Source organism: Phoenix dactylifera, chromosome 9 (assembly GCF_051530095.1).
Source record: "Phoenix dactylifera cultivar Ajwa chromosome 9, Ajwa_hap1_PhDact_Kaust_v1.1, whole genome shotgun sequence".
Taxonomy (NCBI): Eukaryota; Viridiplantae; Streptophyta; class Magnoliopsida; order Arecales; family Arecaceae; genus Phoenix; species Phoenix dactylifera.
This window is the reverse complement of record NC_143198.1, coordinates 32,037,254-32,095,831: the sequence shown is the minus strand read 5'-3', so window position 1 is coordinate 32,095,831 and position 58,578 is coordinate 32,037,254. Positions and strand designations below refer to the sequence as shown.

The window sequence follows — 58,578 nt, the reverse complement described above, 5'->3', positions numbered from 1 at the left end:
TCTTCCGAGGCTAATCAGTACGGAGCAGGGAGCTTTTATAGGAGGGTGGAGTATTTCTGATAATGTGCTTATAGCCCAGAAGTTTATATTTGACTTGGGCAAGGCCCCGATGAGGAGGAGCTTGATGGGGATCAAGCTCGATATGGACAAGGCCTACGACAGGATGCGATGGGATTTTGTGCAGCAGTCTTTGCAGGAGTTTGGCTTTCATGAGACATGGATTCGGTGGGTGATATGCTGTGTCAGGGTCCCTTCTTTTGCCATCTTGGTGAATGGCACGCCATCTGGTTTCTTTGAGTCCTATAGAGGGTTGCGACATGAATGCCCCATATCCCCTTTGCTGTTTATTATATGTGCATATGCTTTGTCCAGAGCTCTGCGACAGGCGGTACTTACTCAAGAGTTGGAGGCTTACAGGCCAGAGGCGAGGGCTACTTTGATCTTACATTTGCTTTTCGCTAATGACTGTTTACTGCTAGCCCGGTCGACTCGACAAGATGCTGGGGTCATTGACAGGATTCTTCGTGACTATTGTGCAGTGTCGAAGCAGAGGGTCAACTTATCAAAGTCAGTAATTTGTTTCAGTTCGAAGATCAGACGGACGGTGAGGCACTCTATTTTGGAGATTTTGGGGATAGGCGAGCAGGAAGGCACTTTGAGATATCTTGGGGTTTCGATCTCTGGTCGGCGACTATATAGTACGGATTGCTCTTTCCTGAAGCTTAGCATCAGGCACAGGTTGGAGGGATGGCAGATGCATTCACTGTCAATGATGGGTAGGATCACCCTAGTTCGGGCAGTCCTCTCCTCGATTCCTATTTATTTGCTATCCAACTCCCTCATTCCAGTGGGGGTCCTAAGGACTCTTGAGCAGCTCTTTAGAAACTTCATCTAAGGGAAGAGTGGAGGCAGAGGTGGTATCCACATATTGGCATGGGAGGTGGTGTGTCAGCCGACCAGGTTCGGGGGCTTGGGGGTACAGTCCCTGTTGGCTAGGCAGGAGGCCCTAGCGGCTTGCCATGTTGCTAGATTTGTGATGGAGCCCGACAGTACGTGGTCTTCATTGATGAGGGCCAAGTATGGTGTTTTGCTGCCTGAAGCGAGAGTGGCCGGTCACCATTCACCGGTGTGGAGGGAGATGTGCGCAAGAGCCATGTTGGTCCTCCCGGAGGTCAGATGGGTTATTGGTGATGGCCGGTCCATTGATGTGCTGGAGGATTGCTAGGTGATCTCACAACCGATCAGCCGCCTGCCGACCATGGTGGACTCGGTGCAATTAGCTAGTTGCATGGTTAGCGATTTGATGGACTCTGTTGAGGGACGTTGGAGGGAGGAGTTGATTCGGGAGGTGTTTGGGGAGCAGCTGGCTAAGATGGTCCTGGCTCTCCCAGTTCCTGTCCAGGGAGAGTTCGACATGTTAGTATGGGTGCTGTCGGGCCGGTCTCAGGTGCGTGCGAGGGATCTCCAAGCTCTGTTCAGTGGGAAGCCGACCCGGCAGATCGAGGAATGATGGATTTGGAGAATGCAGATTCACTTGCGGGTGGCGCTTTTCATTTAGAAGGTGGCCTGGGGTTGCTTACCTACCAGGAGTGTGCTAGCTCGGTGAGGTGTGCAGATTTCTCAGTGCTGTGAGGTGTGTACGGACAGCGAGGAGACTATTGAGCATATTCTTTTGTAATGCCTCAGGGCTAGAAAGATATGGAGGACATCACCAGCCCCTCTTCCCCATTGGGTGGAGTCATCACATGACCTATTACATCTACTGAGAGTTTCATTGCAGAGTCCTAGTTTTGCTGAGGCGAGGATACTTAGAGCATATCTAGCTTACCATATTTGGTTGGACAGGAATGCGGGCCTATTTGAGGGCAGGAAGTTGTCTTCGAGGATGGTGGTGGATAGAGCCGTGCTTCAGGCCAGGAAGGTTATTTCATGTGTTGCTATGTTCTCTCCTAGGATGGTCAGAGACATCTGGGGTACTCTCTCCGCTGCTACAGCGCCCAGATTTGCTCTTGTTTCTTGGATGCCCCCACCCCTTGGCCATCTCAAAATAAATTTTGATGGTAGCATGTTGATGGATGAGTTGTCCGAAGGTGTAGAATTTATAATGAGAGACCACTTTGGTAGGCTAGTTATTGCTGGGGAACGTAGTACGACAGAACTTACTGCAGTTGGAGCAGAACTGCGGGCAGCTTGATAGATAAATCCTACGTGAGGCAGGCTCTTGGTGCCAAGCTAGCATACCTCGAGAAGGACTCATCAATAGTGATCGATTGGATCCTGAATACGAACAAATATGGAGATAGTCATCCTCTTATTCGTAAGACTCATAGATTAGGTATGAAGTTGGATGAGTTCCAAATGCACATGTATTCCGAAAGGCGAATAGAGCAACAGACTAGATCGCCCCTTATATTGCGCAACATTCTGAAAAAATTCTTTGGACATCCGTAGTTGATTTACCACCCTCATTGTACTTTTTACTTTCTTATGACTTGATAGAATGTACTTAAGGTATATGAATTGCCGTTTTCAAAAGAAAACTCAAATACTTCACCAAAACATCTGCTTTCGGATGACAGCAGCTGAACCTTGACCTTTGCGCTGGAAAGAAACTCCCCCAATCCCTTACCTGACTGACACAATTTTGCAACAAGGAGCTCGAACAAACCAAACCAAGGTTCGCTAAGAACGAAATATGTTGCTCAATAAGAACGAAATATGTTGCTCAATAAGGCCTACATTATAGCACGAGAATCAAGTACCACAAACAAATACATGAAGCTCCAGGCATGCAATAACACATACTCAAGCAGGCAGACACACAGGTAATTTAACACACCTGGAGTCCTCACATTGTTGATTAAATACAATAAATCAAATGATTTCGTACGCAAACAGGTGGCATGTGGATTCAGCGGAAAAATAAAATCCAAGAAATATAATCAAATAACATGGATTACATCAAGGAGGAAGCCATAGCAATAACTCAGGACACAATGTACAAATAGCCTTACCATGGCAACGGCACGGTTAGGTGTCCCAACTCCTTAGAACTGCCTTTCTCTTATTTTGCACCATCTTTAGGGCACTTTCTCAAATCACCAGTCAACCCAACAGCTTCCCACATTTGACTGATGGGAAACATGCCCGAGCATATTGTTTCTCCAGTTTAGGATGTTTTTATACAGAGTGAACGAAGCATAAGTTGCAGCAGCTTGACTAGAATCAACACTAATACTGAACCCTCTCGTCGCTGTTGAAATTAAGGCACTCGAAGCCTTTAAGGGTGGATTCATAGTTCTTGATGTTCGATGGCCTACCAGATGGAGATCGCTTGTGCTCTGCAGAACTAACAGGGGAACTTCTCTGAGCACCAGAAAATCTGCGGAATGTCCCAGGGCTTGCCTCAGCAGTACGAGTCTGAGATGGGTCAGACTCACCGGCCACAGCATCCCGGCTGCTAGAAACAGCAGCTCGCCTTGAAGATCCGCTTGACCGCCCCAAAAAAGCTGAACTGGATAACTATATGGTATATGCATCCACGGTCAGGAATTACATGATAAACACTAAATACGTCTAGTAAAGCAACACGCCTACCGAATCACATGATTGGTTACAAATATACTTAATCCTGACGTAGTTGATCAAGAAATGGTTGATAGGTCAGGAAATAGAAACAGCAAGAATTTTCCTAATTTCAACACTACATTTCTAGCTATATCCACCGCTAGATCACTATATTCAGAACACACACAGATAATGCATCAAAAGTAGATGAAACTTTACAAGCTCAAACCTGCAGGAATATTAAGTGCATTGACTCCCTCTCGCAATAAAATATCCTAATAGACCTCCCTCACCCTGGTGATACCCTAACAGATAATGACGCTAAAAAGCACTTAACCTTAAAGCTGGTAGACTACATGCTACATTCCAGAAACTTTCACAATCATACAGCAGTCAATTTGTGATAATTATAAGCTGGATACAGGTTCGGGATTTGCCTTACAGCTCTGATGCTGGTAGGGCGGGCATCGAACTTTGTCGTCATCCCCACTAGGTACAGCCAGTTCCCGAACAAAGTAAGATTAGTAAGGATAATTCAAATTTGCATTGGCAACAAGTGCTTTTTAACCCCATTAACCATCATACCTATGCTGGTTATTATTTGGGTAAAAAGACATATATGCTCTTTGTGATTACGTTTTGCTAGGAAAGATTTTTTTTCTATTTTGCCATTTTCACAAATCAAGTGGTGATAAACATGGGGAGAGTGCGGCGACTGTGAAATTCTAGAAACCCTATAGAATCAGCAACTCCCAATTATCCCTAGTTTGGTCAAATTGTCGGGGATCAGTTGTTCCACCCCACAATCTCGTCTGTTTAGCATTTACCCCAAGGATTTTCCATTTCCGCATTACCCAATTATGTTCAGGCAATCTGGGGCTCTGGGAGGGGCAAACTGGGTCTGACCTTACCTTTGCTCTTTTTGTTCTTTTTTTTTTTTTTGACACAGTGGCTGCTTAGACCCGAACCCATGTCATTGGGTTTGTGAGCGCAAGGCTTTTACCACTGCACCATGAAATGACCCTAGAGATAAAGAACGATAAATGCCTTATCCCACCCCTTATCCCATTTCCAGACCAGACCTTGGAGATCAATTCAAACTATTTTTGTTAGAGAATGCCGATGAGCCTTCAGCGGGAGGGGGGGAAAGCTGTCAAAATAAAAGAATGTGCCCAAAAAAATACAAAAAAAGGAAGAAAACTGCGTATTCAACTATTCGGACTCATACAAATGCGAGATGCCTACTAGAAATCCATATCTAGGATAACCATAAAACATGAAGCAGAAAAAATGCCAGATCTAGGAAAAAAATCCAAGATCTTTCAAAAATATATCTTTCTCTGATCATCTAGAGAGATATCATTCTCATGGGCATGTGCTTTCTTCCTAGTATTAATGCTCAATTGGATGGATATTATCAGGAATCTCTAACCACAAACTTGAGAGGTAAAAACTGCAAGTTAAGCTCGCCTCCCAAAGGGTGAAACCTATATAAATATATAGTTTGTTGAGAGCAGAATGTGACGAATCTTGAACAGGAAACAGTAAAAGTCAATGTTGAAGTTTTATTTAATATATCATTTCGACAAGCTGGAATTGGTGGGACTGTAAAATAGTGAAGCAGGCCAAAGGAAGCAAATTTGTAGGTGAAATATGCATAAACAAGTACCCTACATAATCCTCTCATGATGCTTCATCTTATACTCAAATACAACCACACATGTGAAAACACTTGAAATCAGACCACGACTCTGATGTCATCTCACACCATCTACCGCTTTGGATGCAATTCCACAATATTTATGAGCCTTAGCCCTATTGCAATCTCCAAAATCTTGAGCTACAAAACATGAAGGAGAACATTGATTCGACAGGTGGATCTAGAAATCCTACAGCAAGCATTTCTAAGGGGGAAAAAATGTGAAGGCTTCAGATGTCTTCCCATGTATTTTAGAAAATCTACAACCATAGTATTATTTGTTCCAAATTCCAATGGATACCTCAGCACTAGCATGACTCCTGATTATAGAAGAATTAAAATGTCTCGATACAAGAACTTATATATTAAAGATAAGTTCGAAGATAACTCAATGTTTGACGACCTGATATATTATATTCTGCTGTTTGCACGTTGCTAAGCTATACTGTAGCATATTTTCAGAATTAGACCTTATATCTGATATTTTAAACCTTGATCTAAAGGCTTCATGAACAATTCAACAGTCACGGTTTGAACATTTTGGCAAGATATATCTCCGTAGTACATATAATAACTAAGTAACCATTTGTAGAATACGATCGAATATATCTGATATTTTAAACCTTGATCTAAAGACTTTGTGAATAATTCATCGGTCATGATTTGAATATTTTAGCAAGATATATCTTCGTAAACCCTTTGCAGACTATATTCAGTGATCTCAATGTGGAATAGGAAGATGGATAACAATGTGGAATAGGAAGATCTCACCATAACATCTTTAGTAGCAGCTGGATCATTTCCAATTGGCGTTTTCTGCTTCGACAAGCTGCCTGCATTTATAGCCGGAGCTGGAGCTGGAGCTCGTCGACGAGAGGGATCCATTGCTGACCAACCACTTGTTCTTCCTTCCTCACCACCTAGAACAAAATTTTCAGCAGCAAAACTCACACCTCTAAAGATGTAGGGGAAAAAGCAAGTCATGCAAGAATAGGTAAACAACATGTAAGTAATATCATGTACACAAACTAAAGAACTTCTAATCTAGTACATGAAAGGCCAATGCGAATATGAATCATAAACTGCACAATACATCAGTATAAGACCATGTAGAAAATATGCAGATTTATTTGCATAATTGAAAATAAGAATGTATGATAAATGACAAAATAGGCTACCTGACTGCCTCTCGTTGGCAACTGCAGGGGCCAAGCCAGAGCTAGGTCCAGCACCAGGACCCTAAAATGAGAACAAATTAATGAAAAAGAAACAAAGATTAAGCAATTGTTCAAGTACAAAGAGAAACAAGGTGAAATCGGAAACAACAAATTCTGCACAGAACTAACAGGAGCACGCGGAGGAGCACTGGCAATCTGTGACTGCTGATATTTCAATATGGTCCAGTCAAACACATAGTCAAACTGAAATCCTGCAGAAGAACAAACATAAAAACAATATTAACCTTGGACAAGAAGCGGCATTCACAGATTCTCAGTTCAGAAATAAAATAATTGGGTAAATAAACAAATCTTCCAGTCTTTCCGTCAAAGATATACGAAAAGTGAAACGCACCCTCACGGATAAAAAGATCCCGAAATAATCTCTTAAGATATGCATAATCTGGCTTATCATCAAAACGTAGTGAACGGCAGTAATGGAAGTATGATGCAAACTCTGAAGGATATCCCCGACATAAAGCCTGAACAATTGGATCAATTTATCCATTAAAAGGAAGAAAAAAGTTACGAACTGCAGTTTATGATACAAGCTAAAAATATACCTCAATTGATGTGGCAACTTTTCTTTCACTGATTTTCTCATACTTCTGTTTCTTGGTTCCTGCTTTTAAACCCTGCCATGGAAGACTGAAACCAGAGGACCAGGGTTTTTATTAGGGATAGCAAAGAGGAGAAAAAAAAATTAAAAAAAAAAAGAAGAAAAAGTCCAAACAAGAAAGCATACCTTCCTCTTAAGAAGTACATGAGGACATATCCAAGAGACTCCAGATCATCCCTCCTGCTTTGTTCTTAGCAGCCAAAAAAAGCACACAATAGTCACAACCAAACATGGAATTTGATCAATGTAGCATAATATAGGAAAAATCAAGTATAAACAGCAATAGATAAACATTGGATAGAGATTAAAAATTTGATATTAGCAGAAAGTAATTACAAACTTATGCGAATACACACACACACACATATGAATAGATAATTAGATAGAGAGATACATAGATATATATGAGTTTGACTACACACATTATGTTAATTCTCTGAAAAGGGATTTAACAATTTTACAATTAATGATAGACTGTCCAAATTCAAGATCCAAACTGTTGAACAAATACACGGAGCAAGAAATGACTAAAAAACAAAGATTATATCTTTTGGTGGTCTCTAACCTATGCATAACCTAGTACCAAGGTTCGCTGCCTCGGTACCGGACTCCGTACCAGTACCACACTAGTACTATATCGGTACGGTACAATATGGGGACCTTTTGGCGTACCAAATGTCGATACGCCACACATATCGGGTACAGGTACCGAACTGGTACAGTAAGCCTCGTACCATCCAGTTCGGGCCGGTACGGCGAACCATACTCTGTACAAAAATGAACTACATCAATCACACTATGGTAAAATACACGATAGGGCACATAAATTGAAAATCCATCAGATCATGATCTGCACATCTTAAAACATGGTAGATTCAAATTCACTAGGCTTTGATGATTAGATCATAGTATAACATAGCATCATGAGATTCAACCGTTCATTATACAACTACTCGATGATTAAGTTTTAGGCCATCAAAATATGTGAATTTTTGTTTCTTGGCATTTTTTACAGCGTGGATCATGTTCGATGATTTGGATTTTGAATTTATATAGCCCATCATTAATTTTAAATTGTTAACTCCTTTTTCAAGCAGTTAACATATAGTGTGTAAGCCAACTACACTCACATACATAAATATATATGCACATGTGCGCACCCACACACACCCACACATTACACATACCTATGCCAAGATGGGTGTTAACACTTGCGTATCTTGCTGTCCCAGTCAAGTTTTTGTTCTCTCTGCAATATTTTAGACATAAACATAACATGAGAATGCTACTAATGGGGTTTCAACAATTTTCTAGCAATTAAAGGCGTGCAATGCAATTCAAAGATTCAACTGACAGACGTGAAAAACCACTGACAAGATTTACAAGTATGGTATCCACAGAACAAGCTAGTTTTAAGTTCATTTTGACCAGATAAGTAAATGCTCTAGAACATGCACCCAATGTTGGGCAAAGAAAAGGAATAACTAAAAAAGGGAAGCAGTCAAACTATGAATCATCATGCTTCTTCAGATTGTCCATAAATCTATCAAAAAACTATAAATATAAGAGTAAACCAATACGAGGCAATAAAATATATTAAAGAATGTAACACTGAATATACACCACTAAGCTTCCAGCAATATGGGAAAAAGGGGAGGAAAACTTAATCAATAATTAGTGCAACCGTAATTACAACAGCAATGCTTTGTTACTGCTGAAAAAACACTGTAAAATGTACTGGTGAACATATGACATAAAGCTCCCCAACTAAAAGATCTCAATTATTAGTCTACCATATAAGATAAGGCATTGTGGAGGAAAGTCAACTTTGATGTGAATGTATGCAATGAGGCACTAAGTGTTGCAAGATATGGTGCATGAAGGATTGCAAGTGCTCATAGAAAAGTAGAATCAAAGAATTTCAGCTGTCCTATATAGCCTAAAATTTATCACTCCAATCATCAACTAGGCAGAAATAAAATGTCATCATATATAAAAGATAAACCAACATTTCAACTGCTCTTGGACTGGTATGCTCAAAACTTGCATAAATAGCAAGGGTATACCAAGATCATACAGCAGCTGAATTGGAAGCAAACTAAAATTAAAGTGAATAGCCACTAACTATGACTATAAAAGGTTCTAATTTAGGCTTTTCCCCACCCAGAGCCCCCGAAACAAAGAACAACAACAACAAGAACTGAGATAATTTTTAATAAATCAATCAGATATGTCACATGACAGTGAGAAGGAAAGCAAGGAATCCTACAATGCCAGTGCCTACTATGAAAAACCACAAACCAATGTTACTAAGATTCTATAACCATCGCCATAAGCAGGCCTAACCAAGGAATCCGACAATGAAAGTGCCTGCAACAGGTAAAACCAGACAATAAGTGATTCTTAGACACTTCAACTACCATCTAATGCAACATTAAAGAACATTAAACTTGAACAATCATGATAACTTGCTCTGAGATTCCAAACCTCCCTTACAAAAGAGAATGGAATGGAGACAAAACTTCAACTTGAAGTATTGGAAGTAATCTATTTTAACAACCATTATATTACCAGAAAATGCATATAGCCCTGTTATACAACAAGAAATGGAGAATAGACCATGAATGGCAAAAAGTAAGAATGTTTTAGCAGACTTTTCCTCTTTAGATGTGTAGACAATCGAGACCAAATTTTTCATAGAATAATTAATTTCGAACCAACTCAATCATGCCACTATGAAATTCCATGAGAACATGTCAATTGAGCTTTGCTACCAGAAGACAAAGGAACATCAATAAGAATTTTAACATGTAATGCAATCACAGCATCTTAGTCACGAAATACAATTTCGGCAAGAAAAGGGGCTATGAAAGCCGATAGTAGTGCTTATTTTTGTAGAGGAACATAAACAAAATTAAACCATATCTTCAGGCATCATTATCACTGACATATCTCATTGCATTTTTGCGACTGCTGGATGAGCCATAACCAAATCATCACCATTCCTTAAAGGGCAAGTAGACGAAGCAATGTAATCCTAATCCTATGAGGATTTCACCATGATGAAAGCTATGCCCTAGATATTTTTCATAAGAATATAACAAGAGCTTCGAATGCCACTTAACAGCAGAAAGAAAAAACAAAAATCAGGGGAAGTATCAACCTTTTCTTCTCAAACCATAATAAATAGCAATATTCATCATATTTCCAGAAATATAACACTGGATGGTATCCTATGGCTATTGACCAAATCCAGCAAAGATGGTAGCAGCTAAAAATATTTCTATGCACAATGAAAGATAGTTTAAAATGCATTTACCCCATATGAAACTTAACTACTACACAAAAATTTAGAAGGCTTTATACCCAATGCACTTTTCCTCTTGAAGCAAGCAAGCAAAGAGAATTTTAATATTATCCACTTTCATCCTCAATAAAACTTTTTTCCATCAAAATCATGACAATATAGCAAAGCACAATATCAAATTGCTCTACAGCACTATAGTTTAAAAATGGGAAACAAGCTGTAATAAAGCACAAAGACAATAAAGATCAAAAAATTCATAAATATATACTTAAAACTTACCTAGGCTCGAATCTTGATTTCAGAGAATTAAAACCTCCTTCAAGTGTCATGAGAGATGGTAGAAGAAGTGGGACAATTTTTAATATATTTAATTCAAAAATTGTGTGCATACCCAATGTTATACTTTTCAACGGACTATGATAAGAGGATCTTCACATTCAATCATTGGCAAGCATAACAGAAAGGAATTCCACTTTCAGACAAACAATGCAAAAATTTTAAAGATAATATTTTCACAAATTTTAAATATTCCAGCATCTTACCTATATGGAATGTGCTGGTGAGTTGTAGTATCTCTATACTTCTTGGCAAGGCCAAAATCAATGATGTACACCTATAGAAAAGTACAACAGCAGCAAGATCAAACAGATTACAAATTTTATCATGAACAGAACTATAATCAACTAGGATAAGGATAAACTTCATGGCACACCTGATTAGCTCGCCGTCCTAGACCCATAAGAAAATTATCTGGTTTGATGTCTCGATGCAGAAAGGACTTAGAGTGAACAAACTCTACTCGGTTGATCTGAAGCGGGATAAGAAAAAATATATCACAAGCAAACAAAAAAAAAAAGACAAACACAACCTTATTTCATAAAAAAATTATGCTGTAACCACACAAGAAAAGAGTGTTAAAGACTAGCAGTTAAGGTTAACGCATTGTGAACAAGGGTGAAGTCAGGAATGATTACATTAGAGGATGCAAAGAACTTGAGCTACTGAAGGCAAGATGGAAAGGATTAAGTGAATATGGTATTACCATATCCAGTGAGATATGAGGAAACCCAATAAAAGAGTAGTCAAAAATCTTAAGATGGAAGATAAGAGAGAAACTAAACACCTAAAATAACTGGGAGATGTCAGGATTTTGAAAACTTATAGCAGAAATAGCTGATGTAAATCCTAGTATAATTATTGGGGCAATAAAGTATCCATGAAGCATACTCCAAAACAATAAGATTCTGATAAGATTTCACAGTTATGATTCTATGAAAACTCACTACAAGCACATTGAAGTTAATACTATACCATCTGATCCGCAAGCATCAGAACAGTCTTTAGAGATAGCTTTCTGCTACAGAAATTAAAAAGGTCTTCAAGACTTGGCCCAAGTAAATCCATCACAAGGACATTATAATCACCTTCAACACCAAACCATCTCACATTCGGAATCCCAGCTGCCACAATCAAATATAAGAAAATAACAATAAAACTAATAAGAATTTTTAAATATCAAGTGGCAATAAAAAGGAAAAGAAATGCCTCCTTACTCCCTCCTTGCAGTATCCTGTAAAGTTTTGATTCGTATAACAACTGGGGATGCTTTGTCTTGACATTTTCCTGATAAAAAAGATACCATGTATGGTCATTTTAATGCAAACAAAGGGTAGCAGCAAGGACAGGATTTGAAGCATTAAAAATGAAAAATGCAAACTAACAATTCCCGCCAAACCCTCGAAAGACCCCATAACTCCATTATATAAACATGATGACAAATCTTTAAGGGGGACAATTTTATAAAGAAAATGCCAATAGAAGTGAGTATTGGCTTTTTCTGAAAAAATAGGAATGACAAAAAATAAAGGAAAACCTGAAAATAAAGATTTTTTTTCTTTTTCCTCGCTTGTTATGCAGTCACAGTGCACTAATACATCAGTATGAAACACATTAATAGGAGGATTAAAAAGGTGGCGACAGAAACAAAAATTTGAAGAAGTCCATCCACAATATGTGGCCCACCAGCTCAATAATTTTATCATACTTTAATTATAGTTGGGAAACTACGAAAGCAATTTCAGCTTACAGAAATATTTAGCACTTAGACTTGGTCCTTAGAGAAATTATTGGTATATAAAGATTCATCAAGCCAACGCAAAGGTCGAGACACGGTGATGGTTTGGTAGTGAAGGTTATGATTATGATGGTGGTTCCTTATGAATTTCTTTACACATCTTATGATGAAAATCAACAAAAAGAATACATCTGCATCATTTGAGCCCCAGCAAAACTTGTGAAAAGGCCCACAAATTTCAACGAAAACCAAGGACCTATGCTAAACAGGTCCAACTAAGAAGGAATAATAAATTAGGCGAGAGGGGAAAAAAGAAGGTGCAAGTGGACAGAAAGCGATTAAAACAACAGGCCAATTATTTCATCAACTCTAACAATTTTCTTTTCCAGCAAATAAATTTAGCGATCAACTGATTTACACCACGAATAACAAAAATAAACCTAATCCAAAAGCCAAAGTCTGTCCAGAGGTAATACTCACGAGTTTAATGGCAACCTCCTCGTTCGTTTGGGCATTAGTACCTGCAAATATCGAACAAATAACAATCAAAAATACCTTTAAGGTACTAAACCTCAAATCCAAATTAAAACCAAGTACATACCTAAATAGATCTCCCCAAAAGACCCGCTCCCGATCTTGCGACCGAGCCGGAACTTGTTCCCCACGCGAGGCTCCATAGCCGCAGCCAGATTCAAGAAACGCCCACCTCAATTTGAAACCCTAACCCTAAAACATCAGACTTTTACAACGAAAAAGAAAGGGAAAAACCCAGCAATCCCAAAAAAAATAACGAAACCCCTTCCGATCTCTCGAATCCCTACCGATTACTCAGGAAAACAAGAAAACAGGCCGACTCACATCGCCCGGTCGATCGATCAAAGAACAAAGACGAAATATGTGACGAAAAGAAGATCGGAACCGCCAAAACAAGGATCAACTACTAGGGTCTCTCTCCACGAAATTGGAATTAGGAAAGAAGGAAAAGGGGGAGACTGAGGGAGGAGGGGAAGGGGAAGGGGAAAGGGGTGATGAATGCAGCCCCCACGCACGCTTCAATCCAATCGAAATCACGGTTTCTCAATAGCGGACAATATAAGACTTCTTTCTCTCTCTATCTCTAGCCTATCTCCGATCCTTTTGTTGGGCTTTCTTATTCTTTTGGGTTTCGTTTCTCTCTCTAAATTAGGTCGGGTCGTGACGTGGGAGAGCCTTCTTGGGAACGGAGGAGGGACGAAAGATGCCGCCCAGCGAAGCTTATCAGCTTATCCTCCAAGCGTCCGCGTACATACATCGCAAACTTCTCTCTCTCTAGTATTTTGGACCCTCGTTGAGGGCTCGAGGGAGCTCTTGGCCTTCCTGATCGGTTATTGTTCTCGCTCGTGCTCCTTGCGGGAAGAAAACAACCTTCTCTCTCCCGAATTGGACGAATTGGACACCTTGCTCCGGATTTAGTATTCCCGAATTGGCCCTGTCAAAGAAAATACGGATGGAGGGAGCTTTTGGTCTTACCGAATTGCCCCTGCCTGTTTAGGTAAAGGATCAGGTGCCATCAATCTCAATCTTTCTCTAGAATTTTGAGGCACGTCGAGTACCAAACTACGGTTCTGACGGCCGTTTGAATAAATAGGAGGATTTAGACTTAAAATACAAATAGAAACAAAAGACTTTCAATCCAGCCATTTGATTGCAAAGAATTTCATTCTCATTCTAATTTGAGAAATAAAAATATTCTAATTTTTCAAAATCAAATCTCTATTTTTTTAAGTAGTCAAATTTTATTTTGATTTTGATTTCAATTTTAATCATGAGCCAAATATATCGAGAAATATAATTGCTCCGATTTTCATTCCAATTCTAATTTCGAACCAAATCTTGTTCGCATAACATGAGTGATTTATGTGTAAGCCTAGGTGTAGTATTTGCTTCTCTAGATTTTAGCTCCTGAGTTTTGACCATGGTAATGATTGGTTGGCCATAGAAATGGAACAATGCTAGAATTATTTTGGTGACAAAATGGTTTTGAGTTGCCCAACTTCTTAGCAATCAAGAATATAGTTGTACGAGCTTATCGTATTTATGAGATCGGGTGCTAGTCCTTTAGGGGCCTGATGATTTTTCCCTTGATTCAAAAAATAAGCTCCGAACCGATGTTTGTGGTTATATCTTCTAGTCTTAATGAAGTTTTCTTATTATCATGCACACAAAAAATAATGTCGTCCTTTCTACTACCATATTGATAAAGAAGGATTTGAGAAGTTTCTTAATCGATATTCATGGTAAGACAAGTTTTTACTAAGAATTCTCTTTTATTTTTAAACCTTTGTGATTTTGATATTTTTGCTACTTAGTAATTATTTAAAGCTTCAACAATAAAAACAAGACTTAATTAGAAATAGTTAATTTTAGGAAAAAAAATTGTATTGGGCTATACAAGAAATAAGTTGCTGAGGGGTTGCATCAAGGGATACCTATCAAACACAGCGACGAGTAATTATCCATTGTTAATGAAAAAAAAAAAAGATACCTACAGAGCACGTGGAACACGACAACACATCAAACGTGAATTTGCCCAAGCCGCGTTCTCTGCCATTCAATGTCCAGTTGATCACTTGCGTTCTAACCATCAATTTTGGAAAAACTTATAAGCATGTAATAGGTCTGATGACAAGTTTGGGGGATTTTTCTCCCCTAATTATAGCATGACTTTACCTTCTCCACTGCAATTACTTTGTTATTTTTTAACTAAACAATTACCCCCTTTTTTTTTTTTTTTGACTACATGCAGCCGGTGGGCAGTCCCTTACAAAATGTAGATCAATATGGCGGATACCTTTTTACGGTTGGGATTCATTTGACCGTAATTTCTTTCTTTTAATGAAAAAATCAAAAAATACTTAGCGAAAAAAGTTGAAAGAAAAAAGAGATAGATCTAGGAGAGTGAATATGAATCCAGAATCTCATCCAAAATGACTAGTCGGAAGATATTATTTAAGTTTCTTAATCTAACATATTTTCTTCGCTCAAGCTCTGACGTTCCTGTTAAGCTAAGAATTCAAATTCCAAAATCTCATCCAAAATGACTAGCCGAAAGGTATTATTTGGATTCTTTGATTCTGTATAAATATCAAGATTTATTCAGTGAATAACCGATGTAGGACTAAACACATGTTTGCACGGATTATGACAATATAGATGAAAAGCAATGGATGGCCAATAAGTTGCCCTTATATAGGTGCATTAAGCATAGACATTGATTTGAATTATCTGCCCTAAAGCTTTGGCTTGCTACTTAATAGTTGCAATATTAATTTATTATAGCTTAAGTCTTTAAGACTGTATTAATTATTTCACCTTAGACAATGTACAAAAAGTATATCAGAATCTTGACTCGTACCCAATTTCTAACGCAGCACACTTTGGAAAAAATGTGTCATGCATGGAAAGAGTGAACCACATATGATAGACAGTGATTGAGAAGCGTACATGGTTGGAAATGAAAAATCTCCAAGCACCTTCAACCAAAGACCATCCTAAAGATTCCCTTTATTTAATGCAATAGAACTGCTCATCTAAACATCCTTACTTCCCCGGTGCAACAAGAACGACCTATAATTCTCTACAGTATGCTATTTAGACCGAAGAATACTATGCAACACTTGATAGCCATTTTTATGATATGGTTGGCCTTCAAACAAAGCTTGTATGACATTTGAGGCTGTCTTGTTTGATGGCCGTCTATCTTGACTTTGTGCTCTATTGCATGGCCCAGTCGGAGAATCGACTGCTCGAACTTGACTCCCTTCAACTTTGGCCCAGTCAGAGTATCATGAGTGAAGCTTCTATCAAGGACCTTAGGTTGGAAATTGGTGGCAAAAATACAGCGAAAGAAATTAGCATGGACTTTCCTATGACTGTTGAATCAAGCATAATATGCTCTGAATACGCCACTATCTTTTTCTACATAGACTATACATTAGTCTTGGATGATATGAAGACTAACCTCTAAGAATCAATTGTATAGGCCCCCCTTGCTTGCCAGTCGGCCAGGATAATAAAGAAATTACAAGAAGTTGAACTGCTAACTCAGAGGAGCCAGTCAATGATACCAAGTTTATGCTCATTGTATGAATCTGTCATCAACACTGTGACAGGTGCAAACAGGAAGGTAGCTCCACCCAACAGAGGGAAAAACTCCTAAAATTTTCTGGCTAAAGAATCAGAGCAAGTTGTTACTAGTAGAATAAGAGGGAAAAGAGCCACATGTCATGCATAAGATGTAACATATATGCGCATGAAACCGATCTTATCTATCTTCCTAAGAACCAATTAGGTATCATTATATATAGTAGAGCTTTTATTTGCGACAGTTTGAATGGTAGAACTTTTGCTAGTAGAGTTTTTATTAAAAAATTTGGTAACTTCATATCTGAAAATGCCTTTTCAGACTTATTTTACCTATCCTACCTTACTAAGAAGATGTTAGAGGAAACAAACAGCATTCTAAGATGATGTTAGAGGAAACAAACAGCAGACAATGAAGAAGACGGAGAAAAAGAAAGTTATGGAAATTTGTCTCTCCATCTGCTTCCTCCATCAACAAGAGGAATTTTCCACGAAAAAACTCTTATTCTCGGTGACTAACACAGTCAGTCCATCTTCTCTGGTGTATTCGCTGATTAATCGAATCTTGCATTGACCAGAATTTTGGACCCATGTTGTGATTGAGTTGAGTCCAACTCCACCCAAATCTTATGCAACCCTAGCTAGCACCTGATCCATGCCATATTCCCTCGAACCAAATTCAAAATCCAACCCACTCAGGTCCAAATTAAAATCAAAAGCTATAGCAAACTTGCCTGGGAATTATATATAAGTTGCACCATGTCAAGTCCTAGACCCAGGGTCAAACAAGGATCAATGTTAATGGCAACTTAATCTGGGGAAGATGAACCGGGAGAAAAAGAAATCAAGGCGACAGCAAATCCATGCGCAGATTGGACTTACAAGTGTTTAATAAAAACTCGTTTTTGGTAGAAAAATCTGGAGTATTAGCACTCACCCAGCCAAGTTCATCTTCCATGACAAACGATGTCTTGTATGGATGAATGCATCAATGTTTTCTTGACAAGTAGAGATGATCAAAGGTTGGGCTTAGGCACAGAAAATATCAATTTTTCAATAAACCCAGCCCAAAACCAAACTAAAAATGAATATAGTTTAGTCCGAGGTCTTGCCCATGATCAACTTTATTGCCATGTAATTGTGCTATTTTAGTTAGGTTTGAGATATGGAGTTACATGTGCTCTGACCAATAGCAAATTAATAGAGAGGAGGGGCACATATTATTTTTTTTCCATCGTGTTCAATTGTCCCATATTAGTTGGTGCATGAATATGGGTGACTGATCTGGGCCCTTCTTGTATTTTTATACATTAAATCTTGGTTTGGAGCATATGCCTTCACATATGAAACCATTTTCATTGCTTTTTGTCGGGGAGTAATGTTTGGATTAACTGCTTATAAAACTCAAACATGTGACCATTTAGAATTGGAATCTCCTAAGATTTATAATAGATGCATGTGAAGGGCATGTTTAGTCGGACGGAGTTGGGATGTGCAATGAGAAACCATTTCCATTGCTTTTGTTGGGGAGTAATGTTTGGATTAACTGCTTATAAAACTCAAACATGTAACCATTTAGAATTGGAATCTCCTAAGATTTATAATAGATGCATGTGAAAGGGCATGTTTGGCCGGAGTTAGTTGAGATGTGGAATGAGAATAGCAATAAGTGACTCTCATTTCAGCTATTTGGTTAGGAAAAGTCTCATCCCCATTTCAATTCTAGAGGAGAACATGATGCTCCAATTCTCCAAAATTTATCTAGACTCTTCCTAATATTTAAATTCTATTTCGATTCGGACTCACGAACCAAATGCATTGATGAATATGGCTATTTTGATTTTCATTCTAATTCATTACGATTTTGATTCCGAACGTGAATCAAACATAACTCCCTTAGATTTCTAGAGCAGTGCTACAGAAACACAAATACACGCCTAGCTTTTCACCTGGTCCTTAGTCATAAATGCAAACGGTCCTCAGACCAATCAAGATGTTACTGGTTACGTAACTTGTTTGTATGAGATCCCAGAGTTATTTTAGCATTTCACACGCTTATAAGATTATGCCATTGGGTTGGATGAATAGGCAAGGGGGGCTGCGATGTAAGCAACGGCCCATGTCACTACTCATTATATTTCAGTATTTCTCTCAATGCTAGTAGCATCCTCATGACGTATGTATAGACCGTGTTTGGCTCCCAAATAGCTAATTGGATGTAGATACTTTTAGCTATTGATAACCAACCCTAATTAGATAATCATGGATTAAAATTATTTGCTATTTGGTTGGCGTTCAAAGGTTAGCAGGATAAGTTGTGAAGAAAAGTGAAAAAGTATACCGAAATGAGAATATTCCAAGGATTAAATCTATTTCAACTCCTCATCCGAGATCAATTTTGTCTGATTAAACTACTTTTTAGGACATTGACACAAAATAAAATTAACACATGATTTTTGGCACTTGTTTGACTGGTTAAGTAGATAACCGGTGTATATAAAATTAACAATATATATATGGAATATGGGTGGCTTGAACTCGCCTGAAGCACCCGCCGTGCGTAATACAGACCTATCCAAGCTGCCCGCAGCTCTGCCCTCGGAACCAAGGTATCAAACATCTAACAGCCCCTGTTGCCACCGCATCGGAACCCGGGCCTCTGATGACAAATCCAGCCTCTCTTCTCATACCATCATCCAAGACAGTGCCATCAAAATTAACCTTGAGAAAACTCGGGGGTGGGAGCTCCCAAGTAAAGAATACCCTATGTGGAGCTGCCGAAGCAATGTGGGGGCCCCAAATGTCCCAAGCTGTCAAAGGTCTATGAGCTGATTCTGCATGGATATATTCTGCTATCTGAGCGCGAGCCTGCTCCATCACGAAACATGGGGACGACCTGCGCTCATCAAAAACTCGGGCATTTCTAGCCAACCATAGCTGATATGCTGTACAAGACGCCCTAATAGCCGAAAGACGTATCTGAAGAACACCAGCCCAACGCCGAACCTCCTCCAGAAAACAATCCCTCCCACTCCAAACATCTCTCGAGATCCCAGTCAAACTTCAAGCACCTCTCGCTCACACGCACTGGAATAGTACATAATCCACCGACTCGTCCACTCCACAATCCGGGTGTAGAGGATAAAGTCTCACGCCTCATCTACTTTACACTAAGCACGTTGGCAAACACTCCCAAGCCACCTTCCAGAGAAAGAGAGCAACCCTCTGGTGTAGCCCAAACCTCCACACCCAGCCACAATCTATGCCCAGCTCTAAACCCGGCTGAAGAACCCAAGAACCTCGCCAATCCCAATGCTGGCTCTACAGGTGGTACTCTAAATCCTAACATCTGGACCTGGGGATCCCAGAATGGGGAGCGCTCGAACCCGCTCTGCCAAATGCTCTCCAAAGAACTGGCCCAGCCTATCACCATCCCACTCCGCCTCCCTCGGCCTGAACATGTCAGAAACCCGAAGTCCTGCCACCCCCCCAGCACTGAGCATCGTCGGCCATAGTCTCAAAGAAAGTGCATCCACCCACGAGTCCTCCATCACATCAATGCTTTGTCTATCGCTGATCAGCCACCTATAATTCGCCAGGGCCATAGACAAGTATCTCCCAACCTCTCGCCATATAAAGGACCTCCTCCGGCAAGCTGTCGCCTGCTCAGCGAATCCTGCTTGGCCATATCTAGTCGTTATGACCTGACTTCAGAGACTGTGCGGCTGCAAGACAAACTGTACCGCTCGTCGCGCCAAGAAAGCCTCACACCTCACCAAGAGTGACTGCACCCCCAAACCACCCTCGCACAGTGGCAGACATACTCTCTCCCAGGCCACCAGGTGTATCCCGTGGCCCCCTATAAGAGCCCCAAAGAAAACTCCGCATAAGCCGCTCAATCCCCTCCAGTACAGTATTCGGCACAACTGTATGAGCTATCAGATAAATGGGCAAAGAGCACAGAACTGACCTGATCAGTGTCAATCTACCTATTATAGAGAGTGATGATGCCCTCCAACCTTCTAGTCTGCTCCGCACCCTCTCCAACAAAGTAGAGCACTCTACCACCTGTAACCTTCTTTCCGTGATGGAAACCCCAAGATCAACTAGGGGCCCCTCTTGCTCCTACATGCCTAGAATCGCCTTGATCTCCCGTCGCACCCTCCGCTCCGTGCTCGGTCTGAAGTAGATGACTGACTTTTGGAGGTTGACTCTTTGCCCAGACCATACACAATACTCTGTCAACATGCCTTGAAGGGCTCTGGCATCCGTCACCCTTGCCCTAGTGAGTAAGAGGCAATCGTCTGCAAATAGCAAATGAGAAATAGGGCGGGCACCCGGACTTGGACTATAGGCTGCCGGCTCTCGGTTCCCACAAGCAACATGCAAAGCACGGAAAAGCAAATCAGAGCAAATGATAAATAAATACGGGGACATAAGGCATCCCTGGCGAAGCCCCATAGTGGCTCGGAAGAAGGGTGATGGTGTGCCATTGACCAAAATGGAAAAGCTAGGCCCCGCACACATCCTAGAATCCAAGCAATCCAATTCTGGTGGAATCCGAAACTCTCTAGTGCCGCCGAAGAAAATCCCACTGGATCTGGTCATAGGCACGCTCCATATCCAGTTTCACTGCCATCAAACTTCGCCTTCTCGAGGCTCACTGCAGATCCCCCATCATCTCCTGAAGCAACAAAATGTTGTCTGAAATTGACCACGGCGATTAGCTGGATCCACAGGGACTCGAGTAGTCATGGAGGAGCTCATCCCCTGCTCCGCGATTTTTGAATGATGGTAAGGGAGGATGTCATATTTTAGGCTATGCATGTATATCGTGAGGCCAATGGAGCGGTCGATTGGGTGGTTACATATGTAGCGAGTCACTCTGGAGGTACCATATGAACTAGGGAGAGAGATGGTCGGAGCACTTCGGAACCTTTTGTATTTCGATTCTATTGGGTATATTCATATCCGTGATATATGAAATGCCTATTTTAGCATATATATATATATATATAGCTGGCCTGAAAGTTTTCAAATTTTTTTTAGAGAGAATGTATTTTGCCCACAAGTTGAGGGCGTTACTGTATTTTTATTTAAAAAAATGAAAAAGCGAAAAAAAAAGCTGAGAGGGTGGAAAAAGAAAAATCATCCGACATTCCCCTGTTCGCACGTCCGCCCTCCTCTCGTCTAGACCGAAGACGCCCTCCAGAGCGAGACGGAGGGGGAGAGGGAAAGGGCTGGTCTTGGCTGCCATGGAGGGTTTCAGATCGAGGGGCCACAACGACGGAAGGATGCAGCTTGGGGCCTACGGCGGCCGGCCGCCCCCTCCCCCTTCCGGCGTATACGATTTGAGGAGCTACAGCGCGTCCTCCGCCTCCTCCGCCCACCCAGGCAGCGGCTACGCTGGATACGGTACCAGGGAGGTCGAGTTGGGCAAGGGGAAGGCGGCATCCGGTTCCTCCAAGAAGGGGTGGGTCTTCAGCGACCCGGAGTTCCAGAGGAAGAAGCGGGTGGCGAGCTACAAGCTCTACGCCGTCGAGGGGAGGGTGAAGGGGTCTCTTAGGAGGAGCTTCCGGTGGCTCAAGGATAGATACACCCTGGTGGTTAATGGCTGGTGGTGATCCCTTCTTCTGGTATGCTCCTCGCCATCTTTCCTGTTTGATTTCCTTTGCAAAAAGGCATCTTTTTCATAATTTGATGGTTCTAGTTGTGATTTCTTGTCAATCATTTAGATTTTTTTTTTTCCTTTTATTTTTGGTTTTTGATCGATTTGGACAAATATTTTATTTCCTATGGCTGTTTTCATGGTATCGGAGGTTTTATTGTCGTCTTTATTCTTCTTCTGATTCTCTCTCTTTGTTTGGGATTTTATCCTTGCAATAGCTTTTGTTTTTTAGCTTCATGGTTCTAGCACTGATTTTTTGTCGAAGGCTTGGATTTTTTTTGTTCTTTGACGGGCTTTGATGAACAAGTATTTGATTGCTGATGGTTAGTATTTGTTTGTGTTCCCTCTCAGTGGTTCGCAGGTTTTCCTTTTCTATTTTCAATTTCGTCTCAAAAATTTTGTTTTTGTTTGTCTTAATTTCAGTGGTTCTAATGAATCTGAAGAGATATTTAATATGCTACTGCTATTTGCATACTATCGGTAGCCTTCTCGTTCTTCTTGTTCTTCATCTTGTTTTTAGCCCTCTCTCTCTATGGTTTGACCTTGCCCTTGCAAAAGGTTTTCTTTTCTAGATTTATCGTCCTACTCTTAATTTCTAATCAAAACTTCATTTTTTTGTTTTCATTAATGGGCTTTAAAATGTTCGATTTTCTAAGCTACATAGTTTCAGGTACCCTTGTTCTTGTTCTTGTTCTCATTGCTTTCTTTTTTTTGGGTTGGATTCTGTCTTCAGCTTTCTTCCTTGTCCCCTTCCTTCTCTGGGTTCATGGATCCAATCGGATCAAAAAATATAAGATTCCTTGTTTTTCCTTGCTTGCACGTAATATTTTCAGACAATTAATTTTCTTTGGTTATTTTCTCCACTTTTGCCTTTCCATTCTACTTTAGTTGCTTATTTCTGGTTTCATGGTTCAAGTTCTACTGTTAAAAGCTTGATTTCCTCTGTCCTTATTTCCCTCGCTAGCTATTTCAACCTCTGGGATTAAGCAGGATGGTCAAACCTAGGAATTTGTGCAGACCTGGCTTCTCCTGGTAGGATATTTTGTTGATTTTCTGTTAGTGTCATCCTTTGCTTGTAGTTTGGGTTTCTTATAGCTTCAGAGGATTCTGCACTTATGAAGGTTTTGGTATGCTTGTAAGTTTTAAATCTTTTGTGTGAAATGTAATTCATCCACATTGTGATCATACCAGCACTAGTATACCGGATCGAAACAAAAATGTAATTTATCCTTGTGAAAATTTTATGCATGTCTGAGATTCATGGACTGTTATTCAGCTAATTCCTAGACTGTAGGATAATTTGATTATTGATCTTGCTGAAATCCATAATCACCTTTCAGTTCTTCATAAAATCTAGACACCTTTTTCTCCCTTCTTTATCAAAAATTTACTAACTGTTTGGTATCATTGTTGATTTTGTGGCTTTGTTTCTCTACATATTAGTGAAATACCACATGCAGCTTGATGGTGAAGATAGCACTTGCAAAAATTATGCTACTCCTTGCTTTTATTTCCGCTCTCTTTTTTTTAAAGCAATAAATCGTAGCTGCCAAAAGCTCTAAAGATTTTACAAAAAACTTAGAAAAAAAAGCATTTCATTGCACTTGTTGTTCAGTCTAGTCCACATTTCTTTTTTTTTTTGAAAAAGAAAATGCCAAGCAAGCCCTGAATTTTTGCTTTTGGTTCTCAAGGTAAGCCTACATCCAGCATTGATCTGTGTTCTCCACCCTGCTCTCCCCTCCCAAACCCCACTTAAACTATTGGGTTTCATAACCACCTTGTTTCTTTTGCAACTTGCCTTTTTTTCCAATTAATTTAGAGTTGTTGGAGATATGAGCAAAAGAATTGATGAGCTGTTTCAGCGACATGGCAGTCTTGCATATAAACCTCATGTTATGCACATGCATATAATGAAACTAGAATAGGTGATTTCTTCAACCTTTCCTAAGATAGATAGGTTCTAAACATGGAAATGAGGATTAATACTTTTGCATTATGGTTGGTTTTGATAAATGATCAGTTGACGATTTTGTACTATCAATTGATTATGTTCTCATTTCAAATTCCAACTCATTACAAACCATTTTGCAACTTGACTTTGGATAGTTGTGATAATTCTTGATTTTTTTTTTGTAGCGGTCTCTCTCTCTCTCTTATATCACAATCCAGTGCACTGCTGTATATACTACTATATGCAGTTCACTTTGGTGAATCATTTATCTTGTGATAAGACATTCTTTCAGTTGCAAAATAAAATTTGTTTTTCATTTAAAGTTCAGTATTCTGTCAATTTTCCTAAACGATGCAAAAAATGTTATATGGCTTCTCACTCTTTCAGTCCGCAATTCTATCCGAAAAAAGTTTTATGAATCCAAAATTCTGATTTATACCTAAGGAAGATGTAATATTAAATACTGGTATCCTCCTTAGGTATCAAACATTTAATTATGACAAAGATGAGGCCTTTCGCTGTGGTTTCTTCCATCTGATATCTGCTGTTAAGTGTTAAGGCATCAATATCATCAGGTGAAGTCTCCTAATGCCATTTATAAATCTGCCATCTTCACGGTTCCTCATCCTATACTACATCTATGTTCAACTGTTCTTTTTTGATCGGCATAAATTGCTTTATCAGTTTGGAAATCTGTTGCTATCATATGCTTGGCTTACCAAAAGCAATCTTATTTCAAAAGCTAATGTGCTGGTTGTCATAATCGGGTCCTTTTTTTTTTTAAAAAAAAAAGAAGAAGATGCGGACATGGTCCCCAACCCTTCCAGTCAGAATCTAAATCATAGTTCTATTATCTTCCATGCAGGACCAAATTGCATGGACCTAAGATGACCTTTTGTCAGAATCCCATCTTGCAGTATCATGTCAACCTGTAGGGTGTGTACTCCTGAAGTTTCACTGTATCAAACTTTTGGTTGGTCATGGATCCTTATTTCTTTTCATAGACTGTTCAATAGTTTAAATTTGAAGCTGTGATGGTATTTGCTGATTAGTTTCAATTGTCATTGGCAATACCAACCTGCTTGAGATGTGCTCTTTTGCACTATGAATGAGATGTTTAGAACTCTTAACATTAAAATAATCCATTACCAATTCAACATGACTTTTGGGGACCAAGATCAAGGAAATCAAGCTCGATTTAAGACATCCTAGAAATGTTACTTTTTAGAATGTTACCTCTCCTTTCTCTCCTTTGCTAGTTTTCTGTTTTTGGTTTGGCATTGAAAAAATAATGAATTCTAATTTTTGGTGTTGTGATACATTGGCAGGGAATAAGTCCAATATTGCTTGGTTGCAGTTTGAGTTTTCACTGAAGGGACATTATCTGCCTCAAGTCTGTTGCTTGTGACTTCCATTTTGAAAGGGGAAAATTTCAAAATAGCTCAAACGGAACACTTTGTATTCCCATGTTGTATATTTATTTTATTTAGTCTGATATTGTATATACCTTTGAGATTTGTCTAGTGATGCGTCTGTACAACTACCAGTCCAAGTTCAGGTACTATACACTTGCTTTGGTTGTTTTATGAAGTGTTTCGTAGCTTCGAATTTAGTAAGGAGAAATAATTCTTGTGGGAGCTTATATTTGGTTTGACTAGTTATTCTTTCTTAGAGTGACTTGTAACACTTGATATACCATGTATTTTAGAATCGGTGAGCTTTAGGTTTGGTTATAGAGAATAACATTGGATGTTGCAAGGGTCAATGAACTGTCCTGTGCTTGTTAGTGAGTGAGATCAAGAGACTAAATTGCAGAGCAGAGCAGATCGGTTCAGACCACTGCAGTGCAACCAAGGCCATAGATGGAAAGAGGGTAAAAATGTCGAACTCTCTCTACTGTCGTCAAAGTCGCTTGTGATTTCGTGTCTGTACGAGGGCTGCTGTGTGCAGCTTTGGATGCATTCTAAATCTGCAAACCTCTGCTGATCTCTGAAAAACAAACACTTTAATTTTTTGGACCATCCACTAGGCCAACGCAGATGCCCCGCCGCTGTTGCCGATGCCGATCTCTCCAGACGCTCTATACCATTCTAGTATTAATGTATTTAAGAGAATTAGAAAATAAAAGAATTAGAAAAGCTCTCGAAGCAAACATTGCGTCGATCTAAAACATTCTACCAAAGTGATCAACCACAAAAAAAAAAAAAAGCCATCCAATCTATATGCTCCATACTATTCTAATATGAACATATCTAAGAGAATTACAAAATAACAGAATTAGAAAAGTTCTCTAAGCAAACATTGTATCGGTCTAAAATATTCTACTGAAGTGATCAACTACAAAAAAAAGGCCATCCAATCTACATGCTTGAATATATCTAAAAGAATTAGAAAATAGCAGATTTAGAAAAATTCTTTAGCTAAACATTGCATCCGTTCAAACATCATATCGATTGATAAAAAGAAGCCATCCAATTTACTGCCCTGTTTGCCTTTGGGTGATACCTCGGCGTCTCCACCCTCGTGCTCAACCATCTACCTGGTCCTCTAGGTCTCCCTCAGCGATTGCGTTGGCCTGCCTCCTTGGTGCATTCAATTGGGCCGGACAAATGTCAATTTGGAGGTTCTCGTTCTGTGTCCCACAAAATCCTCCAAGCGAACGGCTGGGACGTGTCTAAACTTGATCCGGGCCTAGCTTGGACCATGATCCGACCCGATCGGCCGCTTTAATTTAAAACAAATAAACTTTGTAACCCTTCCCCTTGGAGACGAGGCAGCACTCAGGAGCTGGGAAGAGAACCCTCTGTCTTCCAGCCCAAGTCTCCGCCTCTCTCTCTAGGGTTTCTCCTCGTCGTCACGCAATCGCTTCAAAGATGGTGAACGTCTCTGCTTCTTCGACATCTTGATCTCTTAGTCTATCTTTCTGTTTAATGAGGGACTCGCCTTTTGATTTCTTGGATCCCTGAATACGACTACGATTTGTGATCGCCCTCAGTTTGTCCAATCTGTTCTTGAAATCGTTGTTCCATGGTTTATTGTAGAAACCAAGCTTTATGCGTATAAGTCTGTCAATTATAAGATCCCAACATGGCATTTGCATTAGGTTTCGATCAATTGAATCAAGAGGCACAGTCCTGTTGGAAGAGGGGAACAATGAAGGAAGTTTTGCTTCTTGGTGTAAAAATTCCGTGAAAACAGGAGGAATCTAGAGATGTTAAATGTTCTCTATACTTGTAGTATCTTCGGATTTTTTAAATAATTTCTATTCTATATAATATGAACCATTGTACTATTGTATTACTGATATTTGTGAATATATCGTTAGTGGTATTAGATATTTATACCGTAATTTTCAGTACCAGATGATTGCTTGCTTCCTTATGTAGGAATCTGACATCATAGTTGCTTGATGCAGGAAGAGAATCTCGATGCTGCGATAGAGTCCCTCTTGAATGTTGAGAAGCAAATGAGGCTTGCTGGTGATGTTGCCGGAACCAAGAAAGCTGTTACTGACATTGTGGAGCTTTGTTACAAAGCCCGTGCATGGAAGACTCTGAACGACCAGATAGTTCTTCTGTCAAAAAGGAGGGGCCAGCTTAAGCAGGTGAAGTGTTTGGAAAATTTGTTTCTTGCTGAGTTTAAATAGATCTAATTTATCGAATTGCTAGAGCAGGCTACATTTGGAATTCTTTTTTCCTTTGATACTGGCCAACCTAGTGCAGCAAAACCACCTTGATGATATTTTTGTTAGCTCATAAGTATGTACAATCAAAAGTGCAGTTCTAGATGCAGGTGAACTATGTTTTTAGTATGTCTTCTTTGCATGTTCCTGGGTTATCAAAATTTAAGGTCACCGAGGTGCCTCAGCTTTGTTATGAAGTATAACGTATGTTGGCATGTTATGTATTTATGTTGTTCACTGTTAGATTTTTATCAGTGCAAAGCACATTTGCCCAAAATCATCACAAGGTTGAAATGGTAGAAAATATGTATCAAACAAAGGAATGCAGAGAACTAGATCCGAGGATAGGATAGCAATGCATATAGAATGTAGTATTTTCTTGGAAGGGAAGAAAGTCATGTCTTTTGCAAAGTTGTTATAAAAAAGGAATTTGGCAAGATGAGACAATATTTCATTTATAGTGCTGGATAGATGTGATATTGGGTGCAACTAGTGGGATTTATACTATCCTCACTGTAGGTCCTCGTATTTTTATATGATCTAAGTAGTTATTCCCAGGACTTCTTAAAAAGCTTTATCTATTTAAGATCAAGGGTCCTTACTGTCCATATTGAATCACATATAATGGAGGGGATATCCAGTGCACGAAGATATGGGTGCCTTGATGGGTCTAGTATTCACCAGATTTTTTGTTTACCATGTTATAGTGAATGACAATGTGATCCATCGTAACCATATTCTGCGTCACTTGAAGCATTTTAGTCTTGTTAGTCTGTTCAAGTCTGCTGCAAATCCTGCATTTGTTTTGATAAAATGATGGACGAGTGGGATTTTGAAGAACTCGCTCTCATTGACCTATTTATAACTTTAAATTAGAGCATCCCTTCGACCTTGATGATTTAGAGTATGAATAAGAAATTGGTATCTTAAAAATGTCCTACCTTATTGGGGCCTATTTACGCTAGTATGCTACACCATAACAATTTCTGCACTTAATATGCGTGTATTATTATTATTACATTCTAAAGCAGCAAAGAGATTGGAAAGGTTTATTCTCTTTGAGGGGCCTTAAATCACAAATAAATGTCTGAGATGTTTTCTGCATGTTGGGATGGTGAGTTACGGGAATCAAGAGAGTTGGAAATTATAATCAGGGTTTCTTTGGGAGGAGCCTGATGGTACAAGTTAAGTGATGGTTAACAGAGTTGAAAATTGTAATATAAGTTTTCTTTGAGAGGATCCTGATGTTACAAGTATACCTTGGAAGTGGGATTGCGGGAATGTACACTCAGGTAATTATGTGATGATAAGTTAGGGGTTACTAAGTTGAATGGTAGTTTGCCATTTATTGTGGAAAGGAGAGTAGTTTGTAGTGAAAAGCTGCCAAAGACAATTATAGAGAAGAAGCAGGGTTTGGGCATGCAAACAAACTAGTATATATTTTCTTTTCCTAATGCCTAAGAAATATTTTCGTTCACTTTTGTGAAGAGACATTGAGACATTGAAAGGAGAGTGAAGCGTAAGAAAAAGCACTAGATGCAACACTAAGTTTTGGTTGAATATATCCTACTCTGTTATTCCGGGCCCTCCCTTTCTGCAAAATACTATTATATAGACCTCCTTCAAAGGTAAAAGAGAAGTTTGAGAGCAAATTAAAGATACTTTTGTACCAAGATGGTATCCGGGGACGCTTCAATGGAGAACATATTGAGTGGATCCTGCACCCCTAATTTTCTTTGTAGTAGAATGGCAAGGATCCTTGAGGCTTGGGAGGAGTCTGGTTAGGATGCAAGGCCTGTTGGGGAAATGTATTAGCTATATTGGGTTGCAGTCGCTCTGATGTTTTTAGTGGTAAATGCCATTCATCTCCTGGATTTACTTTTCTTTCTTCATCCCAAGAAAAGTAAAAAAGCTAAGTTGGTTTATGTGATTGCATAGAAATATTTGCATCTGAAGGTGAGGTGCTATTTAGTTGGCTAGTATAGCCATGTGGGGCAACTCTTCTCTCTCTCTTTCTCTTTGGGATTTCTTTGCAGGGGATGTACTACAAATGATTATTTTCAACACAGACATCAGCTGTACCCTTCAACTCATGATAACCTGTAGTTAGTACATTTCAGGTGTCAAACGACCTAATTATAACATCAATATCCCACCTTTGCACCACCTCAGACATACAGATTATTTATCTGTGCACCACTTCAGACATACAGATTATATATATAGGGAGTATAGAGATAGAGAGTTGAAACATGGTGGTTTATGAACTTAATTTATATGTCAGTGGATTGTTCCCCATCTTTACTCATTGCTGGATGTGGGGACACTTGGTCCTGGCAGACACGTAGTATGTGTTGCCGGGAGCCAGTTTACTTTTGCAGGCACCTAGGGCTGTGGTGGAGTAAGGATTAAAAAGAAAGGTGGACACTGGATTTCTGATTTAAACTATTTATGTGATTCACTTCTTCTATTTTTCTTCATTGAAAACCATTTTGTGGTTGGCCTATGAAAAGCCCCATTTGAGTGCTCTAATCTGGTTTTCTTGGTTGTACTTATTCAATTTATTTTTGTGTGGTTGTTTGCATGCAGGCTGTCACTGCTATGGTGCAACAAGCCATGCATTATATTGATGAGACACCTGATATTGATACGTGCATAGAATTAATCAAAACACTGAACAGTGTCTCTGCTGGAAAGGTGAACATGTGATACATAGAGGAGACCTACTTTAGCACATTTTATATACTTAAACATGCAATTTAGGTTTCTTGTCTGTTTACAGATATATGTCGAGATAGAGAGGGCACGCTTGATAAAAAAACTCGCGAAGATTAAAGAAGAACAAGGCCTTATTGCTGAGGCTGCTGATTTGATGCAAGAAATTGCTGTAAGTTGATGCTGAAATGTCTCATGACAATTCCATCGGTTTACACTGGGATTCTTGTTGTATTTATGTTGATGTACTGAAATGTTTCCTTACACTTCGGTTGAGACTTAGTTTATTTTGGGATTCTTGTTGTATTTGATTACGGACAATTAGTGGTTAAAATTATACAATTTATTTTGTTTTGTCAACTGAATGTTTAGTCTTCAGGTGGAAACTTTTGGAGCAATGGCAAAAACAGAGAAGATAGCATTCATTCTTGAACAAGTATATCATGTTTAAACCTTCATTCATTGGCTCAATTTGGACAATACTGTTACAAGACTGACATATTCCATTACTTATATATATATTTTCAAATCAAACAATTTCCAGGTTCGTTTGTGCTTAGATCGCCAGGATTATGTACGCGCGCAGATTTTGTCAAGAAAAATTAGTCCTCGGGTTTTTGATGCAGATGCCTCAAAGGAGAAGAAAAAGCCTAAGGAAGGTGATAATGTTGTTGAAGAGCCTCCTGCAGATATACCTTCCCTCTTAGAGTTGAAGCGTATCTACTATGAACTAATGATTCGGTATGGTGGTGCTTATTTGCTCATCAGGTTTTGTGCGTAAGCTGTTTAACCATTCTCTGTTGAGGAGAGTTGATTCTTTTGGGACCAAGGCAACCAGTCACCCACCCTTCTCCCCCAAGGAAAAAATAAAAAAGAGAAAAGGCTTTTGTGTTTGGCTATTCGAGCATCTACCTGTGCCCTTTTCCTTCGCCTTCACTGTTCATCACTGAATATTTTGTTGACTTCAAATTAATGTCCTCTGTTTTCTTTCTGATTGTTTACTGAATATTGTTATTGGTGATTACTGATTCCCTTTCGTACCACTACAATATGATTCATGTAGCCGTCCCCTTTTGATTCTGAATGCGAAATAACCTTTGGTACTCCTTTGCTCATTACATTTGACATGTTAATTTTTACTTTCTTTCTTCCATTTCTTATTATTAAGATCTGCAAGTTAAATGCAGTAATCGCATCAGCAGGAGGCATCATGTGTAAGGATAGTTTCTTTGTTTTTTTTTTTTTTTGAAAAACTCTAAAATAATAAATAGCTATATCAAAGGGCATCCCAATGCATGAGGCTCCTGCCATTGTGGGGTTTGGGGAGGATCGGATGTAGGCAATCTTAACCCTGCACATGGAGAGGCAGTTTCTGTTGTTTCAAACTTGTGACCCCAAGGTCACATTAGAACAACCTTACTGTTGCTCCAAGGCTCACCCTTTATAATCTAATGAATAGCTATGAAGTCCAAAATTCTATATTTCCCAGGTTCGTTGGTTGTGAGTTTGGACGAATGGGTGAGCTGGTGTTTCTATATTGACTCGTGCTTGTGCTTGTGAAATCTGTTATTTGATTCTGAGATGTTCTATTATGGCGATTTGTTTGCTTGGAATTTATGCATTACAATCTGATTATTAGATGCTCTATTAGAGAGTGCAGTCTACTTTGATTTTAAGATATTATTTACATTTGGTGCCATGATGATTGGATAACTATTAATTAGATCATTGTTTTTGTGTAGCTATCACTCTCACAATGATGACTACTTGGAAATTTGCCGTAGTTACAAAGCAATATATGATATTCCATCTGTGAAAGAGGACCCAGCACAGTGGATTCCGGTAAATACCTTCTGTTCTTTTTTTAATCTTGCAATATCTTTCTGAACAAATTTTTCTTTGTAGGTGCTCAGGAAAATTTGCTGGTTTTTGGTGTTGTCGCCTCATGACCCAATGCAATCAAGCCTTCTCAACTCTACCCTAGAAGATAAAAATCTTTCTGAAATTCCGAATTTCCGGTACGTGATTCTTTGGTTTACTTTCATCACACTTTTTCTATCCAATTATTTTGCCTGATGAGAGATCTTCATATATGCTGTTCTCTTTGTGGGGCCACCATCTAAGTCTGCTGTTAAAGCAGCTAGTTACCATGGAGGTGATACAGTGGACTGGTCTTTGGGAGATGTATAAGAACGAGTTTGAGAATGAGAAGAATATGCCTGGAGGATCTTTGGGTGCCAAGGCAGCGGAAGATCTAAAACTGAGAATCATTGAACATGTATTTATTTTGATGCTCAGTTTTTTGTTTCTTCTATTTCATTTTTCATTTTTACTTTATTTTAAACTTTATTAATTTGCAAATCTTTCACCTTCCCAGAATATTTTGGTAGTATCAAAGTATTATTCAAGGATTACCTTAAAGAGGCTTGCTGATTTGTTGTGCCTGAGTCTACAGGTTTGCTCCCCTTTCCTTTATTCAACATGATTATTCATGCTGATCTGTTCTTCCTACATACATATCTGACATTATTTACTACACTTAGAACTCCTAAGGTATGCGGAGTGATTGATTCTAGGCTTCTCCCCTATTCCCTTTAGTAGCCATCCCCTTGTGAGGATGCAAATATAACGATGTCCCAAATTTGGGGTGTCTTTACTGCAAAATATTTGGTGTTATTGAAGGTTAATAATTCATGGTGCTTATAGATGAAAGAGTACGCAACAAAGTCTGCAATCTCAGTACCGGATACCAATACTTTTGAAGGGTCAGAAAATGCTTTCTGGCCCACCAAAAGCTCTGCCAAACGGGGCCTAAGTCATACTTGTAGAATTTATGATGAGGTCTAGAGAAGATTCAAAGGTAATCAATTAAGTTCATTGACATAAATGAGTAATTGAAGCACCTTCCTCAAGGAAAAGTGGATGCCAATTTTGACTGCTCGGTCAGCTCATCTCGTTCGACCTCTTCATTTTGCTCCAACAGAATCTATTGGCTTTTTTTTTTAGCTATGCATCACACACTCATGTGGATCTAGCTTTCAACAGTGATCCACTACTTTCTAATCAAGTAGTCATTCCTTAGGAAAGATCAAATTCTTAGCATTATCTCTACTTGAAGCATTATAAGATCAGCTTCAACTTAAAGAGCTTTTCTTTTGTCAGCTTATATTTGGAGAACCCTTTATTCCTTAATTTGTTTCCCAACAACCTCTAGAGTGGTAGTTTGAACTCATAATCTGATCTTTTTATTTAGCAAAGAAGGTGCAGGTTGTGTATATTGATCATAACTTTGTTTGCCTACAGACTTGGTGATGGGTTCTTTCTACCGGGAACTTGACAGCTGTTTATTTATTTTTTTCCAACCCAGAGTTGCCAGACCCGTTTTGTATCCCCTCTAGAATTGTACTCTCATATTTGCTTCTTTCATACTTCCTTTTTCGAAATTTCTTTGAGAGATCTCTATCCTGCTACTGTACCTGTGCCTGCTGGCAGTTCTGGTAATTAAAACCTAGAATCAGGCACCGGATTGCAGTCCATTTGGCACATGAGAATGTGGACTATGAGTCTGGGATATACAGGAGATATTGGACACTAATAATTATGATGATTGATCCAGTGTCATCCTAGATATGTAAAGTTTTGAAATGTTTACTGCAGTTAGGTTGACTTTCCAAGTCATTTGCCTAATTTCTAAATTATTGGATGCAGTATACTAGTATCATTGCATGAGCAAATGTATTAATTATTTATGGATATCAAGTTTGGCTACAGCTGAAGTGCATGGGTAAGAACACTTTTTTGTTATAAAATATAGCACTTAGTTTATAGAGCCTAGGTGGCGGAGGCTCCTATGCACGTAAGTTACTGGGCCTGCTGCCCTCTCTGGTTAAGACAAAGATGCCACCAATTTTCCCTTTTAAGGGAAGGAATGGCAGAAGAAAGGAAGGCACCTGTTGCTGCTTGCTTTAGCTTAGTTGTGTGGTAGTTCATGAGAGGTTGCTGCTTTGCTTGTTGACTGGCCACCTCACAGAGTTCATCTTTGAGGCTTGTAAGAATGATAATGATGGGATGCATTGAGTCCCTTTGCAAGTAGCATATATGTTATTTGGTTCTGTCATTCCTTAGGAAAGATCAAATTTAATTCTGATGGCAGCGATCCTGGAAACTCAGGATTATTGGGTCAGAAAGATACATTGTCAGCCATGCTTGTTATTTGTGGTCCTAGTGCATCAGCTTCTTGAAAGCGGAAGTTAGTTTGTTGTTTGTACCTGCCGTTCATTGATTCCCACACCAGGGATTCTGAGAGCAGCATCTTTTGGGATCATAGTTTGGTTCTGATCTTCATGAAATTGTGTTGAATCACTAATTCTAAGAGGCCAATTGCATGGCTTATTTCTTTGCTTGGAGAGGGAAGAGTGCAACTTGCCAAGCAGTTTTGCCTTCCTCTTCTTTTTTATTTTTTTGTCTTGTTCAGTAAATTCTTGTCTCATGCATAAAAAATTTCCTGTTTAGAAGGAATAGAAACCTGTTCAGTTCAATTAACTCATTAGTCGGGCTGTCTGTAGAATAGCTTAAGTTTAAAATCTTGCTGCATGGCCCATCTTTGTTCTCAATAAATTGCCAATTACATTTGGATGTATATATTAGTAGCAGCCAATAGTGGAATTGTATGTATGTTGAGACATGGTTGCTGCTTTCGTTTTTATACCTTTTTTGTGGGGCTTCACAAGAACCAATGATGTTGCTAACTATCCACAAAATAAGATGATCAAGAATTATGTTTCCTTGCCCCCCTCCATGTATCAAAGTGTTTTGGGAGTTATAGATATCTCCATTCAAATTTTTGATTCTCATCATTTTTGTATGGTAGATCATTTACATATGATTCTTTGCAATATACATGAAAATGTAGCGGCACGTCTCTCCTTCATGTTTATTTCCTTTTCATCTCAAGTCTGGTTTCTCTGGTGTTCATACCATGTATCCTATGTATCTGCATTCCGGAATATGCTTGTAGCTTTTTTTTTTTTTTTTTTTTTTTTTTTGAAAAAAAAAATTAACTATCAAAGTTTTATGCCTCTCTCTCGTTATTTTTCAGGAAGCTGAAAAGCATTTATCAGACATGGTGGTGTCAAAATCCCTGATTGCGAAGATAGACAGGCCAATGGGAGTTGTTTGCTTTCAGACAGCCAAGGACAGCAATGACATCCTAAACTCTTGGGCGATGAACTTGGAGAAGCTGCTTGACCTTGTTGAAAAAAGCTGCCACCAAATACACAAGGAAACCATGGTTCACAAAGCTGTTCTGAAAGCTTAGTCACGTATTTTACCATGCCACAATGAGATTTTCTCTAGGCCGGTCCGGAAGTCTCAAAGTTACAAAAAAGATGGCATGCCTCCTAGGCTTCAATTTGCTTCTCCCCCGTCGAATTTCTGTTTCATTATCTCTTAAGCGAACGATAGCTTGCTCCAAGCTTCTTACAGAGTGTAGCAGCTGAACATTCTTATTATACTGATTATATTTGTTTTACTAAACCATTTTGCAACAACCATTCCGTGTTTTCAGTGTCCAATGTTGCAAATTATTAAATTGACCATGCATAACTTCTAAGTAATTTTAAAGCAGCAACATTGTAAGATAATTGGATTATTGTTATGATATGTTGATCTAGCATTCCACCGTGAGAATGGTAGCTTCGCTTTCTATGGCAAATCTGCTGTGGCCTCTACAAAGTCATTTCTCTGATACTCGGCTTTTTGTCTTTTTATTTATTGTTGAGTGAGCAAGAGGGCCAAAACACAAATTAAAAGCGTTCAAAAGTATAACCAAAGCCGGATGCGCGTGAGCAAGCGGATAAATTTGGGCCGGAACTTACTAAGCAAGCGCAATCGGCGGACGAAAGCCGTGAACCGGGCAGGGCCGGGATCGAGCCCTCGAGCTCTGAGGAACGGATATACGGGTAGGACGTGGTGTTGATGCCGTTCGACCAGCTAATAACAGTGGTTGAGTCGCCCTTGCTTAAGGTTAGAGATGGCGTAATGAAAGCCCAGCCAGCAACGCCTCTATGATCACAGATAACAAGCAACGTTCATCTTAGACAGCTAAAGAAGTTGAAATATGAAAATCTTTTTTCTTTTTGGAAGGGAGAGAGATCCCTAGAAGCTTTGGTTGTTAGCCATATGGGTACAACCATTAGCCACTTGGACGAATCCTAATCCATGCAAATGTTTGAAATCTCATATTAGAAAGACTATTTGTTCAGGCATTTTTAATATGATTGCTCTGCAAAATAATAAATGCACAACCTTTAGCTGGTAGTCTCCAAAGACCAGGGGGGTCAAGGACACAACAACAACCACCTACTTGGATCGTTTTGCAGAAATCAAGCCTATTGGCCCATCCAAACTGCATTGTCCAAGAGCCCGCCGAAATGCCAACCCAAATGCCTGTGACTCTGTGAGCTTGTTGATCTATGAGAATAAATAAAAAAAAGACCTACAAGATTCGGGCTAGGGACATGTTTGGTTAATATGAGCCATACTCAAAATAGACTTCCTAATTCACGAATCCAATAGAAAATGTAACACAAATCTTGTTGGATTATGTAAACAGGCCCTAAATTATGTTTTTTCACTTCAACGGGGTGGCATGAATTAAGTCATAAAAAACCGCATGAGTCTTTATGCTTGCATATATTTCCAGACATGAAGCTGAAATTTGCAATATACTAACAAAGTTGAACTGATACATGGGTCCAAGAAGTCAGGAAACTTTATACATGTTGAATTAGAGAGGAAAAAAAAAAAGCACTGTTCAGACCTGGAAATGGTAAGTGCACTCACTGCCGAGCTGCTTGTAAGATGAAAGATTGCAAAATTTATGTACCTTCAAATTCCCTGCATTTGAAATCAAGCGTGATGACAGATATTGCTTTACTCTGTCCTCACTTTTCTGTTCATCACATCATGGTAGTAAAGGAGAATGCACATAGGCTGTCCATATATGCTGAAGAAGAACCAGAAGATCATGTTTCCCACCTGCCCGTGCTCAAGGAAAATGAAAAGTGGACCGATAAATATCTCAATTTAGAAGAAGGAAATGATAATTTCTTTTCAATGTTTCCAGATACTAGAAGACTAGATGAAAATTATTTTTCTAAATATCATCAGAAGAGTTGGCATACCATGGCATTTTTAAATTTATTCTGGAGGTACTTCGTCAAGATGACAAGTGGAACCTGGTATAATAATAATAATACAACATAAAGTGAGAATGTATTGGGTGCATTTTCTTTGAATAACCAAGAACATAATTATCTAATACTTACACAATAAATTTTCTACTTCATGCACTAACACGGCACTGTCACAACATTACTTTACAGTCATGAGATAAGACAAGCATTTAACTACAACTTGACCCACTAAAAATATGGTGACTCCATAAACTACTGTTATGTTTTCAAAATTTTTGGAGCTGCTTCCGTCCTATGGAATAAGATCCATAGAGGTTTGAAATCCAGGTCCCAAATGCAGTATTGGTTAGGGACTTGGTACCATACTGACCCTTGGGATAGCTTGGCATCTTGGGGATTAACTAAAACATCTTCTTTATTATTGTATTATTTTCATTCTTTTCTCATTTGTGGTTTTTAATAGTTGTTTAAAGGCTTTTTTGCATTGTTTTAGGTTCATAATTTATTAGGGGAGGTTTTTTAGTCCATTATTCCGTTTATGGTGCCGGTACCACACCGATATGGTATTGGGTTAAATGTATATCCATGACCTAAGCTCTTTCTCTCCCTTTCTTCCAATCACTCTCTCCTTGTCTTTTGATGTTGTCCTGTATCTAGAGGATGAATGAACAGACGACCTCTCCTCAGACCTACCTTTGGCCTATGGGGGCTGCCAATCCAATTTCCGTTGGGACATGTGTTCACATTTGCTTGTTCTAGGCTTTGAGACTCTCTCTTTCCTTTCGCACGTGAAGCAAATAGCAAAAAGAAGAGAGCCTCTCATGTCTTTCTTTCATGAGCCTGCTGGTGCCGGTGGTCCCAATTATCCCAATCATCAACCCGATCCAATACAGACCCATATCAGTCAAGACAACCCAATTTTATAGGCATCAGGGTCCTGAATGTGTCCCAACACATGGTATCTCACCGATCTAATCTAGGATGGCCAGGATAGACGAGGAAATACTGGGTCCTGAATCCTTGATCCACAAGATTCTTTGCCATGCAAATCTCCATTACTTAGCAGTTGTTTCCTCTCCCCTTCATTCTGCTTTGTAACCCTTCATTTGTTGCTAGTTTCGTTCAACAAGCACTTTTGATCTAATCCTTCAATCACGTTCATGTTAATCAACTGGATGATGAGTTTTTTTTCTTCTTCTTTTTTTTCTTTTTGCAGAAAGAGAATCCACTATACCAGAAAAAAAAGTAGATGCAACTAAAAAAGCAACATAACAAATTCCTCATATGATTCTTATTCCTATACTCTGAGTAGGTTAGACTTCGATATAGGGTTTCTGGTCTATAAAGAGCACTTGACAGATCACCTAATGTTAGCCAGGCATGTGTTTCAGGCCCTTCAAACAAGGCTGCCAAGACAATGATTTCAGGGTTTGGACTAACCCCCCCCCTCCTCTATTCCTCCCTTTTCCTCATATGATTCTTATTCCATACTCTTAGTAGGCTAGACTTTGATATAGGGTTTCTGGTCTATAAAGAGCACTACACAGGTCACCTAATATTAGCCAGGCATGTGTTTCAAGCCCTTCAAACAAGGCTGCCAAGACCAAGATTTCAAGGCTTTGGACTCAACCCCCTCCTCTATTCCTCCCTTTCGCTCTCCTTCCTAGCTCTCTTTCTCTCTCTGTAATTGTCTCCATCAACCTCAACAGTGTTATTGCTCCTTGGACTTGAAAACCTGCTTCAAGTTAACTTTCTTTACTATGAACATGCACATGCCCCTATTTAAGCCACTTCTTCATCATCTCCAAATCTCTGTTTGCTCAAAGGTGATGCCTTGGTTTCCAAATTTCTATTTGTTCAAAGCTGATACATTGGTCTCCGAATCTCTATCTGTTCAAAGGTGATGCCTTGGCGCCACCGTGGCGACGATCAACCTTGAGTCCATAGGGCATATTGGTAGGCTCAACATGTATTAGACATGCTGTGCTTTGCCTGCAGATTTTAGGCTTGAGACTAGGTGGGCTATACTCTAGTTTGACATATTGGCTATGGATGCTCTCTGGCCAAATCCAACCTCAGTCAGCCCCCTAGATGCTCTAGTGCAGTGTTAATGAGCATCTAAACTGAAAATCCAAAGTGCTAAACACAATCTACGTCATCTAAAGTTTCTACAATTATCAAAAAACATCAACTTATTTTGTAGATTTTCTATTTATGCATGAAGTTGCCTAAAGATGGACAATCTTAATGTAATGATTAAAGTGATCAGATTGGATACATACAGTTTATAATGCATGATTGTTAATACGTATATAAATATGGACAGCTCAATTCTCATTAATCTTTTGGGAGTGAAGTAATTGAATTCTTGATTCATTAATCTTCTGGTGGTGAAGTAACCAACTTCTTGACCGCTAATGTGCATCAAGATTTAATGCCTAAGATGGCATTCTTGCAAAGTGAGGGAGCATAGGATATGCACCAGTATAAAAGCCAATGTAATTATCTTGATGCACATCAATGGCCAAAAAGTCATTAATTAAAATACAAAAAATTTAATAAATGCATAGTCCTACTTGTGTGTGTTTCTAAGGTTGTACGTTGTTGATATATATGACATGCCATAACTAGAGCAAACTTCAAATGTGAAAACAAGTATACCTGAAACATTATCCCTATGAAAGCCCATAACTTGAATATATGGCAGGGGATACCAATGCAGAGCTGTAGAAAGTAAAATAATGCTTGAAAAATACATAAAAAAATCAACACGAAAAAAAAAGAAACGGTTCATGAAAAGAAAAATAATAGTCTCAATACTCAGAAGGCACAAAATGATGAGGCATATAAATTAATGGCAAACACAAGAATAAGATAGGTCCAAGGTATATTGTTTAAGCTTCAATGTGCTTACCATAAATCACTTTGTATGCATTTAGAAAAGACTAAAGAATGAACATATAACTCAACAATAACTGAACAAGAGAAAAATTTAATGGAGATAGAAGATCAATGTAAGAGCATGTATTCAAACTAATATGACTCAATAAAATTTCTTCAAAATTGCTAAAGAGAGTTAAGGTACTAGCCATGAGCAGTAATACACAATATTAGATATATGGATGGGTGTATAAATTAATGTACTACAGAGTTTGTCTATGGCTAACTTTTAAAACCCCAAAAGGGAAATAGAACAAAACCAGCATTGCCACCTTAAGTTTACTTATATCCAGACCCTGAGATCAATGTCTTGGATACCACCTGCTTCAGAGTTCAGATAACTATCATGCACCGTCTTACCATCTATGACAATCTCTATGTGGATTTGATTCTGGAAAATTTATTTTGTTCTTTTACCTTCATAAAACCTGGCTTCTATGATGCCAAAAATCAGTCAACTGGTTGACAACTGTTAAAAGACTTGTCCTAAATGTACATGATTTTCTTCTTAGTATCAAGGGCTATATCTGAACATCTATGCTAGATTTTGATAGGCCGATCTAGTGCATTACTTAAGGAATGAAGAAGTAGAAAACTTTACTTGGAAAGTAACGATGACGTTTGCATTCCAAAGAACTTAAACTAGTTTCACTTCATAGGGAATGGTGGAATTAAGTTTTAGCAAATAATTTATGAAGAAGTTTTAGCAAGTTGGAGTATATCAAAAAGTTATGACAGAGGTGAAGAGCATAGGATAAGTTTAAAACATGGTTTAGAATTCTGGGTTGTGAATTTGAAGGTGAATGCATGAGATAGGTTTCATGTAAGAAATTCATGATTATTAATAAGCCAAGTTAGGAAGGGGGTTAGATTCTTATCATTTATTTATCCATGACTGGACCATTATTACCAGACCTTGGATACAAGAGTACATGACAGTTCATTTTTAAATGATTCCCCTTCTTATGTCAGACCATTCTGAAAATTGATAACCTACCACAATTATCAAGCACAAATGCTTACTAGAAAAATTGATAGACAGAGAACCAACTTGTTGGGGTTGGTAGTAGAAGTGATGGTTTCTTAGGCCCCGTTTGAGATTGCTGTTGGCAGTAGAGTTTTTAGAAGTAGAACTTTCGAGAAGTAGAGTTTTTATAAAAAGATAATTGTTATTTAGTAACTACATTTCTAAAGTAATATGAAGCTTTAACATATGTTTGGTAACCAAAATAAAAAAGTACTTTTGGTAGGATAAAATGACAATAAAGGATATTGCATAGTAGAGTATAATATAATATAATATTACATGTTAAAATATTATTATTTTGTATAATATTATTATAATATAGTATAATATAATATTGAATACTATAGCATAATAATATAATATGATATGATACGATATAATGATACATTATTAATAGTATAATATTACTGCAATGCAATATAATGTAATATAATATTACATAATAATATTGTAATATAATGTAACAAGATAATATAATATAACGGATTAGAATCTAATCGAATAATAGATTATATTATATTATATGTTTATATTATAATAACATAACATTATTATAATATAATCATATAATAGAATATAATATAATGTAATATAATCTAATATATTGTCTTGTTATCTTATTAATAGTATATCATCATATTATTATTATAATAAGAATATAGTATATTATAACTATATATTAATATAATAATATCATATATTATACTATTATAATGATATAATATAATATATTGTTAATATATTATTATATTATATTATATTTATAATATAATAATATATTATGATATGATATGGTATAAGATATAATCACAAGATTTCTTAGTGGGCATTTTGATCATCAGAAAAATTTTATTAAAACCAAAATAGCTTTCCAACATTAGCCAGAAAGCACTTATGGGGAGAAGCTCAAAAATAGAGCTTTTTCTAAATAGACGATTTCGACTTTCTTACAAAGCTAAAACATCTTTCCGATTTTTTACCAAACATCACTATACCATCCAAAAGTACTTTTGAAGGGTCAGAAAATGCTTTCTAGACCACCAAAAGCTTTGCCAAACGGGGCCTTAGTCATCAAGGGGCTAACAGGCTCTTGCCACAATGGGGTTCTAAGGGACAACAACTACCATATCTATGTGATATCTCTCTATATAGAAATTGACAGAGGAGAAGAGGTGGAAGAAAGAGGCACAAAAATTTTTAGATTATGGGATTGGCTGCCACCCTAACCCCTTCAAGTTCTCCCTTTGCTCCCACCTCCTTTGCAGCCATTTTCCAGCTTTTGGGAAACCTTGCATGGACATGGTAGCTAGGCATTTAGAAAGTCCTTATGGGCCCATTCAGATGTCCAGTAGATTATCCACTTGATGTTGCCCTGTGAAGAGCCAGAGTTGAGGAGATGAAAACCGTGAAAAAGGGTTTGAGGGATTGACAGATGCTTGAGGCGCACCCTATCCCTAAAACTTAGGATAAGCAATTTGATAAAAATGTAATTTACTGTATCCATAAAAGATCTGGACAATGAAGCTGAAATACTTCCTAATTGGTCAAAAACCTTAACCATTGGACCTCTCTTTCTCAGATCTTTCTTACATTGGAAGAAGTTATTCACAGATTAGCCACCTGGCCTTCCAAACAGGCTTTAAATGATAAGAACATCTCAATTTGTAATTATCTAATGTTTGTAGAGAAGGAAACGGTCACACATACTAATGACTATAAGTGCATTTTACTTAAATGAGAATGCCATTAACTATCATAGCACTTTTTTTGTTTAAAAAATAATAATATTTTGACTTTTAGCAGATTGAATCAACTTGGTGTACAAGGAAATGTAGTCGCTAGATCATGGATATGCATTTATGACATAACATCTTATCCCATACTTTTACGATGTTGCTTGTCATACAAACAAGAAAATAGATGTTGTCCTCCTTCCCATCAAGCCCTCCCAGGAAAAAGTATAACAAACAAAAGCTAATGGAATAAAATGAAGGGGCTTAAATCAAAGAAATAATTATTGAATAAAGGTCCAGTGAGACATTGCATGGTTATTAAATGGATGCTATTAAAGTACTTTTGAAAGATAAATGATAGTTGTTGGTTACATTCTATTGTGCTAGGGTCCAACTAACAATGAGATGGTATGAGCATTAGGTTGTTAGTAGTGCTTCATCACTTGACCAATAGCATACTAAAAAGAAGAAATATGAAGTTTTTACCTGATGTGCAACTAAACCAATAAAAAGTTGAAGCCAGCATTGTAAAATTTAGGACCATTTTGACATTGAATAAATAGGATAACCATTCTCTCACAGAGGAGACAGACTTGCAATTAATACAGTAAATTTCGGAAGATTGCTATTCCATATAATAAAATATATCCTGGCTAGATATTTTGATTCTTGCTCAGTTCAGTTGTTTAATGTTAAATTCATGCATAACATATTAAATTTGATCAAAGGCCAAATAAGTTTAAGCAAGATGATTCTCCCGATATGGTGGCCGCCAAATCAAGCTTAGTTGTGGTTTGTGCATGTTTATTTTCAAAATGGACCAATGATGCAGGAAAATATAGTAGCCATTTGACTTTACTCAAAGTTGACTTGTATCTCTTAAATATAATGTGCAGAAAAAACCACAATACATCAGCACAGCAATTAAACATGACCAAATTCTAGTAAACAAGTGAAGGAACAAATTGTGTAATCAATGCTAAATATTGTGCTGCATAGGATTTACAATTTAGATAAGAAATGATTTTCTAAACAAGTATAAAGGATATGGATACACAATGTTTTTTAAAATATTTTTTTGGAAGTTTATAACATGATATTCATGTACCAATCACAATGGAGAATTAAGGTGAAGTAGTCTGATGTACCTCATGGAATATAGCAGAAATGGAAAATGAGATGACCATCGCAGCTCCCTGCAATTAAAATCCAAACAACAGGTTGGAGCATAAATGTTTGTAAACATCATTCAGCTTAGAATATAATGACAACTGACAAGCCTTGTCCTGGTTATTGAGACCCAAAACGAATTTAACCTTGTCCTACTCCATTATTGGATAACAAGCTTGTATCCCCAAAAATGACAATAGAGTTATTAATAATAATAATCATAACCAAAACCATCAAGCCTTTTCTCAATTATTCATGGTCCAAAATAGATTAGAGAAAATATCCGTAGGTAGTTTGTGGTTACCTCATGCTAATGGACAGAAGCAATAGGTCACTTTATGTAGGCAACATATTCCTACATTGCATACTTTGAAATATAAAGAGAAAGAAAGAGAAAACAATCATGTAAAATGAAGCCCCAATTCTAACTGGTCAACTCATATTTATCCCTGAATCTTGACAATTATGTACATTAAATTGCCAGATGTAAACTTAAGCAATGGCATCATAATTTTTCTGGTCATTGTTTCAAACATAACTAATGGCTTTGACTAGGAGCAACTATTTCTCCAGCTTCAAGTAACAAAGATAGAAAGTAAAGGCGCAAGAATACAACTATGTTTGATCCACTAATGCATGCCTTGACAAAAAATAAATGTAAAAGAAAGTATCAAGCACTTCAGAAGACATAGTATCTCAACCACACTTCAAATCTACCTAGGAAATCCATAATGGCGAGGACTATTACCTTTGGTATACCATTCCGTATGCATGGAAGATAAACATGGCGAAGCATCCACTTATGAACAGGCTGTGATCAATTATGATTTTCGTCAGTAACAGTACCAATATTGCTAGTTCGATCTCTTGCATCCATATTACTTAAAAGAGTATCATCTTTACAAGATGGGTAATAACTTAGAACAAGAAAAGTAGAAGCTTGAACATGGATGCATGTGTCAAGGTACATGAAAAGTTATGACATATGCTGTGACAGATTAAACAGATGGCTCATTAGCAACAAACAGACTAAACTCAATGCGAGTTTTAACATAGAACCAGTAACTAGTGGATAAAATGTCATTCAATGATGTCATGAAATCAACTGATTTCACTTGATATGCTTCTTTTCGAGAAAACAAGAAAAGAGGAAGAAAACAGAAACAGAAAGGTGGTTTAATGAGCCTAGCTGCATGGAGAAGTGTGATGGGGATGGGACTTTGATCATAGAGACAAGAAAGAAAGTAGCTGTAGGGACTAAGAAAACAGGAATAAAATATCTCATATAACAAAAAGGTATTCAAAAGGAACAAAGGCAACGTAGGACGATGGCACATCCCATTCTATGGAAAAACTAGGACAACCCTATACTACGGGATTTAAAACCTGTTGTAATGACCCAAAACATCACCCAAAAAAGCTAGCTAGAAGATGTTAATTGGGATCCTTGGCCTTGCATAAAGCCTAAGACCTCCCTAGTGCACAATCAATATGGGACTAAACACATGCCCATATAGAACCTCCATACTCCCCTTGTTTAATTCTCGACATTTTTGTTAGGAAAAGGGTCCAATCAAAAACAAATCACAAATGTCACAATTAGCTCATGGTCAACCCCAAAAGGACCCTTGTTGTAGTGTCCCCTATTTACATATGGGCAATGGGTTGAATCCGCTCTGATATCATTTGTAAAGACCTCAACCTCACCCAAAAAAGCTACCTGAATTGTATGATTTAGGATCTTAGCCCTGTTTAAGTGTCTAAGATCTCTCCAGTATACAGCTAGTGTAGGACTAAACACACGCTTGCATGGGATCCCACAACAAATTATGAAATTTAAGGAGTGAAAATGTGAAATCATACCAGCACTAAAGCACCGGATCCCATCAGAACTCTGCAGTAAAGAGTGCTTGAATATGAGCAATACTTGGATGGGTGACCTCCTAGAAGTCCTCGTGTTGCATCCTTTTTTTAATTTTTGTGAATTTTTCATAAGGACCCAAGTGGGCATGTATTTAGTCCCACATAGATTGTACATTAAGAAGATCTTGGAAACTAAAACAAGGCAACAACCCCAAATTATAACTTCTTGGGTGAGGTCCTCAGTCGATATAAATAGTATTAGAGCGGATCTAGCCCACAATCTATATGTGACCAAGAGATACTATAGCATGGGCCCTTTTGGGGCCGACCACAAGATGATCGTGGTTTTGTGATAGGATTTGTAATTGGACCTTCCCCTGATGAGGATAACAAGGCTTAAATAGGGGGAGGGGGAGTGCGTGAGGACTCGTGGCTATTTATTTAGTCCCACATCATTGTATACTAGAAAGATCTTGGGTACTTGAATAAGGCTAGGGATTTTAAATTATAACTTTTAGCTAGCCTTTCTAGGTGAGGTCCTGGGTCATTATGATAGTACCTTTCCTTAACTCTTTTAGGAGAGGATAAAGAGTAAAGAATTGAATTCTTTATCATTATCTGCTAATGATAGGAACCTATGATGATCATCATAAGTGATGTGCTATCAAACAAAGATCTCATCTCTACATAGAATTTAACACATGTAACAAATGAGACATTTCATTAGTTGTCTCTGAATAGATAACACATGCTAACAAAAATGAATCTCAGCATATTTATATATCCCACAGATTTACCTCTAAATGCACTCATGACCAAAATTTCAGCAAACAATAAAGCATCACACGTTGATATTCTTATTGCTATTACTAGAGAGACATCAAGGCTAGTATACTACCAAGGCAACACATTCAAAGCATCCTGCCCAGATTACAACAGAAGAGTAGATAGTGATGTCAATCTATATGAAACATATGTGCAGAATGGTCTGACAGATAACATATAATAAAAGAAAATAGATGGATTGTGCTGATAAGTGCAGATTAATTATTCCCTGCATCTAGAAATCTGGCCTTTGTCTACCAATGGAGAATCTAGTATCTGAATGTCTTCAAGTAGGCAGAAAGAAGAAATAGCTGTCATACATGGAATATGTCCAATGACAATTTTGAAACAGGAAAACCAAATATCTATTCTCAAGATGATAGCCAAAAAAAAAAAAGATGTTAATGAAGGAAAATGTCAACTTCAAAAAGAGCCTTCATTTTTTGGTGCCTTTAATGTATCAAATATAGATATCAAGATCTATGATATTGACTATAATAGACTAATAGTTGACATAAGAAGACTGCAAGGCATATGATGCACTAAATCTATAATAATGACAGGTCAAAAATAGTTGTAGAAGTGGTTGAAGAGGTTACCATGTTCCACATTCTCCAATACTGATGCAGTCGAAGAAGCAAAATATACACATATAACACAAAGCAAAATCAGAAACGTTAGTATTGACATATGTATCTGTTAACATGAAACCATACAGCATTACATTTTAATGCGTACCTCTTCAATTGTCTTCGCATTCCACCAATCTTTATAGAATTCACGATCACCAAAATGAAGGAGCTCAGCGAGAATGTTTAGCCTGTTTTTACACAGAAGATACACTGACATGATACTATTAAATACATAAACTTCAACCAATAATTAGAGAATCAAATATACAAGGTTCGCATCTCATTTGCCATAAAAAGCATGGACTCTCATGACAGTAACAAGCAAACCATTAATTAAATGTACAGTTTGAACGCATTTTCTTCTAATTCCATGTTCATTAATTAGAAGAAATTTGATACGTTTACACTTCCATTTGACATTGGAACAATCCTAATTTGGTAGGAAACTTGAAACTTCCAATTTAATAACAAAATCTTAACATCCAGCATATTTTCTAACAAATAGATAAATAATCTGGTGCTTAAAGCTATTTCTAATATTGGACAAAATATAATACAAAAACTTGAAGGGATAATCATCATCCTAATGTGCATAATATAGACACAAGATAAGGAACGAAAAAGAACAGTTAAAATATGTTTAAGAAGAATCCTTGAGTGAATTTTATCAACTAATTTTGTATGTCACTCAACCAACTATATATTCTCACATTTAAAATATCGAAAAATGAAAATGCAGCAACTTGTACTACAGATTAGGGCCATTGAACATTAAATGACAACATTCTTTCCACTTTTTCACTCTATTTCTGTCATACTTGGTCCAAGAAATGTTCCCATCTATCAAGTGATCATAAAAAGGTCCAGGTCAGGAGATTGCGATGTTTTTGAAAAACATTACTCAATCCAGAAGCAACAAATCTGAAACGCCTGGCTCCTGCTGCTTCGACCAGAGGACATAATTCTTCCCCTTAGCTGATCACTAGCTATTGGTTGGGAAAAGATTTTGTTCGACATGGCCAACCACCCATTTACAAATGAAAGGAATATGATCATGGCATTTCCCTCACTTGCTCAGCAGTTCCAACTTATCTCAAACCCCTATATGTAGTCTATAGGATTGTTCAGCCCTAAGCCATTAATGTATGGGGGATCCTAATAAGATGGCTAAGAGCACAAGAATTTTTCCGGCCATGCCAGTCTTGGCTATAATCTATAAGAGTTTTAGAGCAATAGCCAACATCAAGAAGTCAGGAGCATGCTCAAGATAAGTCTCACTTCATTAGATAGATGGATGGCTAGCCATGTGGCACAAAGTCATACACCGAACAATAATGAGTGATCGAGTGAAAAAAACTGTCTTATGTGGTTGACAAGTTGGGATCTCAATGCTTTAAATTTGATGCTCTTAAGTGTTCCTAAAAAATAGACCGAGTAATTGATATTTTCTTGACAGGCAATCTAGAAGGCATCTGACTGAGTTTTACAACTTGGATCCTATTGAGGATCCTTGGATGAAAGGGAAGTTTTCTCAAACCAACTATGATAGGAATGTAGTGGAATTTCTTATTCCAATTCAATATGATTCACACACCTCCGCCCCCCACCAAAAACAAAAAAAAAGCTGGAAAGTTGTACTGCCTACTATCCTAGCAGCAATGATATGTCGCTCGGCTTTATTAGACAATTCCTCTTGATCCTCTTAATAACATCCATTTCTTAAGCGACCAGGACCTATAGACCCATGTTCGACTTTTATGCTAAATGTCATGTGCACGTGCCGATTTCATATTCATATATTGATTGTGCAGGGACCATGCTTGACCCTTCAACACACAATGACACTTTAGAAAACCTAGTGATGAGCCTTCGAACATGGCCGAGATAACAACCTATACAATATGATTAATTGGACCCAATAATTAACAAGGCATAGTTGCGACTGACCGACGCACATAAGGTGTTGAGGAGATATAGGCAATTGGAGCAAATATGGAAAATGTACGAAGGACGATGATGATACATAAGCCAAAGCAATAATTACCTTCTCTCAAGAAACTGCAAGAAAAAGTGATTTTAAGAAAAAAAGAATGAATATATGGAAAGGTGAATGACCATTTGTTTATTAAGATGATACTAGAGGAAAGAGATTTCGATTTTTATCGATCTCTTCCTGTGTTGCAATGGCACATCCCTCCATGATTGTTCCATGGCCCTCCTTACTCGTTTTTCATTCAGATGACGAGGCAATGACGACCATCATTACTCTATTTGCATGTCCTCTTTCTCGTCCTAATTCTATGTCTTCCCTTCCAAGAGTATGCCATGCAACATTTGTGGAGAAATCCACATGTCCCTGAATGTCTAATATCCTATAGCTTCATTCCTAGCCCATATCTTATAAATTCCTAGAGGATTCTAATGATCATCTGTTTTCAGCAAATGAATGCCGATATAATCTGGCTATCTCCACTTCTGCTCTCTCGAACTCGATGATCTAATCCCACCTTTGCTTCTCTTCTCTCTTAGCTTGAAAAATGAAACGAGCTATCCCTTGAAAATCAAGCTTTTATCATCTCTCTTCCTCACATTCTTCCAAAGGAGTTCTTTTGGATAATAAAGACTGAATATTCAATTGTTCGACACTTTCTTGTCCATCAAACTCTAGGAGACATGATGCGAAAAGGCCATGTCATGCTAGCAACACAATCTTGCACGCGTATCCAACCTCAGGTCCAGCATGTAGCTTGAAAGAAAACTAGTGAAGTTTCCAAACTATATGGAATCTTGATGCAAACTAGTGACTTTCAATCTTTAAGACACCTTAATCTAAAGGTATCGATCATGATAGTATCCATCATGGTACTCCTGAATTTAAAGGAATTTAACCACATGAAACTCATTTTAAGTATCATCTATGATGTTGACTCAATAAATAAAATTTAACCAAAGATAGTCTTGGATAAATAATTTCAGCTTACAAAATCATGTGAAACCAAAATTGTGGAGTAGTAACCATGATAATTAATGGAATTTCAACTTTGTGTAATTCTAATTTTAGTGTTGATTGTGATATTAAATTTAAACAAATCTGGCTTTGCCATTCCACCTGCTATCACCATCTCACATGTGCAAATATGCTAAAAGATAGAAGTTGTGCATGTTAAACATATATATGCATTGGTTGTTGCGCTTATAGGAGTGGAGAGTAGGAGTGCTACCCCAAGTGGAGGGGAAAGATACTATTGTTACACTCCTAGCGGCGTTTACTCTAAAATAATCAAACTTCTATAAGACTTCTGTCTCAGGAAGTCTTAACATAAAGGCAATGAAAGAAGCACTATTAAATAAGAAATATCTAAGCAAATAAAATTGATCAACATACCACAAATGGAAGGTGCAATAGAATAGACAAAGCCACACGTACAAAGTTGGTATTGATAACTTCAAGATTCTCTCCATGGCATTTAAGACATTCCCTTTTAGAGGATGTTGAGAATTCTTGATAATCGGGTCAATGTACTGCAAAGTTCTTGAAAAAATTCATCTTCAAACTAATGTCCAAGTTAATTTTCATAAGTAGTAGTCATAAGGAATCAAACATATGAAAAGCCACCAACCTGTTCAATGATGAAGCCCATCACCCCTGTAAATATGACCAACTTAACAAGCTGACAAATCACCCAACCTTTTCTGATGCATGTAGTCCGAGGATAGCTTGGCTAAGAATATTATAAAAAATTATGACCATCTATGATGAAGACAAGAGTTGTTCATGATATATATACATATATATACACACACACACACACATACGGATGTACATACTTCAACTAGCGAACACCGAATAAAAAAATTATATATTGATCCAACAAGTTGTCAGAAAGTTCTTTTTCCAAACATACAATAGATAAGCAGTCTCCATCGGTTAATTAGAAGTCCAACTTGATTATACCTGGTAACATAGTGTTGGAGCCATGATAAAATACACCAAATTTTTGAAGCTAACACCTTGAGACTTGTATAAGTTTAGATAACTGGTCCCCTTGTATAAAGAAAAACAAATCTAAAATAAGAAATATGAATTGAGTTTTGCTTGATCTATAAAATATAAACAAGGAAACCATAAATAAGGAAACCAAGGATATTATTGATATCAAAGATGCTATAATGCGATTAATAAAAGAAGAGAATGAAAGGACATCATATCCAACAATTAAAGGAAAACTACCAAGATGAGATATCTTTAAAAAGAATGTTGTTATACAAGTATATTACACGCCTGAATTTAAGCAAATCTTTGGTGACAATATATTATTAAAGAGGGCCACTAGCATGTTGAATTTTTTTTGTATGTGAGAAGTAACATTTTATTTCTTTTATAATAGATGTTACACAAAAAAAAAATACAAGCTTTCCATATTATCATGTTTTAAGGAAGAACATATAACAAAAGATTTTTTACAAGCCGCAAACAGAGAAATATGTGTAAGATAGCCTTACAAAGTTCTCTACCTCCAGTTTAGCCCATTTCTTGTGGTATTGAGTTAGCCAATACCACATTTGCTTGCTATGCAAGTTTAACTTATCCCCTTTTAAATGAACGAACCTTCCCTTCGAAGACCACCGCTAGTGGCTTTAAGAGAATTTCTTCTTTTCTTTTTCCCTTCACAAAAGAAAAGAAAAGAAACTACTTGTTCAAGCTTTACCTTATTAAATCTTAATCTTTTAAGACTTAAAAAACGTAAAATCATATTTGTGACGCAGCTGATCCACTTTCACAAGATTTCAAATGGTCATTTCTGTTCTTCATATATGTATCCGTTAACATTACATGATGAGTCATTGCAAAATCATTTAATATGTTCCTCATCTCTTCTATAGCTTGACTTTTGTATCCTCTGTTGTCTTTCCCTGTAAAAGTATATGGGTTTCTACTTTCTACCAATAAAAAATTATTCTCCTTCCTTTAATCATTCATCTAACTAAGCACAACAGTTTTCATGATGGCATATAGAACATATGTTGTGCATGAAAGTTTAACCAATAATTACAAATTTAGTTAATGAGTAAGTATGAAAAGGTTAGTTCACCTTATCAATAGAGTTGGACGATGACCTTAAATCATAATTTGCATGTGCATATGAAACAAGCTTTAGGCAAACAGAGCTCGCAAAGAGCATTAAATTGAGGCCAGATAAAACAGTAGAATTGCACCTGCAAAATTGTCAGATATGTTATAAATTACTACTATGAGAGCGAATTTAATTTCAATAAGAGTTCGGATGTTCAATGCACTTGTGGTGGAAAGGTGTGATTACTCACTAGAAGTGTTCAAACACTGTAACTTCATTTAACACTTGAAATAGTCAAGAAGTGTGATCACTTTAAAATTTAATGTACATAACAGCCCAGGTGTCAGCACTTTAGCCAAAGCAAGCATCACATACACATGAATGCAGTGTCGCCAAGTGTTGCAATCTTCAAAGCTCCAATATTCATAAAACTTAATTGTGAAGACAACACTTAGGTCATTTAAAGTACAGATCAGAAGCTCGAGTCAAAGTGATACACATGGACAATCATTTTAAGTGGTAGAATTATTAATTACATCAAAAAAAAAGCCAACAATGAATCTTTCATTTTTTAAAAAAAATACTTACATAATTCAGATGTATTACTACTTATAAATTTCAAACTACTTTTGAAACCTCAGTTGAATGTTGTAGTCATCAAAATCAACTCTTACCTTAGAATCACGAAAACAGGATACATGATTGTAGCAATTATGAGAATTACATGAAGTGAGACAACAACCTGCAATCGAGTTGAACAGCATTTTAGCTATGGTAGGAGGTAAAAGGGGACAAGTGCCATATAAAAGAAGATTAGATCAATGCCACGACTAAATAAAAAAACAGAGTCCGTAGGTCAAGTACTCATTCTACCAACTAGAATTAGTTAATAAAATGATACACCAATCACAAAAAAGAAAAAAAAAAGGTCATGGTACAGTTAATATTGTAATCAGAATTTCACCATAAGCAGACTTTTTTCCTCACAAAGCTTGTAGCAGTTGTAACAACATATGAAATCATCAAAATATTGTATGTACCAGGACCCATGGTGCAATAATTTGTTTGATAATGCATGTATAATGAAGAATCATGAAGCATAACCAATGTAACATCAAACAAAGTGAAAATGGCAGGTGTTGCAGGGTACAAAGGATAAAAGAAGCAATTAATGTAAAGTTGTAACAGAACATATCACAGATTCACTCAATGAGCTTAAACATTAGACTTCTTGCAGCAATTCTTGATTTATCAGCAGGTAGGAAATGCTGACCAAGCACTTGATTGTGAGCCAGTTAGATGCTATGATTGATACTTAAAGTATTAAAGTATTTAATGGGGCATGCTCTTTATAAAATGATTTGGATCAACCTTGGTTAAAGTATGTTTGATGAAGGAAGACAATGTCAAGTTAATTGAATGAGAGAAAGTATTCATAAAGCAGAATCTAAGTAGACAAAGCCACCTCTATCTTCAGTAAGTTAATGCATACTTTATTTAACAATGCATATGTATCTAAACAAAATTTTAAAGGTAAATAGCACAGCTTCATCTCAGTTACATATAAAAGGAGGCAATGACTGTTTGTTCTAATATTTTGAAGTACTCATTGCAAACAGAGTTTAATGCAGCATAACAAATAATTACTTGGAGCAACCAGCCAAAATAGATTATCTACATACCATCCTGCTAATTCCCAATTAGAAAGGACTGATTGAATCTGATATAAACATTTAATGGCAAACAGCTGAATACTACTTACAGGTTCAGAAATGAACTTCCTATATGCCAGCTTTTCAACCATGTAAGCACCAAGAGGGAAAACAGGTAGAGTGAGACTGTAATTTACAAATGTTAAAAAGAAATGCCAAGTCAGAAAATTGAATATATAGAACAAGAAAGAATTTGGCGACATTCTAAAGAAAAATAAGAAAATTTAATTCCAGAAGCATTACCTACATATAAGTAGTGGCCAATCTCTCAGTAATCTTGAACTGAAGAAAAATCCACTTCCTATCAGTAAACCATACTGCAAAAGTAAAAGAAGAAAAGATCAACATTACTCCAACAAAGTAGATGCAATCGTGAAGAAGACAAGAGGATACTATTTTTGGCCAAAATAAGATTTTGAACTTTAGCAAACCTTCATCAAGTTCTCAATAATAAGCCTGCTGTTGACTGCAATCAGAATTACTACACAAAGGTTGACGAGACCTGCATGGCTCTGCCATAAATGGCTCAGATAATTTAGGATAAGATCAGAATTGTATAGGAAGCAAATCATATGAATAGCAAAGTGTTTCATAAACATGGTTAAACAATTGTCAGTAATGACAGCCATGCATCATTAATTTAGTCAAAAATTAATTAGACGAGACTTTACAAAAGCACCACCATAATTCCATATCATCCACTTGGTGGTGCATGCACTGCTTGCCTATCAGGAAAAACCCTAGGCATGCTTCCTGGCCTGGCTGACTTGAATATGGATCAATAAAGAAAAAAAGTCATCTGATAAATTTCTTGATATTTATCAAGAACAATTAGCTCATTCAGCCATGTCATAAATGTTTGTTCGACTCTAAAATGCGCCTATACTTCTACATATTTTTCGATTAAAGTGCTTCAAATTCTTCTCAGCCATGGTAATTGAAATATCTAACTTCAGGCACATAACAAGCTTGCACAAGTTGGAGGCAGATGCACAACCACTAGAATATAATTGACAATCATCCTGGAACATGTTTCACATAGCCAGCATCCTAAAAAATCTTTGCAGTTAGCTGCCAAGTAGCTCCTAAAATATCTCACTTTACAAGATTCTCTTAGAACACATCATACTACCTTCTTGAACCCTTGCACAAATTTGCTCATTTGATTGTTGTACTTATGTTTGATATGTACCTTATCTGTATGGTTCTATCCAAAATGTTTACATCCAGGGGCATGACTGGCAGGAAGCAACACCTGGCATTATTGTAGAAACAGGGGAAATGGCCTTCTTAACTCATGGAGGCCAGAAGAACAGGGTGATCATATGGAATCTTAAGAAGCGCGAACGCGCGCGCGCACGCCCGCACGCAGAGAGAGAGAGAGAGAGAGAGAGAGAGAGAGAGAGAAATAAGGAGGTAAATCGAACAATAACAGCCTAAAGCCATAGACTGCTAAAACATCACATGAAGTAGTAAACCTGTAGCTTATGCTATAAAAGCTTCATGTTGTTGCCCTTATGTCGGAATACTGAGATATGAATCCTGCTTCATAGATCCTTAAAGTCCTACAATATAACTTTTGGAATTTCCAATCTAGAATGTTTGGAAGAGGTTTCCTCACTCAATTTTTGAAACTTTAAAGTTTCATTTAAATGAGAATCAGCACATTAAATTTGCAGTTAAGATAGAAAGGAAAACTTAATTGGTAATCCCATGGAACTGTATTTATCCAGGAAAACTTATTACTTAATTTAACAGTTAGCAAGTGATTAAAGTTCAACATAAAAGAAAACATCAAGCTAGAGACTGCCCCTCAGTAAAGAAGAATGGGGAGAATACAATGCAATGATGGCAATCCCCATGAGCAGTGCAGCCCTCAGAATGCAACCCATGATGCTGAACATACAACCAAGAAATCACAGGATAATGGTGCCTGGGATGTCTAATTGGAGGTGAAGAGCCTCTAATGCCGCCTCCCAAACTAAATAAATAATGATTATGTTTGAATTCTTGAAAATTGGTATTAACTGACTTTGTTTTCCCCTCCCTTTCCCTGAAAAAAAATTCTCAAAAATTGGTGCTTACTCTCGCTCTGGGTAGCATATACCCAAGAGATAATGATGCTTCAGTTTCTTCAGTCCTTTTCTCAGCAACAATTTTTCCTTCTTAAGACCAAAATAACCCTAATAATAAGTAGGATTTCTCGAGGCTGCAAGATTCCTTCAAATGTCTAGTCCAAGCGTCACTCCATTCTGTATCACAAAAATCATCAATCATGTGTCCTAGAAATGTTTCAACTCAAGGGCAAGAAATACTTCTACATTGCATATGACGTTGTTTTATTACTAATTTCAAGAAGAAAAAAAACACCGGTCTGATGAAATTTTATAATTTAACATGTTGACGTTTACATGATATGCAATAAATAATCCCAATTAAATAGCATCCAAATACAGTAAAGAACAAGATACGATAAGGTGTGAACTTCTTCTCAAAAAAGAAAAGGTATGAACACAAGTATGGCAAACAAGAACCAAGTGAGAACATCCACCAGAGAACACAAACCTGTTGAAAGATTGTATCCGAGCTCAGCGGGCTCTCCACAACTCTCACATGCACCGGAGCCGAAGGCCGGTCGACGAAACCCACCGGAACTTCACCTCTTCCGACCTTATCACCCGAACTCGCCTTCTTCTTTTCACCAAGATCGTTCGCCTCGCCGATCCGTTCCTTTAGATCATCATTTCCGACCGCTCCTGCACCAGAATCGCCATCTAACGCCGCGGTCCAGTTCTCGGTGATGGAAGGGCTCGTTCTTGAAGACGAGTCCGGCACTGCCGGCGAAGCGGCGGCGGAGGAGGAGGAGGCCGGCCTCCGGCGGAGATCCGACGCATTCGACGGTTCTTGGTCCGGGGCTAGGGTTTCTGGATTCTTCGAGACCGCCATTGGAGGAGTGAAGACGAAGGAGGTGACGACGGCCTGGAGCGGCAGTATGGAAGTTGGCTATGGGCGGGGCGGGTCTGGTTCCCCTTTTATAGGAGATGGAGTTCTCTGGAAAGGAATAGGATTGCTGGGTTAGAATGCCCTCGGCATTGCAAGAAATTACGCGGAGGACCAAGAAATGGAGGCCCGGCACGCAGTTTTGGATTCAGAATGGCCGTTCGGTTGCGGGCACCTCCCAGCCTAATCACCGTATTTGACCGCTACACTTGTCAAACAAAGTCAGGAGATACCCAAACGATTTTAGGAGAGCACTTGGTTGTAGAAACTTAGTGATTTCTGAAGTGTAGCTTTTATAAAATATTATTTGCTATTTAATAATTATATTTTTAAAATACTATGGCACTTTAACATGTATTTGATAAATAAACTGATAAAGTATTTTTGTATGACAAAATTATCATAAAAAATATTGCATAATATTAATGTATTATACAACAGAGCGTAATAAAATCTAACACATATTAAAACATAAATATATGATATAATATAATATTACTGTAATGTAATTTATTATAATATAGTAATATAATATTGTATACTATAGCATAATAATTTAGTATAATATTAAATTATTTAACATAACATATCAATGTATTATGATATACTATAATATAATATTGTATTTATAGTATAATACAATAATAAAGATATAAAATATTATAATTATTAGCGTACATTAATTTTTCATAATATAATATAATATTAAATTATTTAACATAACATATTAACAAGATTATCTTTTATTGCGCGGAAGGAAGTCTGATCCATGACTAAGATTTTT

At 37.7% G+C, this 58,578-nt stretch overlaps 5 protein-coding genes across 13 annotated transcripts; 3 read left to right on the top strand and 2 right to left on the bottom strand.

Moving 5' to 3' along the window:
- The first annotated feature begins 1,258 nt into the window (after positions 1-1,258).
- LOC148702576 (uncharacterized) lies at positions 1,259-2,194 on the top strand. Its single transcript, XM_088705262.1, has 2 exons — positions 1,259-1,447; positions 1,781-2,194. The coding sequence occupies exons 1-2, from the start codon at positions 1,259-1,261 to the stop codon at positions 2,192-2,194; spliced, it is 603 nt and encodes a 200-aa protein (XP_088561388.1).
- Positions 2,195-2,719: 525 nt separating this feature from the next.
- On the bottom strand, positions 2,720-13,953 carry LOC103719468 (casein kinase 1-like protein 2). 4 transcript variants are annotated; one of them, XM_017846169.5, is made up of 15 exons: positions 13,305-13,593; positions 13,085-13,209; positions 12,964-13,004; positions 11,963-12,032; positions 11,721-11,869; positions 11,122-11,217; positions 10,952-11,022; positions 8,290-8,351; positions 7,229-7,292; positions 7,047-7,131; positions 6,839-6,965; positions 6,613-6,695; positions 6,445-6,505; positions 6,038-6,186; positions 2,720-3,522 (listed from the first exon to the last, which is right to left on the bottom strand). In XM_017846169.5, the coding sequence occupies exons 2-15, from the start codon at positions 13,158-13,160 to the stop codon at positions 3,232-3,234; spliced, it is 1,425 nt and encodes a 474-aa protein (XP_017701658.1). In that variant the 5' UTR covers positions 13,161-13,209; positions 13,305-13,593; the 3' UTR covers positions 2,720-3,231. The 4 variants fall into 4 exon arrangements, with proteins under 4 accessions (XP_017701658.1, XP_017701656.1, XP_008806957.1 ...); XM_017846167.5 differs by having other exon boundaries at positions 13,085-13,203; positions 13,305-13,550; XM_008808735.6 differs by having other exon boundaries at positions 13,085-13,953.
- Positions 13,954-21,729: 7,776 nt separating this feature from the next.
- LOC103719460 (uncharacterized) lies at positions 21,730-25,866 on the top strand. 3 transcript variants are annotated; one of them, XR_001880124.5, is made up of 3 exons: positions 21,730-22,241; positions 23,238-23,305; positions 25,553-25,866. XR_001880124.5 is itself a non-coding variant. In XM_088705045.2 (2 exons), exon 1 carries the CDS (start codon positions 21,861-21,863, stop codon positions 22,227-22,229), a length of 369 nt encoding a protein of 122 aa, XP_088561171.2. In that variant the 5' UTR covers positions 21,737-21,860; the 3' UTR covers positions 22,230-22,241; positions 25,553-25,866. The 3 variants fall into 3 exon arrangements, 1 of the variants encoding a protein (XP_088561171.2); XR_003388036.4 differs by lacking the exon at positions 23,238-23,305 and adding an exon at positions 24,704-24,799 and having other exon boundaries at positions 25,553-25,726; XM_088705045.2 differs by lacking the exon at positions 23,238-23,305 and having other exon boundaries at positions 21,737-22,241.
- Positions 25,867-26,970: 1,104 nt separating this feature from the next.
- LOC103719444 (26S proteasome non-ATPase regulatory subunit 12 homolog A-like) lies at positions 26,971-36,170 on the top strand. Of its 2 annotated transcripts, XM_008808703.5 has the most exons (11): positions 26,971-27,100; positions 27,640-27,828; positions 30,496-30,603; positions 30,689-30,793; positions 31,001-31,057; positions 31,166-31,362; positions 32,364-32,463; positions 32,527-32,639; positions 32,746-32,899; positions 32,999-33,076; positions 35,720-36,170. In XM_008808703.5, the coding sequence occupies exons 1-11, from the start codon at positions 27,098-27,100 to the stop codon at positions 35,936-35,938; spliced, it is 1,323 nt and encodes a 440-aa protein (XP_008806925.3). In that variant the 5' UTR covers positions 26,971-27,097; the 3' UTR covers positions 35,939-36,170. The 2 variants fall into 2 exon arrangements, with proteins under 2 accessions (XP_008806925.3, XP_008806918.3); XM_008808696.4 differs by lacking the exon at positions 26,971-27,100 and having other exon boundaries at positions 27,634-27,828.
- Positions 36,171-37,313: 1,143 nt separating this feature from the next.
- On the bottom strand, positions 37,314-57,824 carry LOC103719431 (diacylglycerol O-acyltransferase 1-2-like). 3 transcript variants are annotated; one of them, XM_039131238.3, is made up of 16 exons: positions 57,360-57,824; positions 55,226-55,306; positions 55,038-55,111; positions 54,845-54,920; positions 53,757-53,824; positions 53,101-53,224; positions 51,963-52,052; positions 51,628-51,729; positions 51,435-51,529; positions 48,114-48,195; positions 47,975-47,995; positions 45,436-45,498; positions 44,666-44,713; positions 40,479-40,541; positions 37,806-37,859; positions 37,314-37,659 (listed from the first exon to the last, which is right to left on the bottom strand). In XM_039131238.3, exons 1-16 carry the CDS (start codon positions 57,738-57,740, stop codon positions 37,555-37,557), a joined length of 1,527 nt encoding a protein of 508 aa, XP_038987166.2. In that variant the 5' UTR covers positions 57,741-57,824; the 3' UTR covers positions 37,314-37,554. The 3 variants fall into 3 exon arrangements, with proteins under 3 accessions (XP_038987166.2, XP_008806896.2, XP_088561170.1); XM_008808674.6 differs by having other exon boundaries at positions 51,393-51,529; positions 57,360-57,822; XM_088705044.2 differs by lacking the exon at positions 40,479-40,541 and having other exon boundaries at positions 51,393-51,529; positions 57,360-57,823.
- Positions 57,825-58,578: the final 754 nt, after the last annotated feature.

What these genes read in the sequence shown, in the direction of transcription:
- LOC148702576 (XM_088705262.1), top strand. Translation starts at nt 1,259, where the DNA reads ATGGTGGACTCGGTGCAATTAGCTAGTTGCATGGTTAGCGATTTGATG. An exon ending in TGCTGTCGGGCCGGTCTCAG is followed by an intron (nt 1,448 to 1,780) that starts GTGCGTGCGAGG and finishes GTTTCATTGCAG; the next exon opens with AGTCCTAGTTTTGCTGAGGC.
- LOC103719468 (XM_008808735.6), bottom strand. Translation starts at nt 13,160, where the DNA reads ATGGAGCCTCGCGTGGGGAACAAGTTCCGGCTCGGTCGCAAGATCGGG. An exon ending in CACCAGCACATTCCATATAG is followed by an intron (nt 8,352 to 10,951) that starts GTAAGATGCTGG and finishes AAAATATTGCAG; the next exon opens with AGAGAACAAAAACTTGACTG. An exon ending in GTGCTCCTCCGCGTGCTCCT is followed by an intron (nt 6,506 to 6,612) that starts GTTAGTTCTGTG and finishes TTCTCATTTTAG; the next exon opens with GGTCCTGGTGCTGGACCTAG.
- LOC103719460 (XM_088705045.2), top strand. Translation starts at nt 21,861, where the DNA reads ATGGAGGGTTTCAGATCGAGGGGCCACAACGACGGAAGGATGCAGCTT.
- LOC103719444 (XM_008808696.4), top strand. Translation starts at nt 27,634, where the DNA reads ATGCAGGAAGAGAATCTCGATGCTGCGATAGAGTCCCTCTTGAATGTT. An exon ending in TACTATGAACTAATGATTCG is followed by an intron (nt 31,363 to 32,363) that starts GTATGGTGGTGC and finishes GTTTTTGTGTAG; the next exon opens with CTATCACTCTCACAATGATG. An exon ending in AACTGAGAATCATTGAACAT is followed by an intron (nt 32,900 to 32,998) that starts GTATTTATTTTG and finishes TCACCTTCCCAG; the next exon opens with AATATTTTGGTAGTATCAAA.
- LOC103719431 (XM_008808674.6), bottom strand. Translation starts at nt 57,740, where the DNA reads ATGGCGGTCTCGAAGAATCCAGAAACCCTAGCCCCGGACCAAGAACCG. An exon ending in TGGCCACTACTTATATGTAG is followed by an intron (nt 54,921 to 55,037) that starts GTAATGCTTCTG and finishes TGTAAATTACAG; the next exon opens with TCTCACTCTACCTGTTTTCC. An exon ending in ATAAATTTAAAAATGCCATG is followed by an intron (nt 37,660 to 37,805) that starts GTATGCCAACTC and finishes GAGCACGGGCAG; the next exon opens with GTGGGAAACATGATCTTCTG.